Genomic DNA, 72,089 nt, shown 5'->3' with positions numbered 1-72,089 from the left:
ATATTTAGCTATAGGCTGGGGATATTTTAGGAGAGTGCGTGCTGCCTCATTAAGAGACAGGGTGCACGCGACTAGCGCTATCAGGAGATCTGCCAGACATGCGCAAACCATGGGAGCGGGAGCAGAGGCAGTAGACCCGGAGGGGCGGCTGGGACAGTAAGTCGACATCATTGCCAGAGGGAGGGAGTGGAGGCATGCAAGGACGCTAAGGCTACACCCTCATTCAGTATTCTCCCATCAAGCACTCCCAACACACTGCTGCATTCAGCTTCAAGCACCGGATCTGACAGGTATCATCATCTTGTCTCCAGCGTACTATACTTAAATTATCTCTAAACCCCCAAGACAACTATATGTGCCTCCAGATCTGCTCTTCTGTGCAGGGCTACTCACAAAATTCACCATTTTGAGATATGCTCTTCATACCTGTTTGCTAGACCTAGAGCAAATGCCCCAAGCTGGCAGACATCTGCGAGCCACAAGTCATGGAACCACGAGCCACATGTGGCTCCCGAGCTACAGGTGGCGACCCCTGCTATAGAGCATGCTTTGCAACAAAAATTCACTAGTCATTGATTAGCTTAGAGAGCCAAATTAATTGAAGGTGGATTAGCGTATGCATGATGATTAGGTTTCATTGCGAACATGCACATTAATATGACGTGCTCATGTAGGTTTACCATTAATTTATACACTTACGCCTCTAGAGTGAATTTTTATTTTAGTAATTTTATTTAGGTTTTAATATTTGTTTCTTCAATGCCTGATTTAAATATTTTTTCTTTGTAATTTGACCTTTTACCCTCCCCTCATTGTATTATGTGACCTTGTTTCTATTATGTATTTTAGCTACTGGACATACATTTTATTCTTATGCATTAATAAGTCATTCCTAACCTTCCTTTGGGTCTGTTTCCACCTACAAACTGGTGGCACGATACCACCACATATCGGTAAACTTTTACCAATTAGTGGTCCTTTAAATGCCTGTTTACACAGGCAGACCAAAGTAAAGCATGTGCACTGAACATTTATACTAGATCGCTCAGTGCATATAGGCTGCCATAGTTCTTCGCAGTGTGAATCCTGTTTACACAGGATGATGCACCGCCAAGAACGATGATCAAAAGATTGCTGCACAAAAGATTATTTCACCCCATGAATGAGTGTTTCGCTTGTTCATTGGCTACTCAGCAGCCTGTGTATACGGCAAGACAATCATGAAACAAGTGTTTTCAACAACTCTTGTTCACGATAATTTTGCAGTATAAATGCTTCTTACATCTGTCTCGCTGTGCAATTTGCATGTATGCTTGAAGGTTTTTTTTTGCAGTATCTCTTACTTATTAGGTGGTGAGTGGAGTTAATGACATCCCACAGAAAGTTACCTGCCGAGCTGAGTGCACAGATGGCAAGTATCGTTCTTGCATCTTTTTTTAATGTATATGACTTGTGCACAATATCTTCCGGCTATGCACATCATCAGTGCAACTCATCTTGTGAAGTGGAAGTGACCTGCGCTGGAGCAAACCTTCAAATTCACATGCTACTGATTAGGCAGCGGAACAGTCATCTGCTAGGGTGGATGGCTAACTATCAGACTCAAAAAATTACTTTTGGATTTTGGTACAACTGATCCATCAAGATTTATTTTTAGGTTGTAATACAAATCAAGCAAAAGAGGAAAGCTGTGCCTCTACTGTTTAAAAGAGGAACTGAACCCTTGTAATGTTTTTTTTTTGTATTTATAGTAATTGCCTTTATAATTACAAGCAAATCGGAGGGGGGTTCAGAGTCTGAAATCCCAACCGTTCGCTCAAGAACCTGCACGAAAGATGCCCAGCACAATACAGGAATCCACGGCTCTGGAGGCGGGAGGGCACGGCTCTGGAGGCGGGAGGGAATGGCTCTGGAGACGGAAGGGCACGGCTCTGGAGGCGGGAGGGCACGGCTCTGGAGGCGGGAGGGCTCGTCTCTGGAGGCGGGAGGGCGCGTCTCTGGAGGCGGGAGGGCGCGTCTCTGGAGGCGGGAGGGCGCGTCTCTGGAGGCGGGAGGGAGCGGCTCTGGAGGCGGGAGGGCACTGCTGGTTGAGTGTGAACACAGAGCATGGTGTGGGTTCAATAGAAAGCATAGGGTATAAAACAGCAACTATCAAAACCCCAACAATCAGTAAGTTATTCTATATCCTGTTGATAGGAGATAACTTGAATTTTGGGAATAATCCTGTAATTTGATGATTGAATCTTTGGTTAAGACTATCGTGTATGACCATTATATATCACTGTTTCAATATAACCTCTGTGAAAAATGTTAGCAGTGATTTACTTGAAAGTAAAGTAATGTAGGAAAAACAGACTACGCCTCACGACATGGTCACGTGAGTCATAACACACTTCAATAATGCATATTGCATGACAGCTCACCATGTTAAGATGCCTAGTCAGTACCACAAGATCCTGGACTGAAGACCGAAGACCATTAGATGGAAGACCCAGAGCAAGCAGAGGACCAGGTGGGAACTTTCAGTAACAGGACTGCCATTTTCCCAGATTTGTGAATCAAAAACTAAAAAATCTGGACTCTGGCAAATCCAATTTTTTTGTTAAATTTGGAATTAAATTAATTAGTTCTAAATCTATTCACTTATATTTTACATGGCCATGTAGGTCTTGAAAAGTACAATGTAATGGATATATCTGTGTGTCCCCAAATCCTTGCTCCAAAACTTAGAAACACTGTTCTGAATATATACGGTAATAAGGCTGGAAGTGCGTCAGGACAGAACAATGTACAGCAAAAGCATCAGTTTTCTTCATTACTCCCTGCCTGATGCCACCTTCCTCAATCAAGAAGCAGGGAGCCAGCCAGGAAAATGAAGAGGACGGAGCCGCTTGGCATGGTAACAGTGACAGGTGAATGATTGGGTTATTTCTTTTAAATAATATAAGTAAAGCACTGTCTGGGCATAATGGGGCCACTTAAGGAGCAAAACTCATAAGGGCCAGAATCCAGTGACATGATTACTATTTGGGTGGCCACATAGAGGGACATATTTTACGAAGGCAAGGCCAGAATTAGGGGACATTATTAATTTATAGGTCCAAGAATTTGGGGACATTATTACTATCTGAGGGCTACATAAGGGGGGACATTATTAATTTATGAGGCAAGAATTGGGAGACAAGATCACTATATAGGGACCATGTAGGGGGATATAACTATATGGTCTCAACATTAGGGACCTTGTTAATGTATGGGCCCACAATGGGGAATATCATTAGTTTCTGGTCACAAAGAGGGATGTTACAACTTTATAGGGAAACAATAGGTAGAAGGGTCTAGGCCAATATTTAGAAAAACTGCTGTTAAATAAGGTCAGCTATCCCTGTAGAAAGCTTTTTCAGTATCAGTCAACAAGGGTATCAGAAAGGTGTAAATAGGTTACCTAAACTTTGCTTTCCAGATGAGGTTGACGGCTCTACTGGTACTGTCCTTGTTTTTCTATTAGGCCACAGCCCCACATATCAGTATTTGGTCAGTATTTTTTCTCAGGAGTGGGTGAAAAATGCAGAATTGGTGACTTGTTTCTATTATACATTTTCTCTGATTGTTCCTCACCTGGTTTTGGCTCCCACTCCGGAGAAAAAATACTAACCAACCCGACCAAGTGGGGCCGTGGCCTTAGGAATGTTCACCACCAAATCTAGGGTGATGATTTTCTGTAAAAAGGGGAGACGTCTGTTAACCAATGCTTTGGAAAACATTTTTAAATACACATTTAAGAGACATAGGTCAGTAACTAGAACATTGAGCTGGATTCTTGCCTGGCTTAGGAATAACGGAGATGTGGGCATCAGTAGGTAGAGATGTCCCTGATGTGAGGGAGATGAGAAATTGCACCAAAATATATTGAAATGCAGCCACCATTGTTTTGAGTTTTATTTTTATGACATTATTTGGTAAAAATGACCTGTAAACCTGATTCTCCAAGTGAGTAAGATTACCAAAATTGCATCTTCTTTTTTTTCAGTGATGAAAAAAAATTCAAATGCTTGTAAAAAAATGTTTTAGTTTATGTCGCCTGAGATCAAATTTACATGAATGAGGGACAATGAGCAGAATAAAGACACAGATAAGACCAAGACAGAAGAAGAATTGACGCCTTTGAAATGTGGTGTTGGAGAAGAATGTTATCAATACCATGGATGGCAAGAAGAACTAACAAATCAATGTTAGAACAAATCAAGGCAGACATGTCACTCGAAGCAAGGATCACCAAACTATGACTTGCCTATTTTGGACACATCATACAAAGAAAGTGATCACTCGAGAAGGACATTATGGTCGGACGAATAGAAGGAACAAGTTGATGAGGAAGACCAGCAACTCGATGGCTTGATACTATCAAGATAATGGCGGAGAATACCGTAAAGGACCTATGTAGGCTTCCACAAGATTGATCTTCTTACATATCATTCATCCATGAAGTGGCCATGGCTCGAGATCGAGCTGAAGGCCGTTAAATAATAAAGCCCAACATTAGGAGAATGAAGCGATAGGTCTAAATAAATCATAAGCCAACAACAAAAGAGGTGAGCACTAGGACCTGAGTGTATTTGAGTATCAGTCTTTACCTCAGGGACTTCATTACGCTAGTGTTTGGAGAAGTAGTGGCACGTCTCCTTACAGGATCAATATTGATCCCCCACTAGGTGGCGATAGAGTTCCAGTCCTTTTCCCCTCTGAAAAGTATATTTGCATACTCAAATTTCCAGGAATTGAACTATAAATTTCCAGCTTGGCATTATCCACAAGGAGGAACATTCCCCTTTAGACTTGGAGAAGTAGTGGGATTGCAGGAGTTGGAGTTCATCTTTATATTTCTATTCTGTCCTGTAACATTATAAATGCACTTTGCCACATCATACCTGTGCATTACATTATTGGACTATCACCTTGATTCTTTGAACACTTTTAATGTTGTTATTCCGGTCTTATTGGACTATAACTATAGGCTTAGTTATCTACCTTTACCAAGTGGCAGCAGTAGATACATTACATTTTATGCATTATTTTTATGGTATTTGGACAGATAATTTGCAATTATTAAAGCATTATATTTTCAATACATTAATTGACTTGTTAGTTGTATTATGAACAGGAGCAATTTGTTTTGATAATTGCATTGAAAGAGTGTAACGCCTGTGGATTGTGCACTAAGGGCTGGGCTTACCCATAACTGAGCAGCTAGCTGGTACTCACTGGAGCCTCTGATGAGGAGGTCAGGCTTGAGCGGTACGCAGCTGCCACGTACCATTCTAGGGCAGTGTGTGGAGCAGTAGCAGCTGACCCCAAGGGTCAGAGATGCTGGTTCAGATAGTGTGTCCCAAGCAGGACAAGATGGCTACCGGTACGGGTTCAGACACTGCGTCTTCTGGATAGCAGACAGGTCAGGTATGGAGGCGGGATACAGGCTAAACAAAACAGGATCAGACGAAGTGGACAAGGGGACCTAACAGCAGGCAGGCAAGTTTAAACTAACTTTGCACAAACAATGCTCAGGCACCTCCCAACAGGTGGAGGTGCCTAAAGTCGTGTCCTCCAGCTATTAGCTGGGGACACTTTAGGAGAGTACACGCTGTCTCTTTAAGCATGCTACCAGGGGATTTGCCAGGCGTACACAGAACCTGGAAATGGGAGCAGAGGCAGGAGATGCGGCCAGGGCGGTAAGTCAGAGTTCTTGCCGGGGGAGGGAGCGTAGGCATGCAAGGACACTGGCGCTACAAAGGGTATAACAGTCTTATACTCATTTTCCTATTGATATACTAGGTTTCTATTTAATTATTTTTTAAATGATCTGCTACAAGGTGTATAATTGTCAGTCTAGCTCTGCTGTTCCTGAGTGAGCTATCCAAACATCCTGCTCGACTACAAGGTGCCTAATTGTCTACTCATCTCTGCTGTTCCTGAGTGCTATCCACACATCCAGCTGTGCTACAACAGTGTGCTTGAATGTCTACTCATCTCTGATTATGGTGTTGTCTGCAACCTCAACTCTGTCACATTGTTACTTGGCTGCCTGCCTACTTGCTACTCCTGTTCTGGTACATCTAACAATTCCTGCACTACTGATTTATGTGCCATCCTGCAAATCCATGTTTACTGGTCCTTGCTGTACTTTGCACCATCTAGTTAGTCCAGCTCCACTGTGCCAACACGTCCAGTCCATGCTGCTCTCCCTGCTGGCAAATCCACCACATCAGATAAGCCTTATACATTAATGTTTGGTTTGGGTCAGTATTCTGCTCTACAATCCATTTTTTTTACTCAAATCTAGTTTTCACATGGGAGCATATTTCTCTTTAAAGTGCTCTGATACAACTTCATAGGTTGAAAAAAAGACAGAATCATCAAGTTCAACCTTTGTTGATCAATTCTACATTATTTAGAGCTAGAATATTGACTTGCAATGCCATATGTTATGAGAAAATCATCCAGCTCTTTTCTAAATGCTAATCTGTTCTTGCAACCTCCTTCAGTCTGACTACTCTATCTGCAAAGAGTAAAGATCCTTTACCTAGGTAGAAGTCTCCACCCATAATGAGTGCCCCCTGGTCCTTAATAAGGTCCTTGGAAGGAATAAGTCATGTGCCAGTCCTCTAGATTGACCACACATGTATTTATACATGTAAATGAGATCTCCTCTGAGGTGTTTTTTTTCTAACCCAAATAAGCGCAACTTTCTAACATCTCATTATAAGGCCCCATTCCCACGTCTGTAGTACCAGTACCGGTGTCAGCAGTGTTTTAGATCAATATGCCATCCATTTTTTTTCGGTATGGCTTAAGAAAAATCAATTCCAAAATTTCTCCTATTCTTTGCAATGCAAACACGTTCAGTACACGGATGCCAAAAGTGTGCCTTACATGGACCCATAGACATGTATTGGCCATTGTCATCCGTGCTGCTGGTAAAAAATGGACAAGTCTCTGTGTGGTTTACACAGACACACGGTCCATGTAGAAAATCAGAAATGTGAGCAGCCCCATAGGTTAGAATGGGTACTTGTGGTATCTATGAAAAAAAACAGATACCACACAGCCCCCCTTTACATGTCCGTGTTTCGGGTACAAGAGAGACCTTCTACCTCATTGAAGAGGGTTTTGCACCCCAGAGCAAACTTTGATCAAACAGTGCAGATTACATAAAACCGTGTGTTATGTCCAGACTGTTAGGATACAGCTCTGTTAGCCGGATTGCGCAGTCGTCATGCAATGAAGTATGCGATTTGTGATAAAACATTGAGAGAAGCGGTGAGAAACTAGTCGAATACTTGCAGTCATTGATGACCACTTGAACTGGCTATCAGGGTCAAATCCTAACAGTGTATATTACACAGTTTTAGTATTCAGCAAGCTGCACTGCTTGCTGAAAGTTTTCCCTGGAGGGAAAAATCCCTTTACCAGTCTAATTCCCGGCCTTTAAATTAACTTTAGCTTTCTAATGTCATGTTTAGAAGGTGGAGCCCAAAATTGGATCCGATATTCAAGATGTGGCCTCACAAGGGATTAAAGATTGGTTAATATAACCTCCTCTGATTTCAATGATCCTGTAACACATTAATGGTCTCCAGTCCCATAGGCAGCAAAGCACAAGCACAACATTATGGAACCCAACCATGTATCGTTGTAGATAAGGGGCAATATTCTCCATTAGCTTTTTTCGTCTATAAGCATAACACAGATTGTCCTATTCTGGGCAGATGAAACCATTTTCCCACCATTGTGGTTTATTTATGTAACTTTGGCAAAGTTCACTCTTTTTTAATGCCTTTATTTAAGCTGCGCGGTCCTCCTTGGCCTTTTTCCAAAACGAGACCCTGATTTATTTCAGTGTGCTGCATATGGCACCGATTGAAACCATCACTTCAGATATCTCCAGCTCAGTCCAAAGTTCTCTAAATGTTCAAGGTTGCACTGCCACATTTCTAGCCAACTTTCGAAGGAAACTGAAATGCCAAGGTCTTTGGAGAAGTTGTGTAGCTATTAAACTGCTTGTACTTGGTGATAATGCATTTCTGGTCTTGCCAGACAACTCAAACAAGGAACAGGGAAGAAAAAAAGTATCACAGCTACCAATCATAAGCGGGGACAAGGAAGTCAAACTTTTAACGAACCACAGTTTAGTATGATGTTGTCCTTTTCTTTGAAACTGAGCAGCAGCGCTGGATGCCATCAATCGTTTACTGTGAAGGAGATACTGAAGAATCCTGAACAACAATGCTGGACGCAATCAATCCTTTATTGTGAAGAAGAAACTGAAGGATCCTGTGGCTGTGCTGCTTAAAACAGTCACGGTTGTAGTTGAAACACCTTTATTGAAGAATACAGAATCATCTGGACTATGCGTTTCGAGAGTGGACATCTCTTCATCTGGTCAGATACATAAGCTTACTGCACAAGGCAGTCGGGGGATTTAAAGGCTTTGAAGTAGTGTGGGATGGTGTTTCCCACCCCTGCAGTACTATACAATAGTCATTTTATAATACAACATAAAAACAATATCAGCAATAATCACATACAGTAGGTTATTAAAAGGGTACCTCACCGAAAAGGACAAAATTTAAAAAACATCACAGAAAAAAAAGCAGCATTACTTACTTTTATGTATTGATGTATTTCATACTGCTTAATAAACTTTAATACATTTAGATATATAGGATCGTTTTGCTCCTTCTGAGTCTCTATGGGTTCACATCTACTTATATGGAGGGATCTTTAATTCATTCTGTTGAGGAATATTTTTTGTTTCTGTCAGTCATTACATGTCTCACACTGGTAACAGCCCCGTCATTTAAAATAATCTTTGGAGGCAGATTCTCAGGGAGATCTATATTCCACCCATAGATCTTTAATAGCTCATTTACATATGAAGAAAAAAATGTATTTCTCTGGAATAAGACATTGGATCGCAGATATCAAGTTATTATATTAAGGGCTTATGAGGGTTGATCCTGCTGACAGATTCCTTTTAATGAAGTCAATTGCATTCATGCAGTGTCATCTAATTCTCTCGTATTGGCTATATGAAATAATTTTCACCCATTGTTTTTATAGTGCCCACTGTTATAGTTGACGCAGCTATTGGAGTCCACCATCTTGAAAGATGTTTTTGTAGCAATTTTGTTGTTTTCTGACATTTTCTATTCCTTTTTCATGTCAAGTTTTTATTTTATTATTTTTATGTATTGTTCTTTTCTATTTCAAACATATGAACATATTTGTATCCAAGCCGTTGGATATTATGCACTATTTCAAATGTTTTACATGGTGTAGTTTACATTCAGGAGTGTCAATAATGCTGACCACAACTATTAAAGCACCACTGCAGCAGTGCAATGAAAAAAACAAAAAACACTGAAGTGGCGCTTTAAATATAATTCCCCTGCCCCCTGTCTGATACTCACCTTCCGGCGTTTTCATATGTTTTTGCCACCGCTCCTGTCGATCTCCGGTAAAAAGTGACCTGCTTGCAGCTCCAGTGTTTCATGGAGGTCACTTTTCAATACAAGTTATGGGAGCATCATTCTGGCTCTCATAGACTTGCAATGAGAGCTTGTGACGTAGCTTCTGACTTTCGGCCAGTCAGAATCTACTGTCACAAGATGGGCCGCGAGACCGGAGCTGTGTAGAAAAACGGGGAAGACACTGAAGGGTGAGTATATGATTGGGGGCAGGGGGCTTACATTTAAAGCATCACTCCAGCGCTGAAAAAGTGGTGCTTTAAAATCCATGTTCGTGAAGAATTGGTAATGCAGAACACAAAATTACATGCAAATAGGCAAAATCAACACCGATAATATTGTAGGGTACAGGTGAACCCTTGGTTGTTGAATCCAGGGAGAGACCTGACTAGTCCAGTATGGTCTCTGGCTAGCATCTCCCTGCCTCTCTCCAGTTGATTGACAGGTCTCTTCCTATGTAGACACATGGTGAAGACCTGTCAATCAACTGGAGAACGCTACTAGAAGTCAGCTGGAGGAATGCTTAGGATTAGTATGTACATACTGTACATGGGAGAGACCTGTCAATCTACTGGAAGAGGGAAGGGAGAAGCCAGCTAGGGACCACACAAGAATAGTCAGGTCTCTCCTTAGAGTCCCCAGCCCACATTTCAAACTGTAAGACATACCTAGCAGTAATCACAAAGCCAGGCTCTGATGCATACTACCCATAGTTCGGGCAGCATGAATCTGATGACTGATTTCTTTTAACTACATTATGGATGGAAATAACAAATCTATTTTATGATGATTTCTTAATAAAGAGTGGTGACAATGTCATACATGGATTTTCAAAGATAAAGGGATATTCCCAACATTGAAAGATTTCTATTATGCACTAGATAAGGTATTAGAGGTCCAATTGCTGGAGATCTCAACAATCCCAGGAAGGGGGTACTGCAGAGCAAAAAGTGGTGCACTAGCTCAACAGGACTTCCGGAAATGACCAAGTGCTTTACTCTGCTTTTTTAGGCAGTCCACATACTGAATGAGTAGAGTGAAGGTCAAGCATGCACACCTTTGCATAAGTCATATTGAACCCGATTCTCAGGATTGCTGCGAGTCCCAGCAGTCTCCCCCCCCCCCCTTTCCAGGGCATAGTACGTATTGTCTATCCCAGCTTTCAATTCTCAGAATACCCTTTTAAGACTCTTTAGTCTGGCTAAGTAATGTTATATGAATGCCATACAAATTTCATACAGTCTTGGATCCATAGCATAATTTTCCCTACACAATTTATACGTAAAATTCTAATTGGGTCTCCCCGTAATTGCATAGGTTCTAAGACAATATATTGACATGCAAAGAATAAAAAGAGATAGACACATACACAAACGAAAGTTCCAGACAGAAAACAAGCTGACAGAGGAGTGCTTGAGTACTGATTTTAGTGATGCAGTACATAGACTTCCATAGAAAGAAAGACAGGAGGTGGCACTCACCGGTTACCTGTAGTCTTGTTTATTTCACTATATCCACAATGGAAGAGCAGGGGAAATACATAATAAGGAAATGGCCATTCTATGTTGTTCGATGCTTCCTCAGGCCCTTGCGTCAGGATATTGGCACGCTTGTTAAGTGCGCTCCATTACAAGTTATCATGGCAACCATTAAACAAAGTGTATAGACTTAAAAACACACAAAACAAACCCTGTATGATATATTCTGTATGGAGAAAAATATTGGGACATACCTCTTAATATCTGAATTCTAAGTTTTTCATTCCATCCTATTGCCTGGGTTGTTAAAAAAAAAACTAAGCGACTAGTAATAAATCCTGCCTCTGCTAAAATTTGTGACCGAATGGTCCTTCTAAAGAGAGACCATCTCAGTGAGCACTGCCTCTCATTTATGCGATCCTGATCTAAGGACATCTGACTAGATAAGTTATCATTATATATTTTTTTTTTTCTCTATCACATCACCTGTTGTTTTACTACTGATGAACCTCATAGAAAGGAGAAACGCGTTGAGCTGATTACAGGTGTATAGCTCTTACATCATAAGGAGCATGAATGAGTTGACTATAGGTGTATAGCTCCTATATTGTGAGGAGCATAAATAATTCTCTGATGTTTATTGTATATCATGAGATGAGTTGATCATGGGTGCATAGCTTATATTGTCTTGAGTGTTTATGATCTGATCCTCTTGTGTAACCCCTATATCATTTGGTATTCTAGTATATTTGGCCTCGTCTACTATGTATTATGGGAATAGCCTTTTATGTTACAGAGCTCAAATTGTGAGCCTCATTGTTACCGAGATACTGTATCACATGATAATTGCCATTGTTTTATTGCACTTATTGCAAGTGAAATTGAGCCCCCTTTTTTTTGCATTCAAGAATCACGGGTTCTCCCTCTCCCACTAGGGCGAGACAGAGATAGAAGGGAGAGCCGCCAAGGAGTGGGGGCGCCAAAGGCGAAGGATTAGGATGCCAACCTCCACTGGCAGGTAGTGACACATTAGGAGTAAGACTAGGGATTTGTCCATTTAGTATTATATCAGTCCCTGAAATCTACAGCCGTTTCGGCTCACTATTTTTTCATCTATATATATGGCACCTTGTGATACATCTGTTGTGGTCGGTCAGATATCTTATCGCCTTGCCATATTGTAGACGTACTGGCTATGTGCATGTATTTTATTAATAATACGGCACCAAGCACTTTATATCAGTCCCTATCTAGTAAGAGGGCCTAATAGGGCAAGAAGGGACAGCCGCCGAGGAGCGGGGGCGCCATATGCGCAGGAATTCAGGGTTCCAACCTCCGCAGACAGGCAGGGAGAAGTGATAGATTTTTATAGGGACAGTTATAGTCCCTCACATGTGGTTATCACTTGGATGTTCTTTTGTCTATTGTATTTTATGAATTATTTATTAAAAGTTATATTTTATTAAATTTGGGCAAATAGTACAGCAAGTACTGTGAATTTTTGTTCATAAGGTGCGTACTTTAATACACCACCTCTACGGTGAATTTTTTCGTCCTTCTAAAGAGTTCACCGAATTTGAGAATGATACTGAAATAAGACACTATTGTTGTAACGAGTCAGTTCCTGAAATTTCTTCCCTACTAAATATTCTATGATGAATTGTGAGTGGTATCTGTTGAAATGTAAAAGCGTTTAGGAACCGCAGCAACTCAGCTACAAAGTGGTAGACCACATAAAGTTATGCAGCTGAGTTCCCAATGGCTGAGGAGCAGAGGGCATAAAAGTTGCTACCGCTTTACTGAGTCAATCCTAACGGATATTTGGACTCTGCAGTTTCATAACCGGCATGGGGTAAAAGCTGTGCCCCGTCGGAAGTTTCATGACATGGGTTTCCATGGCCAAGCACCTACAGTGCATTGTGAAAGTATTTGGCCCCCTTGAACTTTTCTGCCTTTTGCCACATTTCTGGCTTCAAACATAAAGATATAAAATTCTAATTTTTTTGGGAAGAATCAACAACAAGTGGGACACAATCGTGAAGTGGAATGAAATTTATTGGATATTTTAAACTTTTTTAACAAATTAAAAACTGAAAAGTGGGGCGTGCAATATTATTCGGCCCCCTTGAGTTAATACTTTGCAGCGCCACATTTTGCTGCGATTACAGCTGCAAGTCGCTTGGGGTATGTCTATCAGTTTTGCACATCGAGAGGCTGAAATTCTTGCCCATTCTTCCTTGCAAAACAGCTCGAGCTCATGGAGGTTGGATGGAGGGCGTTTGTGAACAGCAGTTTTCAGCTCTTTCCACAGATTCTCGATTGGATTCGGGTCTGGACGTTGACTTGGCCATTCTAACACCTGGATACGTTTATTTTTGAACCATTCCATTGTAGATTTTGCTTTATGTTTGGGATCATTGTCTTGTTGGAAGATAAATCTCCGTCCCAGTCTCAGGTCTTTTGCAGACTCCAACAGGTTTTCTTCCAGAATGGTCCTGTATTTGGCTCCGTCCATCTTCCCATCAATTTTAACCATCTTCCCTGTCCCTGCTGAAGAAAAGCAGGCCCAAACCATGATGCTGCCACCACCATGTTTAACAGTGGGGATGGTGTTTTGAGGGTGATTAGCTGTGTAGCTTTTACGCCAAACATATCATTTTGCATTGTGGCCAAAAAGTTCGATTTTGGTTTCATCTGACCAGAGCTCCTTATTCCACATGTTTGGTGTGTCTCCCAGGTGGCTTGTGGCAAACTTCAAATGAGACTTTTTATGGATATCTTTGAGAAATGGCTTTCTTCTTGCCACTCTTCCGTAAAGGTAGATTTGTGCAGTGTACAACTGATTGTTGTCCTATGGACAGACTCTCCCCACCTCAGCAGTAGATCTCTGCAGTTCATCCAGAGTGATCATGGGCCTTTTGGCAGCATCTGTGATCAGTCTTCTCCTTGTTCGAGATGAAAGTTTAGAGGGACGGCCGTGTCTTGGTAGATTTGCAGTGGTCTGATACTCCTTCCATTTCAATATGATCGCTTGCACAGTGCTCATTGAGATGTTTAAAACTTGGGAAATCTTTTTGTATCCAAATCCGGCTTTAAACTTCGCCACAACTGTATCTCGGACCTGCCTGGTGTGTTCCTTGGTCTTCATGATGCTCTCTGCACTTGAAACAGAACCCTGAGACTATCACAGAGCAGGTGCATTTATACCGAGACCTGATTACACACAGGTGGATTCTATTTATCATTACCAGTCATTTAGGACAACATTGGATCATTCAGAGAGCCTCACTGAACTTCTGGAGTGAGTTTGCTGCACTGAAAGTAAAGGGGCCGAATAATAGTGCACGCCCCACTTTTCAGTTTTGAATTTGTTAAAAAAGTTTAAAATATCCAATAAATTTCGTTCCACTTCACGATTGTGTCCCACTTGTTGTTGATTCTTCCCCCAAAAATTAGAATTTTTGTATCTCTATGTTTGAAGCCAGAAATGTGGCAAAAGGTAGAAAAGTTCAAGGGAGCCAAATACTTTCACAATGCACTGTACATGCACAGGCTTGCATCACAAGGCACAATGTGAAATGTCAGATGGAGTGCTGAAAAGCCACAAACACTTGACTCTGTAACAGTCGAAACGTGTTATCTGTAGTGTTGAATCAGGATTCTCGATCTGACAGTCTGATAGAGGAGTGTAGGTTTGATGAATGAGGTTACCTTCTTCACTACATTGTGCCAATTGTAAAGATGTAGTAAAGGGACAATGTTATCGGGTTGATTTTTAGGAGTCGGCCTTGCATAAGAAGACATTTTGGACAATTGTATGCTTCCAACATTTTGGGAACAGTTTTGGAAAATCCCTTTTCTGTACCAACATAACTGCCCCAGTGCAAGCACCATAAAGGCATGATTGAATGAGTTTAATGTGAAAGAACTTGACTATGACAGTATAAAAGCTCTTGTGAGTGTAATGTGTAGGTGTCCCAATAATGTAGACCAGTGGTCTCAAACACGCGGCCCGAGGGCTGCATGCAGCCCCTGAAGCTGCTTAATGCAGCCTGCAGGCACCGGAGCCCCCGTAATGATTGCAGCCTGGTCCTGACGGCCGCCAAAGTCAGTGATTCTTTTCAGTTGAATGTTCTACAAGTTAGGTACTAGCATAGGCCATTACTACAAGATGGGGATTGGGATGGGCACATTACTACAACATGAGGACCGGAGTGGGCACATTACTACAAAATGGGGACCAAGATGGAGGACATTACTACAAGATAAGGACAAGGATGGTCACATTACTACAAGATGGGGACCGGGATGGGCACATTACTAAAAGTTGGGGATCGGGATGGGCACATTACTACAAGATGGGGACCGGGATTGGCACATTACTACAAGATGGGGACCGGGATGGACACAGTACTACAAGATGGAGGACATTACTACAAGGTGGGGACCAAGATGGAGGACATTACTACAAGATGCGGACAAGGATGGGGACATTACTACAAGATGCGGACAAGGATGGGGACATTACTACAAGATGGGGAACAAGATGGGCACATTAGTACAAGATGGGGACGAGGATGGGCACATTACTACAAAATGAGGACCAAGATGGGCACATTACTATAAGATGGGGACCGGGATGGGCACATTACTATAAGAAGGGGACCGGGATGGGCACATTACTACAAAATGGGGACCAAGATGGGCACATTACTATAAGATGGGGACCAAGATGGGCACATTACTATAAGATGGTGACCAAGATGGGCACATTACTACAAGATGGGGACCAGGATGGGCACATTACAACAAAATGGGGGCCAGGATGGGCACATAAGTACAAGATGGGGACCAGGATGGGCACAATACTACAAGATGAGGACCAGGATGGGCACAATACTAAAAGATGAGGACCAAGATGGGGGACATTACTACAAGATGAGGACCAAGATGGGGGACATTACTACAAGATGAGGACAAGGATGGGGACATTACCACGAGATGGGGAAACTACTACAAGATGGGGACATTACTATAAAAAGTTGGTCAAAATTACTATATGGTGCAAATTGCAAGAAAATAAATCACTATGTGGCCAATTAGGGAACACAAAAAGGAAATAAAAATTGGAAAACTGTAAACTTGTAAAAACTATAAAACTGTACCATAGCCCATAAAATGAATGCCATGTAAAAGAATAAAATAAAATTAAAAAAAAAAATGTTTAAGAAATGATCCAAAGTTGTATAGAAAAAACAATATGCTATCATTAAAAATTTAATATCATCCTGTAAAGAATGCGGCACTTCAAATTCACATTATTTCTATGTGCGGCCCATATACTTAGACGAGTTTGAGACCCCTGTACATCAATACAAAATTTTCAGTGCACATGTGATATTTTTTATTATCCACATTCTATTACATTTTTGTAGTTATGTAACTATTTAAGGGTTTTTTGTACAATTTTCTTCTTCCCTTTTCTTATGCATACGTAGACTTGATCTATACCTAAAACATTTCCCACATTCTGAACATGAAAATGGCTTCTCTCCTGTGTGAGTTCTCTTATGTGTAGCAAGACTTGACAACTGACTAAAATGATGCCCACACTCTAAACAGGAATATGGCTTCTCCCCTGTGTGAGTTCTTTTGTGGGTGACGAGATATATCTTCAGCCTAAAACATTTCCCACATTCTGAACATGAATATGGCTTTTCCCCTGTGTGACGTCTTTGATGTGTAACAAGGTCCGATTTCTGCTTAAAACATTTCCCACATTCTAAACATGCAAATGGCTTCTCCCCTGTGTGAATTTTCTTATGAGCAAATAAATTTGATTTGTTTGCAAAACATTTCCCACATTCTAGACATAGATATGGCTTTTCCCCTGTGTGAGTTCTCCCATGTCTAACAAGATTTGATTTTTGCCTAAAATATTTTCCACAATCTGAACAAGGATAAAGCTTCTCCATTTTCCGAGTTCTTTCATAAGGATCAAGAGTTAAGTTACGTTTAAAATATTTCCCATGCTCTGAACATGAAAATGGATTCTCTCCTGTTTGACTTCTTTGAAGTCTAACAACAACTGAATTCAGGTTAAAACATTTCCCACGTTCTGAACATGACAATATCTTCTTTACTGTGTTAGAGCTTTGATTTTTAACATCCGTTCTGTGACTTTTGTTTTTTTTAATAGTCTGTGATGAATTAGAACATACGAAATCATTAAAATGATTAGATGAGGAATCTTTGCTGTGAAGGGCTGAGGCTATAGCTGGTATAATGCAATGTTCTTCATATGCAACTTCCGTGACCCCAAGATCTTCCGATTTCAAATCTGAAGATGTCAAAAGTCCCTCTAATCTCCCAGTAAAGTCATCTGCTAAGAATAAAACTTTATTACTTTTCCAATAATATAACCTGATGCTATTATGCACTAAGACAATGGTGACAAAATAGGTCACATTTTAACATTAGAACAAGTAGATGTTAGGCCACCAGGCAACTGTCTGTGTTGAGGCCAGCATCTTCATAGGTTCATTGTACCTCTCACCACTGCAGTGCATTAAGACATTCATAGGAGAATTATAAAGGAAACTCTTAGTCAGTCATATTAGGTGGCATCTGTTTGACACAATCCTTGACAATTGCATGTACTTTACTGCAGAACGGAGAAGCAGTAAGGTAATGGATGAAGAAGTCATGACTTTCGAGAAAGTGGAAGACTTTTTGAAGTGATTTCCCAAGATGTGAAAAAAGTAGGTTGTTGGAAAATAGGATAAAATAAACATTATTTGCTGAACGATAAGTGGTAAGCTGAGCAAGTTGTCACTGACCACAGTAAAAGCCCTCCACCCCTGTTTAACCCAATTTCAAAAAGTCAGGACCTATTTCTTATGGTTAGCATCAAGAACCAGGGCTGTGGAGTCGGTAAGCCAAACCTTCGACTCCTAAATTTCCATGACACCGACTCCCTCATACATGGCTCATTTTTAAGTGATAAATTTACTGTAGCACAGATTCATCTCAGCTAAAAGTCTAGACCCTTAGATCAGGAATAGGACAGACATTTATAGGACATTTCATAACTTTCCCAAATTCTTATGAAAAAAATATTCCCCACAAACTGCATTGAACTACTGTACCCAATTTATTACATATTTTAGGAGTTGGAGTCGGTCCATTTTATACCGACTCCATGACTCCAACTCCACAGCCCTGTCAACAACTGCACCCCTTTGAGTGTTAGTAATCCTCACTTTCACACGATTAATTCCAGAGTTCTTGTTAAGGACCAATTCCAGTATCTTGTTGACCAGGAATTAAGAGTTAAATAACAGAGATAATCCAGCAGAATAAGACTAACAAGTATTAGGAGAATTTAAGGACAAACACAATTTATCATGTAACATTATATATTGTGGTCCTTAATAAGGTTGTGCGTAAGCAGAGCAGGATTCAGATAATTTTGTATAGGAATACATACAAACTTCTATAGAAGGATCCCATTGACAAAATGTAGATTGCTTCTGCCAAGATATTGGAGTATGGTGGCGTGCTCAAAGTCTTTCCAAAAAAATCTGGTGAAAATTATGGAGATTGAGCATCCAACTATACACGTAATATATGGTTTGCCAAAAGTTCTCAAGAACACATTACCCCCTCCCTTGCACACAATTGTACCGGCTTCGGGCTCAGTCTTGGAAAGATTGTGTGCACGGCAGGACGGTTATCAGAAGCTCTAAAGCTCAGCAAATGCCGGGGTTTTTTTGCAGGACAGGGAGATTGTATAAAAGAAAAAAACGCAACACTCGCACTACCATCTCCAACCAAAAGGAACAAAATACATTAATATTGTTCAACCTTTCCAGTTAAAAGAAAACAATATTTCATTGCTATGTAAAGGCTTGTCTTTTTGCCATACGGCACCTAAAGTTAAACTTTAAAGTCCAGGTAGAATTGAAATGTATTTGTAAATAAATTAATTTAAGGGTACGTGCCCACGATCAGGAGCCGCTATGGCTTGTCTATGCAGCGTCAAACCTGCAGCGTCCAGATGTTACAGCATAGTGGATGGGATTTCTAGAAATCCCATGTACACTATGCGTGTCTGTACATCTGCGGATCACCCGCGGAAACTGACAGGCGGCACGTCTTTCAGACCCGCAGCATGTAAATTTCTCTTGCGGGTCCTCTAGTGGACTTTCCCCATAGATTAATATCAATGAGGAAAGTCCACATGTAAAAAAAAGAAAATCACGACACTCATTTGCATAAAATGAGGGCAGAAGCCGCACGGCTATTCCGCAGCGTCAGGGCCGCAGGCGGCTCCTGACCGTGTGCATATACCCTAACACACCATTTTGCCATTGCAGACAAAACAAAGCCCTTGCAATCAATTAACCATCATATTGTCAAGACAAACCCAGCACCAAATGGTGTAGAAATCAAGCTGAAGTCCAATTTCAACAATCTCCAACACAAGGGCTTAGCAGTGGAAACATTCTCTTTAACTATGTAGGACATGCATGAGCTACAGAAACCCATCAAATATCACTTCAATCTAACTAGCATGGAACGATCCACATGCTCATCTCTATCCGAGAACCAAGTTATAAATATAAGAGCCACAGACAAAAGGAGGAGGAATTAGGATTCAAAAGAAAAGTGACTACATGTCTGAGGCCAACCGTATTCTCTCTGGCCACACATTTTACAAACGTCTTTGATATAAAAAGTCTATACACTCCTGTTATAATGTCAAGTTTGTCGTCCTGTAAAACAACCTTTAATGTCGCCCACAACCTGTACAATTCACTTGAGAAACAAACTGAAATCATTTTGAGAAATTAAATAAAGATAACAAAATTAAAATAATGTGGCTGCATAAATGTAAATACCCTCTTATAATTGGCTTATTCTGAACACAACCATATCCCCAATTACATTTAAACTCATGTTACATAGTCAGGGCACAATAGCTATAATTTACAGTGATTCTGATTAATCCAATGGAAAAGTTTCACTGTTCTTGTGGGATTTTATTGACATTTTCTTAGTTACATTTTTACAAGATAAGCCATGGTCCATAACAGCTGACAACACAGCAAGGGGATCTCACTGTTGAAAGTCATCAGTCAGAAAAATGGTACAAAAAGTTTCTACTGCATTAGATATAAAATTGAACCTGTGAATACAGTCATGAAGATGTGGCTTAAATTTGGCACAACAGTGAAACTAACTATAACTGGATGTCCAGATGAAAAGACAAGAAGAAAATTGGACGGGAGTCTGCCAAGAAGCCGACAGCAACATTAATGGAGCTGCAGAAATTTCTGGCAAGTACTGGTTGTGTACTGCATGTGTCTCTCGTAGTCTTCATATATCTGGCTTGTGGGGTAAAATGACAAAATGGAAGCCTTTTCTTATAAATAAAAACATGCAGGCCCAGCTGGGTTTTGACAAAACCTACATCTTATCTGTCAAAAGCATTTGGGAAAATGTGTTATGGTCTGATGAGATCAGGGTCAAACTTTTTGGCCATAAATCCAAAAGGTATGTTTGGCGATGCAAAACCAACCCTTTGCATCACCAAAAGAACACCATACCCAGAGTAGTGCATGGCGGAGGCAGCATTATGCTTTGGGGCTGTTTTTGGCAGCTGAAAGTCATGTTTTCCTTGAGGTGGAGGGAATTATGAACAGTTCCAAATATCAGTGAATTTTCCATCATAACCTTCAGGCCTTTGCTAAAAAGCTGAAGATGAATTTCTCTTTTCAGCACGACAACGACCCTAAGCATACCTCCAAATCAGCAAAAGAATGAATTCACTAGAAGCAGAGCAAAGTTTTGGAATGGCCCAGACAGAGATCAGACCTGAAGACAGTGAAAAGTCTGTAGGTTGACCTGAAGAGGGTGCTGTACACAGGAAATGCCCTCGCAATCTGGCAGATTTGGAGAACTCTTGCAAGGAAGAGTGGGCAAAGATTACCAATTCTACATGTGCCATGTTTATAGACTTCTGCCCAAAAAGACTGAATGCTGTAATAAATACAAAGTTGAAAGTTGTGGAGATTTATGCAACCACATCATTTTAGTTATTTTTCTTTTTCCACCTGAAATTATCTCAGTCTGGCATTAAAAGGTGGAAAAAGTTCAGAAATGTTTCTTCTTGACATAAACCTGGCATTTTAACAGGTGTGTCTAGACTTTCTATATCAACTGTATAAGAAACTGAACTGATCAACAAATCATTCCATGATTAACTAGCGCAAATAACAAGACCACTCATTTCTCATTAAAAAGGAACCAGTCCTTACTTGCATCTACTGCCTGCCGAAGCTTCAGAAGTTTGGCCAAGCCATTATTTCAGTAACCGGATCTCTAACAAGTAACTTATCCCATTGTGTAGGACTCCACTTACAAAAATGGGTATTCTCAGTATGAACATATTTGACAGACTACACAGCTCATTAACAAATTACTGGTGCTTGACCCCAATTACCTAACAGAGGGCAGTATTCTCACAAATGTGACTTCCTTGTACGCAAACATTCCACAACTGCAAGGTTTGGACTCTGTTGCCACCAATCACAATCAAGATCTGACCATTGTGCCAAATGTACATGTGTTGTTTCCTGAAACAGCAAGAAGTTAGAGTTAAAAAAATCCCCAGTGGCAATGTGAAAATTGCAAGAGTTATTTTTTTTTATTATTATTATTATTATTATTATTAATACGGAATATGTAAAAAAAACACCATTGCCAAAAAATTATAATACAATTAATATACAAAAACCTGATTTCAACAATAAGTCATTTTCTTATGATCGCTTCCCTTTAACATTTATGGGGACAGGCTAGTAACGGCAATTTGGATTTACAATTACATTTTTTTATAAATTTATTTTTCATCTATTTTACAAATTGTGCCCCCCATAAGGTCAGTAAAGACCTCTGGGGGGGCATATAAATATTGAAATATTTTTATTTTCATCTTATTTACCTTCTAACTGGGGCTGGAATATTAGTCCCAGTTACAAGGAAAATACAGTCTCTTGGCTCTATAGCAGAGCTGTCTCTAGCAGCTCCTGCTCCTTCCCTATACACATTGATCGCATACCCTCTACCTATAGAAGAAGCGCCATCAGTGCTTCCTATTAATGTGTACACAGAACTTCTTTAACGCTGTGTATACAGCGATAGAGAGGCCACAGACAGTAATAAACCATCTCTGCTTTTTCTATGGTCACTCAGGCTGTCTCTGCCACCTGCAGCTACACCATCACATGTAGTTGCACTCCTTTGCATTGATGTTTTAGAATGTCACTGCAGAATATTAGCAAGACCACCAGGATGTGTAAAGTCTATGGGTGGTCCAGAAGTAGTTAAGAAATATCTCACAAAACAGAGTCCAAAGCTACTTGGACCTTTGAAATCCTCTCGGGACACAAAATGTTTTATTTCTACACACACTATTACACTTTTATCCATATATAATGTTTAGTTGAATACCTGGTCAGGTGTAAATAATCATCACTTCATTTTTATCAGCCGGTGACTGAGAAGAATCTGCCTTTACTGGTTACTACTCACCTGGGTAGTCATATCTAGGAATCTCCTCTTTACACCACTCATCACCAATCACATATGTCTCTGTAGTATTAATATGGGTCAGATCTTCACCCTGAAACAAATATTGTAAAAGTCACAGACAGATGGAGAAGTCACATCTATGATCAGCTCTAATCCTGCCATCTCCAACGTTCTCATTACACAAGTATAAAACATATAATACTAGTGGATAAAACAAGACTGAGCACAAGACCTTCACAGCCGTCTACACATCAAAGGGGAGATCTCATGACACCTTCTCTCCATCTACCTGATGATCCTGAGGAACATTGAAATTTTCTTGCTTACAGTCCTGTGGAAGAAGAGGACGGGGACATCTCTCTGGTGTTGTCCTCTTACTGGATAGAACTGGAGGAAACACATACAGGGACTGAATTCATTCTTTACATACAGATAATTATAGGCAGTGTATATTTAGTCCTGTCCATTACCTGCTGATGTGAGGGGCTGGGGAACCTCCATCATGATGTCCTTGTACAGATCTTTGTGTCCTTCTAAATACTCCCACTCCTCCATTGAGAAATAGACGGTGACATCCTGACATCTTATAGGAACCTGACACATACAATGATACCATCATCCCCTGATCCTTTCATAGCATTACTGTATAATGTCCCAGCATTCCCAGCAGTGTCACCTCTCCAGTCAGCAGCTCAATCATCTTGTAGGTGAGTTCTAGGATCTTCTGGTCATTGATGTCCTCATGTACCAGGGGATGAGGTGGAGGCCCCATGATTGGGCTCAGGGGTCTTCCCCATCCCTCAGACACAGGGGCCTGACAGTGCTCACTGGAGGTCTTCTTCACTACTGTGTAATCCTGGTTATAGAGAGACACATTAATAAATCTCACTACAGACATTTCCAGAGTCCTCACCTCTCCAGTTCTGTCCATCTGTTATTCCCATAGATAAGAATGATGTAATGTGACGTCATCAGAATCTCTCACCTCTCCAGTAAGCCGGAAGAGGATCTCTAGGGTGAGGTGTAATATCCTCTCTGCCATCTTGTCCCTGTCCATATCCATCCTTGATTGGTCAATCAGGAAAATTCTCTTATATAGAAGATCTCCACTGAGAGGATCCGATATTATAGAGACCTGAATGGGGGGAAGATGACGATGTAACATGCTAAAGATTCCATGTAATAATACAATTACTGGAGATACTTGGATACTTAGCAGTGGGATTGATGGCTACAGATAAATGACTACTTTTGTACTAGAGAACTTTATAATTGACTTGCAGGGTTTCCCGGCTTTGCATGGGTCTCTTTGGTTGAACAGTTTGTTGTTTGTGTGCAGTTGAACTTTTCTAATGATATGAAGCCTACAGATCCATTGTAAAGAGCTGATTTCCAGTGTAACACATTCAGAATCGCCTGATACCCCCATAAGGTGCTCAAAGACACATTCAAGAAGTTTATTAACCCTTCAGGTGCTTCACAGAAATCTTTGGAAAGTGGAAGAAAAAAATAAACATTTAACTTTTTTCACAAAAATGTTACTTTAGACCCCAATTTTTTATTTTTATTTTTGCAAGGGTAAGAGGAGAAAATGGACCCCAAAAACTTTTGTGCAATTTCTCCTGAGTACGCCGATACCCCATATGTGGGGAAAATACAATGTTTGGGCACACAGCAGAGTTCAGAAGGGAAGAAGCACTGTGTGACTTTTTGAACGCAAAATTGGCTGGAATTGCAAGCGGACGCCATGTCGCATTTGGAGAGCCCCTGATGTACCTAAATACTGGAAACCCCCCACAAGTGACCCCATTTTGGAAACTAGACCCCTCAAGGATTTTATTACGGTGTATAGTGAACATTTTGAACCCAGAGGTACGACACAGAATTTGATAGCATTAGGTCATCATATTCAATAAGCTGTCATTAGTCTTGAGCGCAACTGCTTGTTACTTGAGTTTGCATCGGGTGCTCGAGTGACATGCTGTTGTTAGACACCCAAAAATAAATGAGGGGATCGCTCGTGCATGGCAGGCAATCCATGCAACATTTTTTTGGCCATAAAGCATATGGGGCGAAGAATCGAGCATGTCACTCGAGAACCACCGATAGTCGGTGCATACCCGATCACCCGATGCAAACTCAAATAGCGAGCACTTGCACTCAACACTGGTCGCCATATCGTCAGAATTTTTTTTTTTCTTTACTTTTGAAAAAAATCCCAACCCCAACCTTTACCCTAGCTCAACCCTAACCCTAGAGTTTATTTTTTACGCCGTTCCTCATGCAGTATAAGTGATTAGACGACTGTATTCTTCGGGTCGGCGCGATTACAGCGATGCCAGATTCATATCGGGTTTTTATGATTGACAGCTGTCACACACTAACAGACGCTTTTTTTTTTGCGGGCATGTGACATTTTTTGATCGGTTTCTATTCCAATTTTTGGGAGGCAGAATAAACAAAAACCAACAATTCAGGAATTGTTTTTTTTATGCCGTTAAGCATGCGGTAAAATTGATAAGGTAGCTTTATTCTTCGGGTCAGTACGTTTACAGCGGTACCATATTCGTATTTTTTTTTTATGTTTTGGTGCTTTTACACAATAAAAACTTTTATAGAAAAATGTTTTTTTTGTATCGCTTAATTCTGAGAGCTATAACTTTTTTTATTTTTCGGCTGATGGAGCTGTATGGCGGCTTGCGGGACAAGATGACGTTTTCAGCGGTACTATTTTTATTCACATTGGTCTTTTTGATTGCGTTTTATTCCATTTTTTGTTTGGCGGTATGATGATAAAGCATTGTTTATTTCTTTGTTTTTTATTTATATTTTTTTACTGTGTTCACTAAATGGGTTAACTAGTGGGACAGTTTTATAGGTCAGGTTGTTTCGGACGCGGCGATGCTAAATATGTGTACTTTTATTGGTTTCCTTTTTTTTTCATAATATTATTTATTTATGGGTACAGTATATTTTTATTTTTTGGGGATTATTTTTTTTAAATATTTTCACATTTTTATTTTTTATTTTTTTTCACTTTCTGACACTTTTTTTTACTTGTTCACTATGTCCCACTATGGGACTTTCACTTTTTGCAGCCTGATCGCTTGTATAGCATAGAGATGAAGCAGCATCTCTATGCTATATACAGCCTGTCAGTGCTGCATGCAGAAGTTACTTTGGTCACGCACTGCGAATGACCAAAGTAACTTCTTGCCCCCTGGTGACCCAGATGTTGTCATGACGACATCGGGTCATCATGACAACATCTGGGAGCCGCCGCAGACAGCGTGGGACACCGGAGAGGAGGTATCGGCGCTTACCTCCCCTTGCTCCCGCAATGCTGCAATCGACTTCGATCGCAGCATTTTGGGGGTTAATGTGCTGAGAGCGATGCAGGACCGCTCCCTGCACATAGCACTGGGTGTCAGCTGTGACAATCAGCTGACACTCAGCGGCGATCACCCCGCACCGCTTGTGTGCGGGTGCTATTGTAGCCCGCGTAATTGTACGTAGCTGGTCCATAAGGCCTAGGGCGCAGCAACGTACTATTACTGACGTCGTCGGAAAGGGATGAAGACGCCTTCTGTTATTTTTCCTTAACTACTCCTCAAAAAAGCTGAGAAAAGTTACCAGAAACACAAAATCACCAGATCCCACTCATCCTGACTATAAAAATTGTACATTCACACTGAAGGCATCAAAACTATGAATTAACACATGTGGAATTATATATTTAACAAAAGAGTGTGAAAAAACTGAAAATATGTCTTATATTCTAGGTTCTTCAAAGTAGCCACCTTTTGCTTTGATGACTGCTTTGCACACACTTGGCATTCTCTTGATGAGCTTCAAGAGGCAGTCACCGGAAATGGTTTTCACTTCACAGGTGTGCCCTGTCAGGTTTATTAAGTGGGATTTCTTGCCTTATAAATGGGGTTGGGACCATCAGTTGTGTTGTGCAGAAGTCTGGTGGATACACAGCTGATAGTCCTACTGAATAGACTGTTAGAATTTGTATTATGGCAAGAAAAAGCAGCTAAGTAAAGAAAAACGAGTGGCCATAATTACTTTATGAAATGAAGGTCAGTCAGTCCGAAAAATTGGGAAAACTTTGAAAGTGTCCCCAAGTGCAGTTGCAAAAACCATCAAGCGCTACAAAGAAACTGGCTCACATGAGGACCGCCCCAGGAAAGGAAGACCAAGAGTCACCTCTGCTTCTGAGGATAAGTTTATCTGAGTCACCAGCCTCAGAAGTCACAGGTTAACAGCAGCTCAGATTAGAGACCAGGTCAATGCCACACAGAGTTGTAGCAGCAGACACATTTCAACAACTGTTAAGAGGAGACTTTGTGCAGCAGGCCTTTATGGTAAAATAGCTGCTAGGAAACCACTGCTAAGGACAGGCAACCAGAAGAAGAGACTTGTTTGGGCTAAATAACACAAGGAATGGACATTAGACCAGTGGAAATCTGTACTTTGGTCTGATGAGTCCAAATTTGAGATCTTTGGTTCCAACCACCGTGTCTTTGTGCGACGCAGAAAAGGTGAACGGATGGACTCTACATGCCTGGTTCCCACCGTGAAGCATGGAGGTGGTGTGATGGTGTGGGGGTGCTTTGCTTGCTGGTGACACTGTTGGGAATTTATTCAAAATTGAAGGCATACTGAACCAGCATGGCTACCACAGCATCTTGCAGCGGCATGCTATTCCATCCGGTTTGCGTTTAGTTGGACCATCATTTATTTTTCAACAGGACAATGACCCCAAACACACCTCCAGGCTGTGTAAGGGCTATTTGACCAAGAAGAAGAGTGATGGGGTGCTACGCCAGATAACCCGGCCTCCACAGTCACCAAACCTGAACCCAATCGAGATGGTTTGGGGTGAGCTGGACCGCAGAGTGAAGGCAAAAGGGCCAACTAGTGCTAAGCATCTCTAGAAACTCCTTCAAGATTGTTGGAAGACCATTTCTGGTGACTACCTCTTGAAGCTCATCAAGAGAATGCCAAGAGTGTGCAAAGCAGTCATCAAAGCAAAAGGTGGCTACTTTGAAGAACCTAGAATATAAGGCATATTTTCAGTTGTTTCACACTTTTTTGTTAAGTATATAATTCCACATGTGTTAATTCATAGTTTTGATGCCTTCAGTGTGAATGTACAATTTTCATAGTCATGAAAATACAGAAAAATCTTTAAATGAGAAGGTGTGTCCAAACTTTTGGTCTGTACTGTATATACACACAGACGGGAGCGTTCTGCCTCCTGGAATGTCACTGAGGGGGTTAATAGTAATGGGGAATCTCCACATACCTCCACCTGCAGAGCCGCCACCACATAGATGGCTGTTCTGTGCGTACAGGACCTGTGATGAGGTCACAGGAGGGGAGGAGTCAGGGGTCACATGATCAGGGGCCTGTGTGGGGTCAGGAGGGGTTTACAATGTGGATGTAGCAGAGCCGCGCGCGTACGAGGTGTACGGAGAGGAGCCGCGCGCGTACGAGGTGTACGGAGAGGAGCCGCGCGCGTACGAGGTGTACGGAGAGGAGCCGCGCGCGTACGAGGTGTACGGAGAGGAGCCGCGCGCGTACGAGGTGTACAGAGCGGAGCCGCGTGTGTACGAGGTGTACGGAGCGGAGCCGCGTGTGTACGAGGTGTACGGAGCGGAGCCACGTGTGTACGAGGTGTACGGAGAGGAGCCGCGCGCGTACGAGGTGTACGGAGAGGAGCCGCGCGCGTACGAGGTGTACGGAGAGGAGCCGCGCGCGTACGAGGTGCACGGAGAGGAGCCGCCTGTGTATTAGTTGCACGGAGAGGAGCCGCTTGTGTACGAAGAGGAGCCGCGCGCGTACGAGGTGTACGGAGAGGAGCCGTGCGCGTACGAGGTGTGCGGAGCCGTCTCATTCAAACTACAGGTGTATCTCACTAAATTAGAATATCCTCAAAAGTTCTCTCACTAAATTAGAATATCCTCAAAAGTTCATTTATTTCAGTTCTTCAATACAAAAAGTGAAACTCATATATTATATAGAGTCATTACGAACAGAGTGATCTATTTCAAGTGTTTATTTCTGTTAATGTTGATGATTATGGCTTACAGCCAATGAAAACACAAAAGTCATTATCTCAATAAATTAGAATACTTTATAACAAAGGTTGAAAAATGATTTTAAAATCCGAAATGTTGGCCTACTGAAATGTATGTTCAGTAAATGCACTCAATACTTGGTCGCGGCTCCTTTTGCATCATTTACTGCATCAATGCGGCGTGGCATGGAGGCGATCAACCTGTGGCACTGCTGAGGTGTTATGGAAGCCCAGGTTGCTTTGATAGCCGCCTTCAGCTCGTCTGCATTGTTGGGTCTGGTGTCTCTCATCTTCCTCTTGCCAATACCCCAGAGATTCTCTATGGGCTTAAGGTCAGGCGAGTTTGTTGGCCAATCAGCACAGTGTTAGGCTGTATGCCCACGATGCGTGTTTTAAGCGTTTCCGCAGCGGCAAAAACGCTGCAGAAACGCTTAACAAACGCTTGGTAGAAGCTCTGCAATGTTCCCCAATGATAATCCGCATGTGCTGTGCACATGCTGCGGAAATTTCCGCTGCGGTTTATCATTGCGGAAAAAAACGCAGCACTACCAATTATTTTGCAGAAGTGCTGCGTTTTCGCCGCCATTGATTTGCATTGAAACGCATGGAATCCGCATCACTGTATATGTAGATGCGCATTCCACGCGTTTCAATGTGCGGATGGTACCCAGGTGTGGGGACAGGAGACTCTCCTCCGGACCCAGGTACCATAGAATCTGTGAAAAAAAGAATAAAATGAAAAATAAATGTTATATTTACCTTGTGATGGCCCTCTCCCTTGCCGGCAGATCGCGGTGGACTGAAGGACCTGCGCTGACGTCATAGTCATGTGACGGCAGGTCCTTCAGTGTAGTGTACCGCGATCTGCCGGCAGCCGGGACGGAGCGAAGCAAGACTGCGGGGGCCATCGGAAGGTAAGTATAGATATTTTTTTAAATTTTTAACCATTCTTTAAGATCACACTATATAAATCCATGCCGTTTGCATGGATTTATATAGTGTGACCAAGTTGTCAACCTGCATGCGGAAATGCATGTGAAGAACGCTTCACATCCGCTTGTCCCTGGCAGGAAAAACGCATGTACAATCCGCATGTACAATCCACATGCGTTTTTTCTGCTAGGGAGATGCAGAAATGCTCAGGAAAAATCCGGAGCATTTCTGCATCGTGGGCTCATAGCCATACTGTTGTTTTTAACTCAGGTATTGGTACTTTTGGCAGTGTGGACAGGTGCCAATTCCTGCTGGAGAAAGAAATTTCCATCTCCAAAAAGCTTTTTGGCACAGGGAAGCATGAAGTGCCCTAAAATTTCCTGGCAGACGGCTACGCTGACTTTGGTCTTGATAAAACACAGTGGACCTACACCAGCAGATGACATGGCTCCCCAGCCATCACTGATTGTGGAAACTTCACACTAGACCTCAAGCAGCTTGGATTGTGGCTTCTCCACTCTTCCTCCAGACTATGGGACCTTGATTTCCAAATGAAAAATGGAACTCTGGGACCTTGTGGAGTGTGTCAATGACTGCTTTCTGGACATCTGTCAAGTCAGCAGTCTTCCCCATGATTATGGAGCCTACTGAAACAGACTAAGGGACCTTTTTAAACGCTTAGGAAACCTTTGCAAATGTTTTTTGTTAATTATTGTAATTTACTGAGATAATGACTCTTGTGTTTTCATTGGCTGTAAGCCATAATCATCATCATTAACAGAAATAAACACTTGAAATAGATCACTCTGTTTGTAATGACTCTATATAAGATATGAGTTTCATTTTTTGTATTGAAGAACTGAAATAAATTAACTTTTGTGAAATTTAGTGAGATGCACCTGTATGTATGTGTTCTGTTTACAAATGTAAAAAAACAGCCTTCTGAATGAGTTGTATGATTTTTAAATAATTGAATTGCATTTTATTGCATGAAATAAGTATTTAATGACCTACCAACCAGCAAGAATTCTGGCTCTCACAGACCTGTTAGTTTTTCTTTAAGAAGCCCTCCTACTCTGCACGCATTACCTGTATTAATTGCACCTGTTTGAACTGTGATGTTGCCCGCTCTTTGACTCACAGGTCCAAACCTCCCCTGGCATTAACATCAGCTCAAAAATCTTTGCACTGAAAGTTTCATGAAATGTGTTTCCATGGCCGAGCAGCAGCACGTAAGTCTTACATCACCAAGCACAATGCCAAATGTCAGATGGAGTGATGTAAAGCCTTTTGACTAAGAACAAGTGTAGAATCTTTTGAAAAGATAGCTTTTAGGGGGGGCTCCCCCAGTAGATTGATACATTATTCACACTGGGTATGGTGCATTGGTTAGTACGCCAAGTGGCTTATATAGTCATCTGGTAGAAACACTGGCCCTCGAGGATTGATGCTATTAGGTCATGTAAGTTTGAAAGCCCAAGATGCGAAGCGACCTTGGGGTGCCTTAATTCACTGGTTCTGGGAAACCCACTTGAGTTTTGGCACTTTTGCACAAGCCCTTCACATTTTCACACTTATTTAAGCTCACACCATTTTCTGGGTCTTTTGGCTAGGAAGGTGAATTTTTAAAATCCAGCTAGTATTACATCAGAACACCTTCATTATTTATTATAATTATTTTTTCACTATGTATCACCCTATCACTGTGTTTGTCCTTTGGACTTCTGAGCAGGGCTGTGGAGTCGGGGTCCATTTTGGTGTCGGAATCTGTATAAAATGGACCGACTCAGACTTCTACACTATATAATAAATTGAATACAGAAGTTCAGTGCAGGATGTGCTGTAAATTTTTTCATAAGAATTTGGGAAAGTTGTGAAATCTCCTATAAATATCTGTTCTGTTCCTGATCTAAGGATCTCGGCTTTAAATTGAGATGAATCTGTGCTGCACTTTATGTACATGCTCAGTAGTGACGCAGTGCTGTGGAGTTGGAAGTCAGGGAAATTGAAGAGTCGGAAGTTTGGCTTACCGACTCCACAGCCCTTCTGAGGCTGCGGTTCCCTATGGGTTCCCTCTTGATTGGTCTAGGGACGAAATGTGAGGCCATAATGTTCCGCTCCCCCGACTTCTGGTTCTCCTCTCTCAGTAGGGGAGCCGACCATCGATGGCTCCTAGTTTTTACTTGGGTGGGAGCCCAGGCAGATGCTGGGAGCAAGACTGGGTCTCCGTTGGCTTTGGCTAAGGGAGACTACTAGTTCCTTATCCTTGTTGTTGCCTTCTGACTCGAGGTGACGGGTAACTGTTATTGGGGGCCTTTCTCCTTTGGTGAGGACTACAATAGACTACATCCTAGTGCACTTTTTTGTGGCAACATTTGGTCACTCAGACGGAGAGCACAATATCGGGCTTTCAAAAAAAAATAAAATAAAAAGCACACCATCAAGGGACTACAGAAGTAGAGCAACATATTCTGTAGAGTGACGGATCACACTTCTCCAATTTACAATTTGATTCTTTAGCCTGAGTTTTGGCGAATGCCAGGAGAATGTTACCTTTGTAACTACATTGTGGCAACTTTGAAGTTTGTTGGAGATGGGATGCTATCGGGTTGTCTTTCAGGGATTGTTCTAGAATCTTTAATTAAACTGATGGCATATCTTGATGATCCTAGTGATGAGCGAGTATGTTCTGTTAACCCTTTCAGCGAGTATGCTCGGGCGAACACCGAGTATCTTCCAGGTGCTCTGGTGTTATGTTTCAGTCTCTCTGTGTGCATGATTTGCGACTGTTTGTCAGTTTTAATACATGTGAGGAATGCCTAAGAAGCAGACATTCCTCACATGTATTAAAGCTGTCAAACAGTCGCAAATAACACCCGAGCACCCGGAAGATACTCAGTGTTCGCCCGAGCATACTCGCTGAAAGGGTTAACAGAATATACTCGGTCATCACTACTTTTCACTCATGAGAGGCAAACATCCCAACACACGTCTAGAAATGGAGTGTCTGGTTTGACTTCTAATCCTAAGTCTTAAGGGGTTCGATATTAACTTTTAGAATTGCTACATCCAATAGGTGGCACTGAAGTTCAAGTCCTCTTCCTTTCTGAAGAGGCTATCTACATGTTAACCAAGATATTTTGGACTGTTGTATACTTCCAACTTTGTTTGGGGAAGGCCCTGTTCTGATTTAGCATTACTGTGTCACAGTGTAGAAATTAAGGTCTATATGTATTTAATATGAAAGAACTTGACTGACATTCATAGTACCTGGAAATCAACCCCATTGAGATGAACTAGAACAGAGATTGTGATACCCTGCTGGCAGCGGCCTTGGCAACTCCAGCTTGGTGCAAGATAATTTTTTTGCTCTAGTTCATGGAAGATCAGTTGTGTTGTATGTAGTCATATGTGTCAATGCAGAGGTTGTTGGAAAAGTCACTGTTTGCGAAAACTTTGGTACCAGTGACCACAAAATCATTTCATTCTGCTTACATTGTAAAAAACAATCGGCAGGGAGAGGAAAAACACTTAATTTTAAAAAGGCCATTATTTCCAAGACATTGACTGGGAGCATCTACTGTCAGATAATGATACAAATGATACATGGAAGTGGTTTAAGTCTATATTGCTCTGTCAGAATGCAAACTGTGCTTCTCTAGGAAACAAGTATAGATGACAAAAATTAAACCAGACTTTGCTTATGAATACAGTTAGGATGGCTATTAATGTAAAGAAAGGGCAAATAAATTTGAAGGGTCTGCTGTATCATTTAAAGGGAACAAGAAAGCTGATACATGCTGCCCAAGCCAAGGGTAGCATGTATCAAATACTGCCTGCATGACTTCAGCAATGTATATTTGACTCTGAAACACTACGGAGTTTTAGAGAAAAACATACTTTCACTAATGCTTCCTGGGACCGAGCCACATGAGAGACTGGTCGAACAGTTGGGTCTCCTGGGGCTTCTCCCTGCTCACCGCCAGTGACTAACAAGTTTCTCACTGCGTGCGTGTATAGGGAGTGACCTGTCAGTCACTGACTCCTGGCAAGGAGAAGCCACCGAGGACTCACCTTTCCAACTAGTCTCCCGTGTGCCTCCTAGTCGGCTTTTAAAGTATTTTCTCTAAAACGCCCTTTAAAGGGAACCTGTCAAGTCCTAGTTGCTATGCACACTGCCCCCATTGGCTTGTTAGTGATGCAATGTGCATCACTAACAAGCTGTTTTTATGAAAATCGGTGGTAGCATATTGATGTTATAACATTTTATATACTTTATCTTACCTGCTCGTAATCAGTCATAGGGGTGTGATTCTCAGATTCAGTCATGGGCGGTCGCTGCGTTCAGTTAGTGCTGGCGCTGTCCATGATATTTGAATACTGCTCCCTGCAAGCGCGATGTTTGAGGGGCGCATGCGCATTTGCACACGTCGGGCCGCCGGTCCGGCGCGTGCGCACTGAGGCTGTGTGACTACCAGCCTCAGTGCGCACGCGCTGTGACCTGTGGTTGGCGCATGCACAGTCATGTATATTGCGGTCACCGCTGCAGTATCACTGCGCATGCGGTGACCGCAAGATACATTGACTGTGCACGCGCCGGGACTCAGCAGTCACAACTCGTGCGCACTGAATCTGGTAATCACTCAGCCGCAGTGCGCACATGCTGAACCAGCGGACCAACATGTGCAAATGCCCATGCGCCCCTCAAACATCGCGCTTGCAGGGAGCAGTATTCAAATATCATGGGCGGTGCCAGCACTAACTGAATGCAGTGCCGCCCATGACTGAATGTGAGAATCACTCCCCTATGACTGAATACGAGCAGGTAAAATAAAGTATATAAAATGGTATAACATCATTATACTACCACCGATTTTCATAAAAACAGCTGGTTAGTGATTTCACATTGCAACACTAACAAGCCAATGGGGGCAGTTTACATAGCTACTAGGACGTGACAGCTTCCCTTTAAAAACTACATAGAGCTGCAAAAAATCTGTAAAAAAGTAATCAAACCAGTTAAAGTACAAAATGAACGGCAGGTAGGAAAGAAAAGCAAATCCCACGATAAACAAATGTCCACACCGATGGGTCCTATAAATAATTGTAACGGAGAGTTGGACACTGAGAATCAAGTGAAGTCAGAATTACTAAATGGATTCTTTGTAGCATGAGAAAGCGCACACAATGGGGAAACCCTATTTAAGGAGGCGTTAAGATGAAAAAAAATACAATATTGCTCATCTAGGGGACAGTATGGTGCCCCTGTTGTAAAATTCCACCTGCTGCCTCGTGGCTAGGGAAAACCCCAGGTAAAAATGGCCAAAAAAGAAAAAAAAAAAGCTGTAAGGAGGGATGATAAAGGTTCTTTTATTATGACAACGCGTTTCAACGCCGAAAAGGTGTCTTTATCAAGTAAAAAAAGCTAACAGGTCAGTTATTTTTTACTTTATTAAGATGCCTGTTCTATGTTGAAACGTGTTGATATTAAAACAAAGTTCATCGTCCCCCCTTGCAACCTATTATTCTTTTTCCAACAATGTAGCTGTCATGGTTTCATATCTGACTGTGGTCTAGGGACGCTGTGAGTGACAGCTCAGGGGCCCTATGGGATCTGTGGTGTTCTAGACTGTCGGTTTTGTGAGTGACAGTCCAGTCATCCAATTTGATCCTGGGGCTTGCTGGACTGTCAGCATTTTGATTGACAGCCCTGCTGTTCTATCTGGTTTGGTCTGTGAACATTTCCCATCCTCAAATGATTTGCAAGGTATTTAACTGGCTTGCTGTGAGCAGCAGATTGTCAGTTGTAGATTTGCTATAGTTAAGTGTGTATGCTTGCTCTGTGTATGACTTCTGATCTTGTTGAAGACCCTGGATTTTGTAGAGACTACTCTTGTGGATTATCTATCTTCAGGACTTGGCCTCTGACTATCCGTTTGTTGTACTCCCTGGTTTTGACGTACCATCCTGGAATTTGACCCAGATTGTTACCTGACCACGCCTTTGTCCAACCCTCCATACTAGAAACACTCCTGGTATCTTAACTCGAACCTTCTGATTACCCAGTCTTATGACTTGCCCGTGAGTATTGACCTAGCGCCACAGCAGCCTTTCAAGTGTTTTCTATCTTTTTTCGGACATAAATGAATTCTTTAGCTCTATATTTACTGTAGAAGACAGAGAGTGTGGGGGCGGTGGGAGGGAAGTCGATCCCAGTGCTTTTAATGTAACATCTAATATACTCAGTTGGTTAAGCAGATCTGGTCAAAGTGAAGCTAAATAAAATCAACGTGAACAAGGGCCCCAGCCGAGATGAGCTACATCTAAGAATACTTAAGGTAATTGGCTCAGTTATTGCTGGGCTCCTGTACATAATTTTTTAGAGATTTCTAGTGACTGGTACTGTACCATATGATTAATGCAAAGCTAATGTCGTAGCCATGTTCAAAAAAGGCACCAGATCTTTACGTGGTAATTACACTGTTCTGTACATATTTCAAAAGTTGCCAGGTTCAGTTATTAGCCATTTCTCAATGATTTTGACCTCCTGAATTCAAATCTGAAAATGAAAATTTTTAGTTGGCTCTTGTTTCAATGATATCAAAAGAGTTTTCCTTTTACTGCTACACAGGGGTGGATTAAGAGTAGCAAGGGCCCCGGGCAGTTTAGAAGGCGCGGGCCCCCCCACCCCCACACACACACCTGATGTATCACGTGACATGTCACATGATCCCCTGTGATAGATCATGTGATAGTTCACGTGAAATTAATTTGGCACAATATTAATTATAATATTTTTTTTTAGGCTGTGTGCCCAATACGCGTTTTCTAAGCGTTTCCGCAGCGGCAATTCCGCTGCAGAAAAACGCTTAAAAAACGCTTGGTAGAAGGTCTGCCATGTTCCCCAATGATAATCCGCATGTGCTATGCACATGCTGCGGAAATTTCCGCTGCGGATTATCATTGCACTAACAATTATTTTGCAGAAGCGCGGCGCTTTCACCACCATTGACTTGCATTGGAAAACATGGAATCTGCATCACTGCATCTGTACATGCAGAATCCATGCATTTCAATGTGTGGATGGTACCCGGGTTTGGAGAAGAGGAGACTCTCCTCCGGACCCGGGTACCATAGAACCTGTAAAAAAAGAGTAAAATAAAAAATAAATATTATACTTACCTTCTGATGGCCCCCGGTGTCTTTATCCGATGCGTCCTGGCTTACCGGCAGCTCGCGATGGTCTGAAAAGGACCTGCCGTGACGTCATTTAGTCATGTGACGGGTCACGCGACCGCTGACGTCAGCAGGCCATCAGAAGGTAAGTATATATTTATTTTTTACCATTCTTTTACGGTCACACTATATAAATCCATGCCGGTTGCATGGATTTATATAGTGTGACCAAGTTGTCAAGCACTTTCCAAGTGATGCTAAAATCATTTGGAAAGCGCTTGTCAACCCGCATGTGGAAATGCATGTGAAGAACGCCTCACTTCCGCATGTCCCTGGCAGGAAAAACACATGTAAAATCCGCATGTACAATCCGCATGTGTTTTTTCTGCCAGGGAGATGCAGAAACACTCAAAAAAAATCCAGAGCATTTCTGCATCGTGGGCACATAGCCTTACATTAATTGTATGACTCAATATTGAGCACATACAACACATACTGTGTTTTCTCTTTTTAAATCTTAATGACAACCAAAAACATCCAAATGACCCTGATCAAAAGCTCACATACCCCAGTTCTTAATACAGTGTATTGCCCCCTCTAAATCAATGACAGCTTGAAGTCTTTTGTGGTAATTGCGGATGAGGTTCTTTATTTTCTCAGATGATAGAGCTGTCCATTATTCTTGGCAAAAAGCCTCCAGTTCCTGTAAATTCCTGGGCTGTCTAGCTTAAACTGCTCTTGAGATCTCCCCAGAGTGGCTTAATGATATTGAGGTCAGGAGACTGAGATGGCCACTCCAGAACCTTCACTTTGTTCTGCTGTAGCCAATGACAGGTCGACTTGGCCTTGTTTTGGATCGTTGTCATCTTGGAACGTCCAAGTACGTCCCATGCGCAGCTTCCGGGCTGATGAGTGCAAATTTGCCTCCAGTATTTGCTGATAACGTGCTGCATTCATCTTTCCTTCAACTTTTACCAAGTTTCCTGTGCCTTTGTAGCTCACACATCCCCAAAACATCAGCGATCCACCTCCGTGCTTTATTGTGGGAATGGTGTTCCTTTCATAATAGGCCTTGTTGACCTCTCTCCAAATGTTACGTTTATGGTTGTGACCAAAAAGTTACATTTTGGTCTCATCACTCCAAATTACCTTGTACCAGAAGTTTTGAGGCTTGTTTCTGTGCTGTTTGACGTATTGTAGGTGAGATACTTTGTGGCATTTGCGCAGTAATGGCTTTCTTCTGGTGACTCGACCATGCAGCCCATTTTTCTTCAAGTGCCTCCTTATTGTGCATCTTGCAACAGCCACACCACTAGTTTTCAGAGAGTCCTGAATTTCAGCTGATGTTTTGTGGGTTTTTCTTTGTATCCCAAACAATTTTCCTGGCAGTTGTGGCCGAAATTTTTGTTTGGTCTATCTGACCGTGGTTTGGTTTTTATAGAGATCCTGATTTTCCATTTGTTAATCACAGTTTAAACGCTGCTGACTGGCATTATCAATTCCTTGGATATTTTTTTGTATCCCTTTCCTGTGTTATACAGTTCAACTACCTTTTCCCATAGATCCGTCGACAATTCTTTTGCTTTCCCCATGGCTCACAATCCAGAAACGTCAGTAGCTGGATGAAAGATGCAAGAGTCTGTCTGGATCCCAGAAACTCACTCAGCTTTTATGCACACACACTGATTACAAGCAAACAGGTCACAGGTGAGGATGTTACCTTTAGTAGCCATTCAAACCCATTTGTGTCAAATTCTGTGCATGTTATTTAAGTGGTGAAAAAAAATTCCAAAATTTGGTAAAAAAAAAAATAAAAAAATAGCGCCATTTTCTAAGACCCATAGCGTCTCCATTTTTCGTGATCTGGGGCTGGTTGATGGCTTATTTTTTGCGCACCGGGCTGACATTTTTATTGATAACATTTGGGGTAGATCCGATGTTTTGATCGCCCGTTATTGCATTTTATTGCAATTTTGCGGCGACCAAAAAATGTAATTCTGGTGTTTAGAATTTTTTTCTCGTTACGCCGTTTACCAATCGGATTAATTCTTTTTTTATATTGATAGATAGGGTGATTCTGAACGCGGCGATACCAAATATGTGTATGTGGGGTTTATTTTTTATTATTTTATTTTGAATGGGGCAAAAGGGGGGTGATTTAAACTTTTATATTTTTTTTATATTTTTAAAAACTTTTTTTTTTTACTTTTTGCATGCTTCTATAATCTCCATAGGAGACTAGAAGCAGCAACTATCCGATCGCCTCTGCTACATACAGGGGACGAGCAGGTCCCCTGCATGCAGCAGAAATGGTCCTGTGCTATGAGCGCCGACCACTAGCTGGCGCTCATAGCGACAAGATCATGACAACCACAGGCGTCTGCTGCAGACCCTGGGTTGTCATGCCCACCCATCGGCGACCCGCGATCACGTGACGGGGTCGCCGGTGGGCGGGGCTTATGACGCGCTACCCGGAAGCGCTCGTTAAATGCTGCTGTCAGAGATTGACAGCGGCATTTAACATGTTAACAGCTGCGGGTGGATCGCGATTCCACCCGCGGCTGTTGCGGGCACATGTCAGCTGTAAGAATCAGCTGACATGTGCTCCGTTCAGTGAGGGCTCAGCGCAGCAGCCCTCACTGAACGGGCAGTACGCAAATGTGCGTACTAATACGTCCCCGGTATTTAAGGGGTTAATTGGTGAATTTATTTTAGCTATTCAGACAATTTCATGCAAGCATGCCTGTAGACGAAGTTAATTAAGACTAGTCCTACATAAGTGCAACTTAACTACTTGCCTATTGCCTTAAAGCTGTGGTTTTGCTGTAAATAAAACCTCCATATTGCAGACAAGTCGCTTGAGAGTTGCATTTTGCATGTAACTTGCATTGAAGTCTGTGGCAAGTGTGTTGCTTGCAACTTGTATCCTTGTAGCCCTAGCCTAATTCTCATTGTGAATATGGCCTTGAATCTCAGCACTTTCTCAGAAGTTAAGTTTGGGCATTGTGCCATGAAAAACTCTATGTTAATAAAATATAAAATACAATATAGTTAGCGGAAAGCATACAATATGGAGTATAAGGACATACAAGACTGACCAGTCGAACAACAAGACATAATTTCTGATTAACAAATTTTAATTTTCAAGTAAAACAATTCCCAAATCATTGGTATGAAAATGCTTCTCCATAGTATGAGCATGTTGATGCTTTATAAGAGTTGTTTTGAGAGCAAAACTTTTCCCACATTCAGACCCTGATTTTTATCATATGTGACTGTTTTGATGTCTAAGACAATGTGTTTTCCGTGTAAAACATTTCCCACATTTTAAACATAAATATGGCTTTACCCCTGTATGAATTCTTTGATGTGTAACAAGGCTTGATTTCACTGTAAAACATTTCCCACATTCTGAACATGAATATGGCTTCTCGCCTGTGTGAATTCTCTGATGTATAACAAGATGTGATTTACTTCTACAAGACTGCCCACATTCTGAACATGAATATTGCTTCTCCTCTGTATGAATTCGCTCATGGGCATCAAGATCTGATTTCTGCTTAAAACAATTCCCACGTTGTGAATATGAAAATGGTTTCTCCCCTGTGTGACTTCTCTGATGTATAACAAGATATGATTTCTGCTTAAAACATTTCCCACATTCTAAACATGCAAATGTCTTCTCCCTTGTGTGACTTCTCTGATGTATAACACAATTTGATTTCACTGCAAAACATTTCCCACATTCTGGACATGAATATGGTTTCTCCCCTGTGTGAGTTCTCTGATGTGTAACGAGAGTTGATTTTAGATTAAAATATTTCCCACACTCTGAACATGAAAATGGCTTCTCCCCAGAGTGACTTCTTTGATGTCTGACAAAATCTGACTTCAGGTTAAAACATTTTTCACATTCAGAACATGAAAATGTATTTTTTCCTGAACTGGCTTTTTGTTTTTTAATATCCTTTCTGTGACTTATATTTTTCTTAATAATTTGTGGTAAATCAGAAGAAAGGAACGGAGTAAAATAATCTTTGCTGTGAAGGGATGAGGATATAACTGGGATAATGCAATTTTCTTCATATGCATCTTGTTTGGCAAAAAGATCATCTGTGTTCAAATCTGAAGAGGTCAGATGTCCTTCTAATGGCTCAGTGAAATCATCTGCCAAGAATAAAACCTTATTACTTTTTCAATAATATTACCTTAAACATAATATTTCTGTATACAATTTAGTATAACATCAAAGAATATGAAATAAATTGCTCATTTAGCGCTAGTGGTGTCTGACATCTGCATATTTCAGGTCAAAAGTTGATGTCCTTAGCAAGGTTAGTTTAGTATTGTAAATTAAGGAGAATGGTGGTATAGCACCTTATAGGTGATACAGATTCATAAGGTATGATATAATGTATGGCTGGAATACGATGGATAAACACCACATGTTCCTAGTTCTGACCAGTGTGACATCACGAACCAGACTCAGCAGGAGAATCAAGGTACAACCTCATCATCCGGACTACCTGACAGACTACCCAGTCTGTCCCTATCTCAGATGAGTGCCGTCGGCCGGGGCAAAGCCTGAGCAACGGATTAGCGTGGAGCACTACATCCTAACAGCCCAACAAAGGAAAGGAATATCACCCCTATCATCATCACTCAAAGGCTAGTGACTTAGACCCACAGGGTCCATACATATAGCGGCCAATACAGCGTACTGCAATACAATAAAGGGACAGCGTCAAGTGTTACTCAAACATCACCGTATAGCCGCATGCGGTGTTTATCCATCGTATTCAAGCCATACAGTAGATCATACCTTATGAATCTGTATCACCTATAAGGCGCTATACCAACATTCTCCTTAATTTACAATACTAAATTGACCTTGCTAAGGACATCAACTTCTGACCTGAAATATCCAGATGTCAGACACCACCAGCGCTAAATGAGCAATTTATTTAATATTCTTTGATCGATTAATAGCAACATGTCGTGTTTTTATGGACATAAATACGATCTAATTAACCAAGCGCCAGAGCTATATGTTTTTCACAATTTGGTATAACATGTCTATTAAAAAAATGCAAGTCATGTAGCAAAATGCAATTATTCACTAAGACATTGGTGACAAAACAGTTCCCATTCTTACCGGACGCCACAGAGCAAGGACCAGTATTTTATAATATTAGACTTGACTGCGCTGAGGCCAGCATTCTCATAGGTTCATGTTTCAGTGCCCCTCCACTATTTTGTAGTAAGACACTCAGAGGAGACTTATAAAGGGGCCTGTTAGTAATATTAGGTGGTATTTTTCTAGATCATTCCTTGACAGCTGCATGTACTTTTGTGCAGAATGAAGGAGCAGTATGATCATGGATGAAGAAGTCATGACCTTGGAGAATGTGTAAGACTGGGATACTATTTTTTTAAAACCCGTGACTTTCCCAAAGTCAAAAATAGGGTTTTGTCAGAGGATGTGATAAAATACTAAAGCAAGCATTACTTGCCGAATGATGAGCAAGTTATGACTGATCACTGGCCCACCCACACACTTCGATCTCCCCAAATTCCAAAAAAATCAGAGGAATAGATGAATCCACTAACTACTGCTGAATGAATTTATTGTAACAGATGACATACCAGCCTCCTGATCAAAGCTGTGGGACATAATATAGTGGTAATAATTGTGTTATTAAGGCATTTCCTAATAGTTATGATGAAATTTAAAACCATATTAAAATATATCCTTAAGCCTTCACTTTCCGAAACCCTTATAATCCAGTTATAATATGAAAAAAAATGTAACCCCTTTACAGCCTGTGCCGTATTTGTAGGCACAAGGCTGTAACCCCCGGTTCAGTGAGGGCTCCGGTGCTGAGCCCGCACTGAACCGGGCACATATCAGCTGATTCTTACAGCTGACATGTGCCCGCAACAGCCGCGGGTGGAATCGCGATCCACCCGCGGCTGTTAACATGACAACCCTGGGTCTGCAGCAGACTCCAGTGGTTGCCATGAGCTGATCGCTATGAGCGCCACCTAGTGGTCGGCGCTCATAGCACGGGGCCATTTCTGCTACACAGAGGTGATCAGACAAGTGTTGCTTCTAGTCTCCTATAGAAGCATGCAAAAAGTGAAAAAAAAAAAGGTATTTAAAAAATTAAAAAAATATAAAAAGTTTAAATCACCCCCCTTTCGCCCCATTCAAAATAAAATAATAATAAAAAAAAACAAAACACATACACATATTTGGTATCGCCGGGTTCAGAATCACCAGATCTATCAATATAAAAAAAGAATTAATCCGATCGGTAAACGGCGTAATGAGAAAAAAATTCTAAACGCCAGAATTACGTTTTTTGGTCGCTGCAACATTGCAATAAAATGCAATAACGGGCGATTAAAACATCGGATCTGCCCCAAAATGGTATCAATAAAAACTTCAGCTCGGGACGCAAAAATACGCCCTCACCTGGCCCCAGATCCCGAAAAATGGAGACTCTTCGGGTCTTGGAAAATGGCGCCATTTTTTTTTTTTTTTAGCAAACTTTGGATTTTTTTTCACCACTTAAATAAAAAAGAACCTATACATGTTTGGTGTCTACAAACTCGTAATGACCTGGAGAATAATAATGGCAGGTCAGTTTTAGCATTCAGTGAACGTGGTAAAAAAAAAAAAAAAAAAAACATCTGTAGTATTGCACTTTTTTGCAATTTCACCGCACTTGGAATTTTTTTCCCGTTTTCCCATACATGATATGGTAAAACTAGTAATGGCGTTGAAAAGTACAACTCGTCCCGCAAAAAGTAAGCCCTCACACGGCCATATTGACCAAAAATAAAATCGCTATGGCTCTGGGAACAAGGGGAGCAAAAAACGAAAATGCAAAAACGGAAAATCCTAGGGTTGCGAAGGGGTTAAAATCTGGTTTCCAACTGTGCACAATTATATTACTTAAAAAAGTTGGAGGCCCATACGATCATGGCCGAAAGTGTTGGCACACTGGAGTACTGGATGGAAGATTTTGTCTTTACATCTGTAATATTTACCATGCAAAAGTAGCAGTCATCAATATGGTTTTGAGGCTCTCGCCACACCACTGGAACTCCAAAGCTGAGACTTTTTCTCTGACCCTTAGTCTACTGTCTTAGGTTTTCAACACGTCCTGTACACTTTATGTGGTGCACAAGGTTTTTTCTGATCACCGAGTTTAACCCCGAAATAAGCATGTTAAGCTTTACACACAAAGCCACATAAATTTTTCCTTTGTTTGGGTGTTGTAAAACAACCATAAATGTAAGAATATAATCAGGATCATTCCTGTACCGTCCATGAACTGTTCGGAGTGTTGGATGACAAATTCAACAAAAAAACTTTGTAACAGAGTTAAATTTGCTGTGACTTGTAAGCCACTTGAACGACTGCTGCGGTTGATTCTCACACTGCTTACACAGCTATAAAATTCCGACTTCATTAGTTATTAACTGCTTATTAAGAAGCCTTCCTATTAGTTAACCCGACTGCATATTCAGCATTTCTTTTTGCGTATTCAGCATATCTAAATATTATAATTATTACAGTATATAATGTTACGTTATTACTGTAAGAGTTCCTTAGTAAACAGTTTTATGTGGAAAAATCGGACGGGACTGGAGGAAACATGTGATTTTTGGATTCAGCACACCGAAATTCATAAAGATCACATGTTATCTTGTAGTCAACAAAAGTGAACAGTAGAGCAGTGGTAATTATATCCAGATTTAATTGGTATTTTGGCTGGACAAAAGAAAATATACAACAAAAAAACAGAGACAACAGCATAAAATTGTAGCATCTGGTGAATGAGAAGAATCTGTGACTTCTCTGCATTTGTGGTTACTACTCACCTGGGTAGTCATATGTAGGAATCTCCTCTTTATATTGATCATCGCCAATCACATATGTCTCTGTAGTATAAATATTGGTGATATCTTTACCCTGAAACAAATAATTTAAAAGTCACAGACAGATGGAGAAGTCACATCTATGATCAGATCTAATCTCCATCTGATCATAGATGTGACTTCTCCTCCTGTCTGTGCCATCTCCACCGTTCTCATTACACAAGTATAAAACATATAATACTAGTTGACAAAACAAGACTGAGCACAAGACCTTCACAGGCGTCTACACTTCATAGGGGAGATCTCATGACCGCTTCTGTCCATCTACCTGATGATCCTGAGGAACATTGGGATTTTCTTGTTTACAGTCCTGTGGAAGAAGAGGACGGGGACATCTCTCTGGTGTTGTCCTCTTACTGGATTGAGCTGGAGAAAAAACATACAGGGACTGGCTTCATTCTTTACATACAGATAATTATAGGCCGTGTGTATTTAGTCCTGTCTATTACCTGGTGATGTGAGGGACTGGGGAACCTCCATCATAACGTCCTTGTACAGATCTTTGTATCCTTCTAAATACTCCCACTCCTCCATGGAGAAATAGACAGTGACATCCTGACATCTTATAGGAACCTGACACATACAATGATACCATCATCTCCCCAATCCCTTCATAGCATTACTGTATAATGTCCCAGCAGTGTCACCTCCCCAGTCAGCAGCTCAATCATCTTGTAGATGAGTTCTAGGATCTTCTGGTCATTGATGTCCTCATGTATCAGGGGGTGAGGTGGAGGCCCTGTGATTGGTCTCAGGGGTCTTCCCCATCCCTCAGACACAGGGGCCTGACAGCACTCACTAGAGGTCTTCTTCACTACTGTGTAATCCTGGTTATGGAGAAACACATTAATAAATCCCACTACAGACATTTCCAGAGTCCTCACCTCTCCAGTTCTGTCCATCTGTTATTCCCATAGATAAGAATGATGTAATGTGACGTCATCAGAATCTCTCACCTCTCCAGTAAGCCGGAAGAGGATCTCTAGGGTGAGGTGTAATATCCTCTTTGCCATCTTGTCCCTGTCTCTATCCATCCTTGACGGGTCAATCAAGAATATTTTCTTATATAGAAGATCTCCACTGAGAGGATCCGATATTGTAGGGACCTGAAAAGGCAGAAGATGATGATGTAACATTATAAAGAGCCCATGTAATAATACAATTACTGGAGATAATAAAGGGAAACATGTGAGGAGTTTTAATGTGTAGCTGATTGGCAGCAGCCTTCATACTTCCGTCAAATTGAGCTGTGAAGGCTTCACCTCAGCACATGAAGCATACAGGTGTCAAAGGACAGTCAGGTGAGTGCCAGGAGACACAGACCCAACATCAAGAGGACAACGCTAGTACGTGAAGGGAGTGTAAGTTTGTTTTATTGAAAAATTAATCACAATGCAACTTGCAATATGACAGGGCAACCAATCACAGCGCAACTTTCATTTTCCCACAGCTGTCCATGAACATCGCGGGTCTATTGAGGCCTCGTCTCTTTCCCCATAAATTTCTATCACGGTTTAAAATCTACAATCCGATCCTATAATGTGACGTCTCTTGTGTTTTGTCCCATATTCTGCTCCACAGTATAAGTGTCATCATTACAGGACTGCGATGAGGCTGGGGAGCAAATAGCGCAAATATGGTTTTATCCGTGATAAAAGGATATAAAACAAGGGGTGGTCGCTCACCTTGTTTTGTTGCAACTGCAACAATGAAAACACGTGAACCAGCTGCTGCAACCGCGGGTCATGGACCAGGAAATAGTGGAAGGAGATAGGCAGCTTTTCCTGCGCTGCTGGCAATGTCCCACAAAAGGACACGGAGAATCAATGAGGATAAAAACGATTATTTATTCCGTGGTGTGGATCTACACATTTCGAGGTTATCCAACCATTCTGATGTGGTCCATTCTGATGTGGTTGTATGCTGAAGAAGAGGTTGGATAACCTCGAAACAAAAAGATCCACACCACGGAATAAATAATCGTTTTTATCCTCATTGATTTTCCACATCATTTTGTGGGACATTGCCAGCAACGCAGGAAAAGCCGCCTATCTCCTTCCAGTATCTCATTACAGGACCGACGCCACAGACATTTCATGGGAATCACTTTATTCTAAACTATTACAAACAAAATTAGGGAAATTACAGGTTTAACATTTCTCCTGATTTCTATTGATATAAAAACCAGACTTTTCCATTCCCTTCAAATCTACACCCCTGAGAGAAAGCGTCATCTATCCCCAAACCAGAGTGACCTCCCCTGTATGGCAGAAATGGGGGAAGGGGCATTATTTCCAGGAATGGAGGGGTTAATGCCCCCTGTATACATGAGCACATCCAGTGTTATATTACTGTACATATACACATGGCAGAACTGGGGGAAGGGGTACTATCTCCAGGAATGGAGGGGTTAATGCCCCCTGTATACATGAGCACATCCAGTGTTATATTACTGTACATATACACATGGCAGAAGTGGGGGACGGGACACTATCTCTGGGAATGGAGGGGTTAATGCCCCCTGTATACATGAGCACATCCAGCGTTATATTACTGTACATATACACATGGCAGAACTGGGGGAAGGGGGCACTATCTCCGGGAATGGAGGGGTTAATGTCCCCTGTATACATGAGCACATCCAGCATTATATTACTGTACATATACACATGGCAGAACTAGGGGAAGGGGCCACTATCTCTGGGAATGGAGGGGTTAATGTCCCCTGTATACATGAGCACATCCAGCGTTATATTACTGTACATATACACATGACAGAACTGGGGGGAGGGGCCACTATCTCCAGGAATGGAGAGGTTAATGTCCCCTGTATACATGAGCACATCCAGCGTTATATTACTGTACATATACACATGGCAGAACTGGGGGGAGGGGGCACTATCTCCGGGAATGGAGGGGTTAATGTCCCCTGTATACATGAGCACATCCAGCGTTATATTACTGTACATATACACATGGCAGAACTGAGGGAAGGGGGCACTATCTCCGGGAATGGAGGGGTTAATGTCCCTTGTATACATGAGCACATCCAGCGTTATATTACTGTACATATACACATGGCAGAACTGGGGGGAGGGGGCACTATCTCCGGGAATGGAGGGGTTAATGTCCCCTGTATACATGAGCACATCCAGCGTTATATTACTGTACATATACACATGGCAGAACTGGGGGAAGGGGGCACTATCTCCAGGAATAGAGGGGTTAATGTCCCCTGTATACATGAGCACATCCAGCGTTATATTACTGTACATATACACATGGCAGAACTGAGGGAAGGGGGGCACTATCTCCGGGAATGGAAGGGTTACTGCCCCCAGTAATGGGGGACTCCACATACCTCCACCTGCAGAGCCGCCACCACATATATGGCTGTTCTGTGCGCACAGGACCTGTGATGAGATCACAGGAGGGGAGGAGTCAGGGGTCACATGATCAGGGGCCTCAGTGGATGCAGGACTCTGCTGTGCTGGTTGTCATGGTGCTGGATGAGGTGAAGTTTGTGTGGGGGGTCAGGACTAGTGATGAGCGAGCATGCTCACCAATACTCGTCACTTGCCCGAGGATCACAGTGCTGGAGATGTTCGGTGATTTTCCACATTTTTGAATGTTCTGGCGGGAGCTCTTGTCCCTGCCCCGCATGTTTTGGGCTTATTAGGCAGCCAATTACCATGCAGGGATTGTCTGACAGTCACTGTAATGCCGTAGCCATGTTGGTTGTGGCATTACAGTGATTGGCAGGTCGCATAGCGTCATCGAGTCTATATAAGACCCGGGACCCTATGCTCGTCTCAGTCTACCGGTCAAACAGGCAGAGTAGGGAGAGCTGGAGCTGAGCGAGGGACAGAATTGGCGATTATTTTAAACAGGGATTCCACACCGCTATTATTAATCTGCTCTAACAATCCTTGTAAAGGCTCATTCTGATGAATATTAATCCTGCTGATAGCATTAGTTAGGATGAGTTTGTGGAGATCTGGTATAGTACAGAATAGGGTCCATTGCGCGTTTTCTCCACTGCTCGAACTCCTATCAATAGCCCTAGATACCAGGGCTGATAATATTCTTTTTGCTCTTAATCATGCTAATTTTTGTGAAATGCAATATAATACACCATTTTTACTTCTCCATTTGCTTGTTAGCAGCATACAGCCAGATTTGGTTGATTTGAATAGCATTGCTGTGTTGTGGAAGCAGAGAAACTTGTCCATCATCTCAGGTGGTCAAATATTACTGCAGTATTAATCCTGATTTTTTTGCAATCTGCAAAAGATTATACTCCATTTAAAGTGTGCTACTACTTGTGTGTCAAAATTATATTCACACTTGTTCGCTGACCAATAGCATCGGTATACCATCACAGGGCAAAATAATTGGGTCATCAGACATGATCAAATACTCCGGTATTAACCCTCCGTCACATACAATAGGCCTGACAGGCACATCTCTTTTACTTTCATTTCTCCTTCTTCACCAGATTGTGAGGAAATCCCCTCCCTCCAGGTAGTCTCCTGTCTCTAGTACCCTGTGAAACCTCATACCACAGTTGGATTGCAGAGCTTCAGGAGGACAGATATAACTGCGCTAATCTCTCAGGCTCATTGTATGTGAACACGTCACACTCAATAAGGTTGGTATTTTTTGTTTTTATTCATCACAATTGTTTATTTAGCTTGTTTTATGAATGTATAGCACAAAGTGTGAGGATATTTCATAGAAATAAGGCAGATTTAAAAAGAAAGTGTGCTGCTCAGGCATATACAGTAGTTCCCTAACACATATTCCTTCTCTTGCTTCAGATTATCTGCTGAAATGGAGAGGAAAATGTACAATTTATAAAAAAACCTTGATGTTGAGGAAGTAACAAACATGCTGTTAGATGATGCAGACCCCACACTGAATGAGGATTTAGGAGAGGAAAGTGAGATTGATTCTCATGATGAGGTGGAAGTATGTGAAGTGGATTCTGAAACAGAGCAAGATGGTGACAGTGATGAGGATGAAGATGTAGAATCTTATTATATGGGAAAAGATAAAAAAAAAACAATGGAACAAGAAGCTACTCCAGAAAAAACGTAGGGAACCTCAAAACATTATTACTCACCTTCCTGCAGTTATAGAAACTGCAAGTAAGGCAAAAACTGCAGTTGAATGCAGGAATAGTTTATTCACAGATGACATTCTGGACTCTATTGTCACATATACCAACCAATATATAGACATTATAAAGGACAATTTCATCTGCAACAGAACCATCAAGGCCACAGATGAAATAGAACTGCGTGCTTTTTTTGGATTATTATACCTTGCAGGAGCTTATAGGGCAAATAGACAAAGTTTGGAGGAACTTTGGAGTAAAGATGGGGATGGAGTTGAAAAATTTGGCCTTGTTATGTCCATAAACAGATTCAAGCTTCTAATTCGTTGCCTTCGGTTTGATGACAGAACTACCCGAACCGAACATAAAACACATGACCGACTTGCTCCAATTCGTGATATATTCCAAAAATTTGTTGAAAACTGTAAAAAAAGCTATTGCCCTGGGGAGAATCTCACTATTGATGAAATGCTCCCTGGTTTTCGTGGTAAATGTGCCTTTCATCAATATATTCCATCAAAGCCTAACAAATATGGAATAAAAATGTATGCCCTTGTTGATGCCAGTAAGACCTACACTTACAACCTGGAAGTTTATGCAGGAAAACAACCAGAAGGTCCTTACTGTGTCAGCAACAAACCCAGTGATGTTGTAAAAAGACTGGCTGAGCCCTTATTTGGATCGGGTCGCTATATAACAGCTGACAATTGGTTTTCAAATTGTGATCTGATTATCTGAAAATGCAGAAGCTTTCATATGTCGGAACTGTAAGAAAAAATAAAAAAGAATTGCCTACACAGTTTGTAAGTGTGAAAGGGAGACAACAGTACAGCAGTATGCTTGCATTCCATAATGGAAAGGTTTTGGTTTCCTATCTACCACAAGCAAAAAAAATTGTACTTCTTCTATCAACACTTCATGATGAAGATGCCATCGATCCTGGGACTGAGGCAAAAAAAAACGGAGATAATTATATTTTATAATGCAACCAAAGGGGGTGTTGATACAGCTGATCAGATGTGCTCAACTTTCAACGTCAGCAGAAACACCAAACGCTGGCCAATGGTCATATTTTTTGCTATGTTGAATTTGGGTGGTATAAATTCACAAGTCATTTACCTTGAAAACAAGCTTGAACCACTCTGTAGACGATTCTATCTGAAAAAATTGGCCCATGAACTAGTGCTTGGAGAGCTACGCAGGAGAAGTATGAAAACAATCGGTATCCCCTCTCGCCTTCAAGTTCAGCTCAAAAGATTCCGCCCAGAAGATGATAGTGAAAATTCACCACCTGCACCACCTCCCAAAAGAAGGAGATGCACCACCTGCACCACGGAAAGCGGAATCAGAAGGCTTTCTAATTATGAATGTCACAAATGTCATAATGCAATCTGCCTGACACATGCAAAAATGATGTGTAATTCTTGCTCTTTGCTCTGCAAGTGTAATTTTTCTGGGGAAACTTCAGGATCTAATTCTGATTGAATATGTGTTTAATAGTACTTAAGGTACCTTAAAATTAAGTTTGTTTCCATAAATTTTCTTTGTAGAGTTTTTTGACAGAGTCGTACTGGGGACTATTTGGCGGGAGTTTTGAAATGTTTGTATTTCAGAGTTATTAGTTTTATGTTAAGTAAATGGGGTTTTTTTGCACCTGATTATGTGTAGTCTCTTTTATTACATCCCTATGAAGGTCACTGATCACTTTTAGAGCACTGAAATTGCAAACATTAGATATTATAGGTATTTTTCTAGCCTGCGCCTGACAGTCACATTGTATGTGAACTCGTTAGAACCGATATTGTATGTGACGGAGGGTTAATCCTGATTTTTTTTTTTTTTGCAACATGCAAAATATCGTACTCCATTTAATATCCGCTACTTGCTTGTCAAAAATGTCAGCAAACAAGTGTAAATACATATAGCATTGCTATACCGTCACTAGGCAAAAGAATTGTTCATCAGACGTGATCAAATGCTGTGGTATTAATCCTGACATTTGTTTGCAAGCTGCAAAAGATTATTCTCCATTTTAAATGGGCAAGGCACGTGGCAAGGTACAGGGAAGTGATGCTGATGGTGCACGCAGAGGCTGAGGCCATGGGCAAGATTAAACTGTGCCTGCCGAGGGAGCACAAAAAACACCCACATCATGTAGAACTACCTTCCTGTCCCAATTTCTAGGGGGCTGCGAAACACCACTATTGATGCCAGAGCAGTGTGAAAAGGTTGTTTGTTGGATAGCAGATAATGCTTTCAGTTAGTTTGCTACCACCACCACTACCTTATCTTCCACACGGTCCAGTCTCAGTAGCCATGAGTGTGGACCACATATTCCTCACCCTGGTCCTCCTTCCTCCAACCATGCCAAGCGCCTGGAGACAAGTAATCTCACACTTGACCACTCTGAATTGCTGGTCACATTTACATTAATAGATTCTGGCCTCTCGCTCGGTCCACTTCAAGCGGGGCAACAGGAGATCGCATGTAGCGATGCCCAAATATTTGAGCAGCCATGGTCACACGAAGGTGACAGTGGCAAAGCGCAATTACTGTCGCAAGAGGTGGATGATGATGATGATGAGACATAATTGCCAGCAAGTCATGAGGAGGCCCAGGGTGCGTACGTGGAAGACGAGGTGGTGGACGATGAAGTCACTGACCCTACCTGGCAAGGTGACATGCATAGCGAGGACAGCAGCACAGAGGAGGGGGAGGCGTAGCACCACAACAGGAAGGAAGAAGCGGTGGGGTGGCCACAGATACAAGGCAGGCAACTGTTCCCCAAAACACTGAGACGAGGGAAGTTGCCAGTCCAACTGCTCGGTCTTCCCAAGTCTGGCTCTTTTTTAAAGAATGTCCAGTTAACCCAAAAAAGGCAATTTGCAACATCTGCCATGCCAGCATCAGCAGGGGCAGTAAAACTACCAGCCTGACCACCACCAGCATGCTCAGGCACATGACAGCAAAGCACCCGATTGATTGGGCCGAATGCCAGGGTCCAGAAACAGTGTCTGCGTGTGACACCACTGCCTCTTCCCCTGTTGTGCGTGCACGCCAAGCCTCTGTCCATGATGCAGGCGAAGATGCCTCCCACCCTGCACCTGTCATTGCACACTTGCAACCATCACCGTCAGCAACCACATCCTTGTCCCAGCGCAGCGTTCAGTTGTCCCTACCCCAGTCCTTGGAACGCAAGAACAAATACGCAGCCAACCACCCCTAGTCCACAACACTAAAATGCCACATTTCTCAACTGCTTGTACTGGAAATGTTGCCTTTTAAGCTCGTGGAGACTCAAGCTTTTCGCAACCGCATGGCATGAGCCATCCCTCGGTACTCGGTCCCCAGTCACCACTATATCTCCCGGTGTGCCGTCCCCGCCTTACACAAGCACGTGTCCCAGAACATTACCTGTGCCCTCAACAATGCAGTTACTGGGAAGGCCCACCTAACCACGGATACGTGGACAAGTGCTTGTGGCCAGGGACGGTACATCTCACTGACGGCACACTGGGTTAATATTGTGGAAGCCGGGTCCCAGTCAGACCCTGGTACGGAACACGTCCTCCCGACGCCGAGCATTGTGGGCCCTAGGTCAATCAGGGTTGCCTCCACATTCTACAGCTCCTGCATCTCCTCCTCTTCAGCCTCCATCTCTGAAATGACCACATCAGTCGGGAGCTGTAAGCACTGCAGCACTGCCTCGGCCAAGCGGCAACAGGCTGTGCTGAAGCTAATATGCTTAGGTGACAAACCGTACACTGCTGCAGAGTTGTTGAAAGCTGTAATAAAGCAGGCAGATCTGTGGCTCTCACCGCTGAACCTACAGCCAGGCATGGTTGTGTGTGACAATGGCCGGAACCTAGTGGCGGCTCTGAAGCTTGGCAACCTCACACACGTACCATGCCTGGCCCATGTGCTCAACCTAGTGGTTCAGCGGTTTCTCAAAACCTACCCGGATCTGCCTGAGCTGCATGTGAAAGTACGTAGTGTGTGCCCCCATTTCAGAAAGTCAGCTACAGCTTCCTCCGCCCTCGCTATGCTTCAGCAATGTTTGCAGCTTCCCACTCACCGACTGGTGTGCGATGTCACCACGCGTTGGAACTCAACGTTGCATATGTTGGGAAGGATTTGTGAGCAGCTGAGGGCAGTTGTTGAGTACCAGCTTTTACACACCCATCGGTATTCAGGTCAGCCTCTGCTATTCAGGGAGAGCTGTTGGCTATTTTTAATCATGTGACCTCGGTCATCAGGGAATGAGTTAAAGCGAGTGGTTATAATCAGTTCCCTACTGTGAGGGGGCTCTCAAATCTGGGCATTTTGTTTGTCTCCACAAGGAATGGTCTCCTTTCCTGTTGATACCTTTTTATGACTCCTTAGATTTGATCTATGATGAACCTGACAGGATCCAGGTGGCTGAGGCAAAGATCATGAACCTGGCACAAGGGGGCCGCACTACTGAGGACTACTGGACCGAGTTCTGGCAATGGTCTACTGAATGATAAACCCATTCAAATTTTTGCTATTGACAAAACACCGCTACTTCAGAACTTTGTTAAACAGGTAACAATGGAGTTCACACTTCTAGTGGGAGCACTTCACTCTGAATCCATTTCCTGTTTTGTTTTGGATAATTTACCTGCTGGGGTGGTTCTGGAGCTTCCATGGCTGTTTATTCACAATTAATTCTGAATAATATGATGCATGCAGACTGTACCTTACCTGCCACCACCGCACTCTAATCAGCATCTCTGTTTATCCATTCCTCTTACAGGTACGTGACCCAACTTTGCCATCCTGATTTCCATGCAGCCTTCTCTATACCTATCTGCTCCTATATACTAATGGTATGTGACCCAAGTTACACCAGCTACCTCCCACTTTCATTTATGACCTTGTTTACTCAACCTTTGAGTATCCAGCATCTGGTTCAGCCTTAATCAGCTGATCAAGATGAGTACAGACCACTCCCATCTGGTTCACAGCTGAATGCATTCTGTTACAAATATATTGTGAGCCAGGAGTCTGTGTCAGACTTTAGTCTGTGTCCATCACCTTAAGTGTGAGAAATATGAATTAATTCTGAATTGAATCTGAAGTGAACTGAAGATAACTGGATACTAAGTCACAGTAAACAATGTTTGTGTTTGTTTTCACTCTCACCCCCTTATTCCTTCACTTCTTACAACCACCCCTAATCCCTACACCTAGTAAGGAACTCTTCATCTCTCCCTCCATTCTCCCCACCCATCTCACCTCCTCCTCAGAGCTATTCCTCAAGATACAATCCTTTGCCTCCAAACACAGACAGCCACCTCATGCCCTCTCCTGCTCCCACCTACTAACGCTTTCTCTGCTCCTCCTCACTGCCGGCGACATCTCTCCAAATCCTGGCCCTCCTCACCACATCCCCACAGTCACTTCCCCCTTCTACCCACGATATATCCCAAACTCTCGTAACTCTTCTAACCTTATACCCATCCGCCCAGCCCCCGCTTCCCCAATCCCCCTAACAGGAGCTCTATGGAACGCTCGCTCCGTCTGCAACAAACTTTCCTACATTCACGACCTCTTCATCACCAACAAGCTTTCCTTCCTCGGCACCACTGAAACCTGGCTCACCCCCTCTGACACGGCCTCTCTTGCTGCACTTTCATACAGCGGATTCCACCTCTCCCATACCCCCCGCCCCACCGGCAAGCACGGTGGAGGAATAGGTTTCCTCCTCTCAGATAACTGCTCCTTCACCCATATCCCACTGCCACCCTCAATTACTCTCCCCTCTTTTGAAGTGCACTGCGTGCGCATCTACTCCCCCTCCAAACTCCAACTGGCTGTCATCTACCGCCCCCCAGGATTAGCCACCACTTTCTTTGACCACTTCACCACTTGGCTACTTCATTTCCTCTCCGTTGACATCCCCACTATCCTCATGGGCGACTTCAACATCCCCATTGACACTTCCCTCTCAGCCGCCTCTAAGCTTCTATCCCTCACTTCCTCCTTTGGTCTTACCCAGTGGTCTTCCACACCCACCCACAAAGACGGCCACACGCTGGACCTCATCTTCACTCGCCTCTGTTCCCTATCTAACCTCTCTAACTCACCTCTCCCTCTCTCTGACCACAACCTACTTACATTCTCTACCCTCTCCTCTCCAGGGCAACAATCCCCACTTCACAAACTTGCATACCCGTGCAGAAATCTCAAACACCTTGACCTACACTCACTCTCTGAATCCCTTCTCCCTCTTACAGACATTAGTTCCTTACATGATGCAGATGTTGCTGCCACTTTATACAACACCACAACAACTGCAGCTCTCGATTCGGTCGCCCCCCTCACACATACCAAAGCTCGCACAATCAACAGACAACCCTGGCACACCAGCCTAACTAAAGAACTGCGACGGGCCTCCAGGGTTGCTGAGCGTAGATGGAAAAGGTCCCACTCCAATGAGCACTTCATCGCATTCAAACAGTCCCTCACTACCTTCAAGTCCACACTCACTGCAGAAAAACAAACATACTTCTCATATCTCATATCCTCCCTGTCTCACAACCCCAAACAACTATTCAACACCTTCAATTCTCTCCTCCGTCCCCCAGTGCCTATTTCCTCTCCTCTTATTTGAGCCGAAGACTTTGCCTCATTCTTCAAACAGAAGATTGACACCATCAGACAAAGCTTTTGCCTAAAGCCCCCACAGCCCCTCCCCACACCTACTCAACCCTCCTCCTCCAAAACCACATTTTCCACCATTACCGAAGATCAACTTTCCTCTTTACTCTCCAAATCACACCTCACCACCTGTAAACTTGACCCAATCCCGTCCCACCTCATCCCAAACCTTACCACTATCTTCATCCCAGCCCTAGCCCACCTCTTCAACTTGTCACTAACAACTGGTGTCTTCCCCTCATGCTTCAAACATGCCTCAATCACACCCATCCTCAAAAAGCCCTCCTTTGACCCATCCTCTCTGTCTAGCTATCACCCCATATCACTTCTCCCCTATGCCTCAAAACTACTGGAACAACACGTCCATTCTGAGCTGTCCTCCCACCTCTCCTCCTGCTCCCTCTTCGACCGCCTACAATCTGGTTTCCGACCGCACCATTCTACTGAAACTGCACTGACCAAAGTTACCAACGACCTACTAACCGCCAAATCTAAGCGACACTATTCTGTCCTCCTCCTCCTAGACCTGTCATGTGCCTTCGACACAGTGGACCATTCCCTCTTACTAAAAACTCTCTCATCTCTCGGCATGACAGACTTGGCCCTATCCAGGATCTCCTCATATCTAACAGACAGGACATTCAGTGTCTCTCACTCACAGACCACCTCCTCATCTCACCCCCTATCTGTCGGTGTCCCCCAAGGTTCAGTTCTAGGACCCCTGCTCTTCTCCATCTAAACCTTAGGCCTGGGACAGCTCATAGAGTCTCATGGCTTTCATTATCACCTCTATGCTGACGACACACAGATCTACCTCTCTGGACCTGATATCACCTCCTTACTAACCAAAATCCCACAATGTCTGTCTGCTATTTCATCCTTCTTCTCTGCTAGATTTCTAAAACTTAACATGGACAAAACAGAATTCATCATCTTTCCGCCATCTCATTCAACCCCCCCAACTGACCTATCCATCATAGTCAATGGCTGCCCACTCTCCCCAGTCTATCAAGCTCGCTGCCTTGGGGTAACCCTGGACTCTGAACTCTCCTTCAAACCACATACCCAAGCCCTTTCCACTTCCTGCCGACTCCAACTCAAAAATATCTCCCGGATCCGCACTTTCCTCAACCATGAATCTGCAAAAACACTAGCGCACGCCCTCATCATCTCCGGCCTTGACTACTGCAACCTCCTGCTCTGTGGCCTCCCTTCCAACACTCTCGCACCCCTCCAATCCATCCTAAACTCTGCTGCCCGACTAATCCACCTGTCCCCCCGCTATTCCCCGGCCTCTCCTCTCTGTCAATCTCTTCACTGGCTCCCCATTGGCCAGAGACTCCAGTTCAAAACCCTAACCATAACATACAGAGCCATTCACAATCTGTCTCCTCCATATATCTCTGACCTAGTTTCCCGCACGCAACCGCCAATCCTCACAAGATCTCCTTCTCTACTCCCCTCTAATCTCCTCCTCCCACAATCGCATACAAGATTTCTCCCGTGCGTCTCCCCTACTCTGGAACTCTCTACCCCAACACATCAGGCTCTCGTCGACCGTGGAAACCTTCAAAAAGAGCCTGAAGACCCACCTCTTCCGACAAGCCTACAACCTGCAGTAGCCACCACTCCACAAATAATGCTGCACGACCAGCTCTACCCTCACCTACTGTATCCTCACCCATCCCTTGTAGACTGTGAGCCCTCGCGGGCAGGGTCCTCGCTCCTCCTGTACCAGTCGCCGTCACATTATGTTCAAGATTATTGTAATTGTTCTTGTGTGTATACCCCTTCTTCACATGTAAAGTGCCATGGAATAAATGGCGCTATAATAATAAATAATAATAATAATAATCCTGTTATTCATTGGTGTCAGAAGAAGATTGTTAAGTGGAGTCTTAAATGTCATAAGAATTGTCTCAGTTCTTTACAAATATGCTCTGCTAGTTCTGGAGGGTCTGCTGGGGTACCTGAAAGATTTTGGAGATGTATTTTAGGAAAAAGAAGAGGAGACATTACCTCGCCATCTTGCTTATGATTGTGCTATTGATCTTGTCCCTAATGCCAAATTATCTAAAGCTCGCCTTTACAATTTGTCTGGGCCTGAATGTACCGCCATGAAAAATTATGTAAACGAAAGTTTACAGAAGGGTAAACTTCCCCTGTAGCTGCTGGATTTTTCTTTGTAAAAAAGAAAGATGGTGGCCTCAATCCTTGCTTCTATTTCCGAGAACTGAACAAAATTACAGTTAAGAATACTTAACCAGTTCCAGTTATCCCTGACCTATATAATCAGCTGATGGAGGCTAAGTGATTTTCTAAACTTGATCTTAGAGGGGCTAACAATTTGATATGCATCAAGAAGGGTGATGAGTATAAAACAGCATTTTTAACGTCTGAGGGTTAATTCGAAAATCTTGTCATGCCCTCTGGGTTAACCAATGCACCAACAGTATTTCAAAACTTTATGAATTATATTTTTTCGGATTGCATTGGAGATTTGTTGTGATTTACCTTGATGATATTTTGATTTTTTTCTCCTGATTTGGACTCTCATCAGGAAAATGTCCGTGTAGTCATACAAAGGTTGAGAAAGAATTCTTTGCTAAAATTGAGAAATGTTTTATTTTATTTTCAGGAAATTTCATTCCTGGGGTTCATTTTATCGGCTGATGGGTTTAAGATGGATACTGGGAAGGTGCAAGCCATAATAGATTAAATTCAATCTAGTGACCTGAAAGCGTTGCAACGTTTTCTAAGTTTCACTATTATAGGAAATTCATTAGGCGTCTTTCTCAGATTGCTAAACCCTTTACTTACCTCACACGTAAGGGGGCGGTTCTCAAGGTTTAGTCATCGGATGCTCACAATATGAGCCAAACACAGGAGAAATTAATAGGAGAAATGAATGTTTTATCAAAGGGGCTAACATTCTGTCCTACAAAACAACTTGATACGGCTCAGTTTTGTAGTGATATCAAGGAATTCTTCCGTAGATTACGGTTTAAAGAATTATTTTACAACCATGCAAATATCACATAACAAGATAATCTGAACAACACATCGAAAAAGAGGACAAACTGGACCCCACAACCTGGGCACACAAAAACTCTGAATCACTACATAGAAAGTTTCCGTAAAAAAAGTTAAAGCTGACATTTTGGACAGACACCACAAAGTGCCACACAGTATAGGTATGGAGGAAAGAAAAGCCATACAATCTTTAAAAGCTAACAACAATATAATCATCAAACCAGCAGACAAAGGAGGAGCTGGAGTCATTTTGAACATGTCAGATTACATCCAGGAAATACGCAGACAACTGTTGGATATAAAATACTACACTCCACTTCAGGAAGATCCCACCAAAAAATACACAGAGGAACTAACAAATATCATCAATCGGTTTAATTCTACTTCATCCTCACTACTGGAACTAATACCAGACAATCCCCAAACAAGCACCTTCTACATGTTACCTAAAATACATAAAGAAGGTAATCCTGGGAGGCTAATCATTTCTGGCATTGGGACATTAACGGTGTTATGAACTGCTACAAGCACTAAGGAAAGAAAGGAAAACTGTCCCTACAATAAGACTAAGCTGATTCCCTACGATGCAGCGGGGGACCTGTTCCTTGTGAACAGACCCGCCTAAGTCCTCGGCTAGTCTGAATGCAGACGTATAGATATAAGGGAGGGGTCCCTACAAGAACTAAGGACTGGGATATAGATGGACACCTCCTAGCAGAAATTGTAGAAGAGCAAAGACAAACAAACAAAAAGTACTAGTGGTCCAAGGACCAAGCAAACTACAGGGTTAGGTACAAGGGACCTGGCTAGCTTAAGAGTAAATGAAACACTGAAGTCCAGCAAGGCCAGAAGGGCGGAGCTGGATTATAAAGGCAGAAAGTCATGTGACCAACAAAATAGAAAAAAACTAACAGGAGGGTTCTAACAGTACCCCCTCTTCTATGAGGATCCTCCAGGTCCAGGTCTATCAGGAAACCTCCTGTGAAACGCTCCGACAAGTCTAGGAGCAGAGACATCATCCGCCTTTACCCAGGAGTTATCCTCGGGACCGAAACCTTTCCAAGCAACGAGATACTGCAATCTCCCTCTATGCCATCTAGAATTAAGAATGCGAGAAATTTCATATTCACCGTCTTCCACCACCGGAGGAACAGAGACAGTGGTGTCCCTATCCGAAACATCAGCTTTTTTCAATAAGGAAACATGAAACACCGGATTAATCTTCCAGGAGGTGGGAACCTCCAACCTAACAGCAGATTGGTTAACTACCTGAAGTACCTTAAACGGCCCTACAAACTTCGGGCCCAATTTCTTAGAAGGAATCCTCAACCGCAGATTCTTAGAGGACAACCAAACCATGTCACCAACCGTAAACAAAACCTCTTGAAGTTTCCTGTCAAAGTACCTCTTAGATTTTTTGCTAGCCTCTTGAAGGTTACAACGTACATGAGTCCAAACTCTCTCCAAATCACCGGAAAAAATCTCCTCCTCCGGCACAGCCGATACCAATTTGGAGAATGACCCAAACGACGGATGTCTCCCAGTACAACAAAAAAAGGAGAACACCCAGCAGAAGAGGATGTATGGTTGTTAAGAGCAAATTCAGCAAGTGGCAGAAACTCAGACCACCCCTCCTGATTGTCAGCCACAAAACAACGCAAAAACTGTTCAACATCCTGGTTCTTTCTTTCTGTCTGTCCATTAGACTCAGGATGATATACAGATGAAAATGACAAATGAACTCCCAACCTGTCACAAAAGGCACTCCAAAAACGAGCCACGAACTGAGGTCCCCTATCGGAAACAATGTCGGTAGGAACGCCATGGAGTCTGACAATTTCCTTAACAAAAGCCTTAGCGAGTGTCTTAGTGCAGGGCAGTTTGATGAATGGAACCAAGTGACACATCTTGCTAAAACGGTCCACGACCACCCAGATGACAGTGAAACCCTCAGAGGCAGGAAGGTCAGTAATAAAATCCATAGCAAGATGCGTCCAAGGTGCACTAGGAAACTCCAGAGGGCAAAGCAACCCCGCAGCAGGAGCATGTGAAGACTTAGATCTAGCACACACAGTACATTGACGCACCCACTTAATGACTTCCTTCTGCCACCCAGGCCACCAAAAACTGCGACCTACAAGTCTCTTAGTCTCAGAAATTCCTGGATGACCTGCCAACCGAGACTCATGACACTCCACAAACAAATCTCTCCTAAAGTTCCTAGGCACAAACAACCTCCCATGGGGAGTGTTAGACGGGGCATCCTCTTGGGCTTTCAGAATCTCATCTTCCAAAACGGAGTCCAATGCTGCTATCACAACACCTTCCCGTAAAATGCTCTCCTCCTCCTCGGTACCAACCATGGGAGAAAAGCTGCGAGATAAAGCATCAGCTTTTACATTTTTGGTACCCGGGATGTAAATAACAGAAAAATTAAACCGCGAAAAAAAAGTGCCCACCTAGCCTGACGGGCATTCAAGCGCTTGGCAGCATCAATATAGATCAGATTCTTATGATCAGTGAAAACCTGAATGGGAAATTTAGCACCTTCCAAGAGATGACGCCAATGTTCAATTGCGAGTTTAATAGCCAGCAATTCCCGATTACCAATATCGTAATTAAGTTCGGTCTCAGAAAATTTTTTTGAAAAAAAAGCACAGGGATGTACTCCATCCTTGTTTTCCTGAGACAAAACAGCACCGACCCCCACCGAAGAAGCATCAACCTCGACCAAAAAAGGCTTGGTCTCATCAGGCTGCATAAGGATGGGGGCAGAACGGAACCTCTCCTTGAGATACACAAAAGCTTCAATGGCCTCAGTAGTCCGCTGAACCGTATTCGCACCTTTGCTGGTGAGATCGGTCAGCGGCTTAACAATTATAGAAAAATTCTTAATGAATTTTCTGAAATAATTGGCGAAACCCAAAAATCTCTGTATCGATTTCAAACCAATAGGCCTAGGCCATTCCTGCACCGCCTGAACCTTCACCGGGTCCATCTCAAAGCCCTCGCTGGAGATCATGTAGCCCAAAAAACTAATTCTCTGCACAGCGAACTCACATTTCTCCAGCTTAGCAAAAACTGAATTGTCACATAACAACTGCAATACCTCACGTATGCTCTGCCAATGAGACTCCAGATCCGGCGAATAAATCAAAATGTCATCCAAATACACCACCACATTCTTACCGATCAACGATCTTAGGATGTCATTAAAAAGGTTCTGAAAAAACGCTGGTGCATTGGTAAGGCCAAAAGGAATAAACCAGATTCTCAAAATGACCCACCGGAGTGTTAAAAGCAGTTTTCCATTCATCACCTTCCTTCATTCGTAACAAATTGTATGCCCCCCGGAGATCAATTTTAGAGAACCACTTGGCCCCCACTAACTGGTTGAACAAGTCAGGAATTAATGGCAGTGGGTAGGAATTGCGTACGGTAATTTTATTAATTTCGCGAAAGTCCAGACATGAACGTAAACCGCCGTCCGTTTTTTTTACAAAAAAAAATCCAACAGCCACAGGAGACTTAGAAGGTCTAATGTGACCGGCGGCCAAGCTTGTCTGTATGTATTCCTCCAAGGCCTTTCTCTCAGGGATAGTCAGATTAAAAATGCGACTCTTGGGAAGAGTAGCTCCAGGGACAAACTCAATGGTGCAATCATAGTCCCTATGAGGAGGCAAAACTTGCGACTCCTCCTCAGAAAAAACCTTCCAAAAATCCTGAATAGGTACAGGTAATTCCCCTTTTTCCACAGCAGCTATGCGACCGTTACAACATTTATCATAACACTTAGGACTCCAAGACTTAATTTCATGGGTAGACCAGTCCAGTACAGGATTGTGCAATTTTAACCAAGGTAACCCCAAAACCACTGGAGAAGGCAAATTATTTAATGCCGCCAAATCCAAATTCTCTTGGTGAATACCATTAATGGTGAGGGGGAATTCAAAAACCTTGCGAGTAATACCTTTCAAGGGAGAGCCATCAACAGCAACCACAGAAATAGGAAATGACAAAAGTTTGGATTCTAATTTAAGTTTTTCCAAAAATCCCTTATCAATCACATTGAGTGTAGAACCACAATCCACAAATACCCGAAATTCAATCAACTCCTCCTGAAACGAGGTGCTCCCAGAAAGAAATACTCCCTTTGAGTTTAAACAAGCTAAACGGGCGTAACTGACCTTTTTTTTTCTTTGTTCAAATGAAGCACACAGTTCTTAATAAAGTGGTCAGATTTACCGCAATAAAAACATAATCCCTTAGCAAACCTGCGGTCTTTTTCCTGAGAATGGGGTGACATCGCCCCAATCTCCATCGGTTCTCCACCTTCCGAGCAGACCCTCTGAAAACTAGGAGCTGCCATAGCAGTAGATTTCTCTTCATTAATCCTAGCACACAGTCTCCTGTCCACACGTATAGCTAATTGCATTGCCTCCTGCAAGGTTCTAGGTGTTGGGAAGGCAATCAGCAGATCCTTAACCCTTTCACCTAGATCAGCAAGAAACAGACATTTTAATGCCGAGTCAATCCATTCCACTTCGGCCGACCATCTTCTGAAGTATGTACAATAAGTTTCCACATCACCTGATCACAGCTTCAAACGTCTTAATTCAGTTTCAGCAGATGAGACTCGATCAGGATCGTCATACAACAACCCCATAGCAGAAAAAAAATCTTCCACTGATCTAAAACACGGATCATTAGGTTGGAGAGAAAAGGCCCATCCCTGTGGTTCTTTGCGCAAAAGTGACATTATAAACCCAATGCGCTGTGATTCATTCCCCAAGGATCTGGGTCTTAAACGAAAATATAATGAACAAGTGTTTTTAAAGGAAAAAAAATCTTGCTGTTTACCATAAAAAAAATCTGGCAGTCCTACCTTCGGTTCCACAAAATGCGCTCCAGGACAGCTACTCACGTGTTGCTGGAGCTCGGCCACCTCCAAAGACAGTCCCTGCAGGCGTTGAGCCAACTCCTGAACCGACACCATGCTGATATCTGGATTTCTTTCCTTAGAGTGTTTTATTTTTGCTTTGGGCTGGACTTACTGTTATGAACTGCTACAAGCACTAAGGAAAGAAAGGAAAACTGTCCCTACAATAGGACTAAGCTGATTCCCTACGATGCAGCGGGGGACCTGTTCCTTGTGAACAGACCCGCCTAAGTCCTCGGCTAGTCTGAACGCAGACCTATAGATATAAGGGAGGGGTCCCTACAAGAACTAAGGACTGGGATATAGATGGACACCTCCTTCCACGATAACTTCAACAGGTTCCACCCAACCATCAAGCTTACCCTCAACTTCTCAAAATCCCAAATACATTTTCTGGACACGACCATATACATCAAAGAAAACACCATATAAACATCACTTAACCATAAGCCCACAGGACATCCGGCATATCTTAGATGGAACAGCTTTCATCCAAGACACACACAAAATCCATCATCTATAGTCAAGCTCTGAGGTACATTTGAATCTGTTCAGACAGCAAGGACAGAAAACTGCAGCTACTATCACTGAGGAATACAAGGATACCATGCACTGGTAATAGATGAACAGATCCACAGAGCTACAATGATACCAAGAAGCAGCCTCCTGGATTACAGACGGAGGGAGGACAACAACAGGGTACCTCTTGTGGTCACATACAACCCCACATGAACATCCTATGGAAAATTGGTGCTGATTTCCAACCCATATTCCACAGAGACCACAAACTGAAAGAAATATTCCCAGAACTACCACTTCTCTCCTACAAACAGCCCCCTAACTTAAGGAATCTCCTTGTCAGGAGTGTCCTCTCATCACCATCAGTGACGGGCACATTCTCCTGTAACAATAAAAAATGCAAAACTTGTACCCACAGTAGGGTTTTTTACTCACTTCAGCCACGTTAAAGGTAGGCACAGGACACGGTCTCTTTAAAATGTCCAAGGCAGGTTTATTAGGCTGCATAAAATGCACTTTCAGAAGTAAACAAAAGAAAGCCTTTTCCGGCACAGTGTAACAAAAACAGAAAATAAACAGTCCATACAATATGGCAGGTTCACCCACTCACGATCAGTGTCCATTTGGCACAAACACTCTGGAGGTCTCCACACCTCCAGCCACAGACACTAAATGAGATACTCGGTCTCCATTTTATACACACAACCTGGGGTGGGGATATGTGAGCAGCCAATCCCACCTGTCTCTTATGACTGCTTGAAAAAAACGGCCCTGATACGCCCTATTAACCCTCTCAGCAATATGTGTGCTGGAGCATGTATTCCCAGTTTCACATCACTGAAGCTGCCAACCCCAGCGACACATATCTCCTCTCAAGGACATGTCCGGCGGACATCTTACATACCCCCCTCTGCCCAAAGCCGGGGGGCTTGGCACCTTCCGCTAATAAACAGTGGACCCTCGATAATGCTTCAGCATTTGCATGCAGTTTCCCGGGCCTATGCTCTACACGGAAGCTAAAATACAGAAGGGAAGGGAACCACCTGGTCACTCAAGCATTGTTCCCCCTTTTCTCGCTCATCCATCTTTGTGGGGCATGGTCTGATACCAGTCTGAAGTTCCTGCCTAAGAGGTAGTACCTTAGGGTGTTTAAGGCCCACTTGATGGCCAAACATTCCTTCTCCACTATGGAATAATTTTTCTCACAGGATGTCAGCTTCTGGCTTAAATACATTATGGGGTGCTCCTCCCCGTTCACCTCTTGTGATAGGACAGCACCCAATCCGACATCTAACGCGTCTGGCTGGACCACAAACTCTTTTGAGAAATCCGGTGCCACCAGCACTGGCTGTTTACACAGCGCCTGCTTTAGTTCTTGGAAAGCCGTCTCCACTTCTGGAGACCACTTAGTCATAGCCGATTTTGTCCCCTTAAGGAGGTCTGTCAAAGGGGCAGCTACCATGGCGAAGTTGGGGATGAACCGGCGGTAGTAGCCCATGATGCCCAGGAACGCTCTGACCTGCTTCTTTGAGAGTGGTTGTGGCCAACCCTGGATCGCGTCAATTTTATTTATTTGGGGCTTGATCACGCCTCTGCCTACGACATAGCCCAAATACTTGGCTTCCTCCATGCCCATGGCACATTTCTTCGGGTTGATTGAAAACCCTGCCTCCTGCAGAGCATCAAATATTGCCTGGACTTTGCTCAGATGGCTTCCCCAATCCTCGCTGTAGATCACGATATCATCCAGGTAGGCCGCTGTATAATTCTTGTGGGGAGCTAGAATCTGGTCCATGGCTCTCTGGAAGGTAGCTGGAGCTCCCTGCAAACCAAACGGCATCTTGGTGTACTGGAAACACCCATCTGGAGTTGAAAAGGCTGTCTTCTCCTTGGCCTCTTGGGCCATAGCAATTTGCCAATACCCTTTTGTGAGGCCAAGGGTGGTAATGTACCTGGCCGGCCCTAGCCTTTCAATTAGTTCATCCACCCTGGGCATTGGGTATCAATCGAACTTAGAGACCTCATTCAGTTTCCTATAGTGGTTGCAAAACCGCCATTCTCCATCTGGTTTCGGCACTAGGACTATGGGATTGGACCAGCCATTCTTGGATTCTTCAATGACTCCCAGACTTAGCATCAGCTTTACTTCTTTCGAGATTACCTCTCGGCGTGCTTCGGGAATTCTATACGGCTTCAAGTTTACCCGGACATGAGGCTCTGTAAGGACCTCATGCTCTATGATCTGGGTACAACCTGGTAGTTCGGAGAACAGGTCTCTGTTCCGCTGCAGCAACTCTCAGCACTGTTGCTTTTGGGCACGTGAGAGCGACTCTGCCACCTTGACCTCTTCCACATCAGCTTCAGACTTCACTACCAAACACGGAGCTTCCTCGGGTTCCCTATCTCGCCATGGCTTGATCAGGTTGACGTGGTACACCTGGTAGGGCTTTCTCCTCCCTGGTTGGTGAATTTTGTAATTGACATCACCAACCTTTTCCACTACTTCATAGGGACCCTGCCACTTGGCCAGCAATTTGCTCTCCACTGTAGGCACCAGCACCAGTACCCGATCTCCAGGGTTGAAGTGTCTCACCCTTGCCAACCTATTGTACACCCTCGACTGTGCCTCTTGCGCTTTGAGGAGGTGTTCTTTCACAATGGGCATTACTTCTGCAATCCTTTCTTGCATCTGTGCCACATGTTCGATTACACTCCTGTAGGGTGTAGACTCCGCCTCCCAGGTCTTCTTTGCCACATCCATGAGTCCACAGGGGTGTCGGCCATATAACAGCTCGAAAGGGGAGAATCCAGTAGAGACCTGTGGGACTTCTCTGATGGAAAATAGTATGTACGGCAGTAGACAGTCCCAGTCCTGGCCATCTTTCTCTACGACCTTTTTCAACATGGCCTTCAAGGTTTTATTAAACCTCTCCACCAAGCCATCTGTCTGTGAGTGGTAGACTGAGGTCCTGAGTTGTGTGATCTGCAGGATCTTGCACAACTCCCTCATTATCTTTAACATAAAGGGAGTACCTTGGTCCGTTAGGAACTCTTTAGGCAACCCCGTCCTGGAAAAGATATGGACCAACTCCCGGGCTATACATTTGGAGGAGTTTCGGAGTGGTATGGCCTCCAGATACCGTGTAGCATAGTCCAGTACCACCAGGATGTACTGATGTCCTCTGGTGGACTTGACCAGGGGCCCCACTAAATCCATTGCGATGCGATCGAACGGGACCTCAATAAAAGGCAGAGGCACTAAAGGGCTACAGAAGTGAGCCACCAGGGAGGTCAGTTGACAGGTGGGACAGGACCTACAATAATTCACTATCTCTCGGTGACATCCGGCCAGTAGAACCTCTGAAGGATCCTTTCTTGGGTTTTTTCTACCCCCAGATGACCACCTAAGACATGTGCATGGGCCATATCTAACATCTTGTGTCTGTACGGCCCTGGCACTAGTAACTGCTCGAGAACCTCCCCTCTGAGCTTGGTGACCCGATATAACAACTCTCCATTTACGGCAAAATGCGGATATCGGGTGTCAGCCCGTGGCTCCTGAGCAACACAATTAAGAACAGACACATTATCAAACGCCCCTTTTAGAGTTAAGTCCCTGAGCTGGGTGGTTCCAAAGTTTCCTCCGGACACCTCCAGTTCAGGGAGGTTGACCTCCGGGGATGCAGCCTCATCCTCATCCCCAACCAGCACACAGAAAGGAAACCCGTCAGCAGCGGGGTGTGATGAGGTTTCTTCAGGAGTGACCTGGTTGTTGTCCAGATGAGCTGGCTTCCTTCTTTTCTCCCACAAGTCCCAAAACAAGGTAAAGTCCCGCCCTATTATAACAGGGTGCAACAAGTCCTTGACTACGCCCACCTCATGGGACTCGGCACTGCAGTTTATGTCTATGACCACTTGTGCCACAGTATAGTCCTTAGCGTCCCCATGGATACAACAGACGCCGACCCTTTTCCCCGGAACCAGATGATGAGGAACTGTGGCCCACACTAGGGTTACCAGACTCCCCGAGTCTAACAGAGCAGTCACTTGCACTCCATTCACCGATACGGAGCATGCCTGGTTGAGGAACAGCATTGCAGGCAGGATATGCAAAGTATGAGCAGTGCCGTCCTGCGCTGCAGTCCATTGGCTCATTGGTCATGAGGCAACGGACGGCTATGTGACCTGGGGTATGACATCTCCAACACACTACGTTATGGGGCGGGACCTTGGGCAGGAACTCCTGAGCTCTAGGACGCCTCCCCCCCCAGGTGTGGCTCTAGCTCCCCTCTTTTGGGTGTCCGCCCCCTTTTGGGAACCCCAGTATGTAGACGCTACGATCCCTTGTTTCCCCAAGGAACTCTCGACCGCCTGTTACCTTTCCACCAGCCCCACCACGTCATCGGCATTATGGGGATCTCCCTGGGCAACCCAGGATTGCACTGACCTTGGAAGATAGTGTATGAACCTGTCTATAACAACCCTTTCCACCATCTGTGCTGGGGAGGAAGATTCAGGTTGCAGCCACTTTTGGACCAGGTGTAGGAGTTCGAACATTTGAGACCGGGGAGGTTTGTCACTGCAATAGGCCCAGTGGTGCACCCATTGCGCCCTGACAGTCAGAGTCACTCCCAAGTGCGCCAAGCTCTCCGTTTTTAATTTGGCGTACTCTTTTGCATCCTGCAAGGCCAGGTCATAATAGGCTTTCTGCAGGTCGCCTGTTAAATATGGTGCCAAAACCTCCGCCCACTGCTTCGGAGGCAATTTCTCCCTTTCTGCCACCCTTTCAAATACAGTCAGGAACGCCTCGATGTCATCACCCGGGGTCATCTCTTGCAATGCTCTCCTTACCATCTTCCTCATGTGAGAGTCATCACCTGGAGTAGGGGGTGGGGCGGTTGCCCTGCCAATGATCACCTCGGCCAGGAGCTCCATCTGCTGCTTGTGCTGTAGTTGTTGCATCTGCTGCTGCTGTTGCCACTGCTGCTGTTGATGCTGCTGGTGGTTAGCCTGCACCAGTTGCTTAATCAGCTCCTCCATGCTGCCAGACGTCCCTGTGTTTCTTGTAGCAATCACACTGCCCCTTGGGATTTGTGCGCATGCTTCTAGCACCAATTGTAGGGTTTTTTACTCACATCAGCCGCGTTAGAGATAGGCACAGGATACTGTCTAGTTAAAATGTCCAAGGCAGGTTTATTATGCACTTGGTCTCCATTTTACACACACACCCTGGGGTGGGGATATGTGAGCAGCCAATCCCACCCGTCTCTTATGACTGCTCAAAAAAACGGCCCTGATATGCCCTATTAACCCTCTCAGCACTATGTGTGCTGGAGCATGCTTTCCTGGTTTCACATCACTGAAGCTGTCAACCTCAGCGACACATATTTCCCCTCAAGGACATGTCCGGCGGCCATCTTACCCCACATATTACCATCAAATACAGTCTGCATACCAAACACAAATCAGGACTACAAAATCATGGATGTCTTTTCATGTACATCCTCCAATGTGGTGTACATGATACAATGTGCAAGGTGCCCGGAAGAAGTTTACATTGGAGAAACTATGCAAAAACTGCAAAAGAAAATGAATTTACACCCGGGACACTGTATGACAGATCTAAAAGTTTTAATACTAAAAGGTCATTTCAAGGACGACAGAGAGAGAAAAAATTGGGAATTCAAATTGATAAGAATGTTCAATTCCTTGACAACAGGACTCAATCTAACACCTGGATTTATGACTCACTACATGGATTAAATTCACACCTCCACAGACGGTCTGCAGATAATTACCACAGACTTGCCCTTTGCAACTAAAAACCCTAAATTTGATCTCTTGGACTTATCATTGGGAGGCATCACCCTTTACACCTCATGAACAAATGTCTTGCTGCAACAGCTCTTAAATGTTGTGCCTTTTGTCTTATCAATTAATTTGCAATATTGCCTGAAGAAGGAGCCTTTGTGCTCTGAAAGCTTGCATATATATATTTTCTTCTGGTTTTCCAATAAAGGTATCACTCCGAGAATACTTTTGTCATTTTTGGGCATAAAAGTATTTACATCGATTTTTCTGGCTACCACTGTACCACAAAATAACTTTGTATTGTACATCATGAAAAATTGAAAAGAGTGTTTTATGTCGGCTCCTGTAAAAAAAATCAAACCTAATCTTCAAGAACCATTCAATGTGGAGATGGATGCTTTGGAGGTCGGGGTAGGGAAAACTTTATCTCAGGGCCCCAAAACACTGACCAATTTGCGGGCATGTGATTTTTTCTCAAAAACATTTACAATGTTGGGAGTCATGTTCCTCACTGTTAAATTAGCCTTTTAGGAATGGAGACTTTTTTGGAAGGGGCAGTTCATCAAGTCACTGATAATAAGAATTTAGCATATCGTAGCAAATCAGCTAAACGGCTAACGCCTAGACAGACCTGATGGTCTTTATTTTTCTCTTGATTTAATTTCTCTATCACGTTCCAAGAATGTGAATGCTGACATATAATCACAGTTTTAGGTCAGTTTCACCCCCAGAACCTCCATCCACCCTAACAGCATTGTGGTTTCTGTGGTATCCTCGGAGATCCGTAAAGTCCAGTTGTTGGCACCTTCCGCCTCTCCAGGGTCCATATTATTATACCTGGGTACCTAAGATTGATTCTGTTGCAGAACTTTCAGGATTCTGTCCTGAGTGGTCATCCTGGGGTCACAGCTATGCAAAAAGCTATTAATACTTTTTTAGTGACCATCTATGATTAATGATATTAAAGATTTTGTATTTGCTTGTGAAGTTTGCGTACGCGTTAAAGTCAGTCATAACCAACCAACCAGCCTGGAAATTGGCTCCATTACCAATTCCTGAAAGACCGGGGACTCATCTGTCCATGGATTTCATCATAACAACTGATATTTTGGTTGTGGTTGACCGATCCAGTAAACAGGCTAATTTTCTTCCTTTATCAGGGTTACCGAATGCTGAAACACTCTCCAGATTGTTTATTTGTCATGTTGTGAGATTGCATAGAATTCCTCTTGTAGCA

The 72,089-nt window shown here is 43.0% G+C and overlaps 2 protein-coding genes and 1 long non-coding RNA gene across 3 annotated transcripts; 1 reads left to right on the top strand and 2 right to left on the bottom strand.

Moving 5' to 3' along the window:
• Positions 1 to 14,464: 14,464 nt before the first annotated feature.
• On the bottom strand, positions 14,465 to 23,765 carry LOC141270654 (uncharacterized). The gene is made up of 6 exons (XM_073680742.1): positions 23,586 to 23,765; positions 23,277 to 23,456; positions 23,071 to 23,194; positions 22,890 to 22,987; positions 22,601 to 22,691; positions 14,465 to 17,384 (listed from the first exon to the last, which is right to left on the bottom strand). Exons 1-6 carry the CDS (start codon positions 23,763 to 23,765, stop codon positions 16,450 to 16,452), a joined length of 1,608 nt encoding a protein of 535 aa, XP_073536843.1. The 3' UTR covers positions 14,465 to 16,449.
• A 16,189-nt stretch (positions 23,766 to 39,954) lies between these two features.
• LOC141270674 (oocyte zinc finger protein XlCOF7.1-like) lies at positions 39,955 to 48,169 on the bottom strand. The gene is made up of 7 exons (XM_073680771.1): positions 48,109 to 48,169; positions 45,704 to 45,853; positions 45,395 to 45,574; positions 45,197 to 45,275; positions 45,016 to 45,113; positions 44,691 to 44,781; positions 39,955 to 40,964 (listed from the first exon to the last, which is right to left on the bottom strand). The coding sequence occupies exons 2-7, from the start codon at positions 45,779 to 45,781 to the stop codon at positions 40,063 to 40,065; spliced, it is 1,428 nt and encodes a 475-aa protein (XP_073536872.1). The 5' UTR covers positions 45,782 to 45,853; positions 48,109 to 48,169; the 3' UTR covers positions 39,955 to 40,062.
• Positions 48,170 to 48,179: 10 nt separating this feature from the next.
• On the top strand, positions 48,180 to 51,449 carry LOC141270701 (uncharacterized). Its single transcript, XR_012321719.1, has 3 exons — positions 48,180 to 48,261; positions 49,246 to 49,398; positions 49,568 to 51,449. It is a non-coding gene; the product is annotated as an uncharacterized lncRNA (long non-coding RNA).
• The last annotated feature ends 20,640 nt before the right edge of the window (positions 51,450 to 72,089 follow it).

The sequence above is a fragment of the Phyllobates terribilis genome, unplaced genomic scaffold (assembly GCF_046119375.1).
Source record: "Phyllobates terribilis strain yellow unplaced genomic scaffold, ASM4611937v1 Scaffold_5__5_contigs__length_657084704, whole genome shotgun sequence".
Lineage (NCBI taxonomy): Eukaryota > Metazoa > Chordata > Amphibia > Anura > Dendrobatidae > Phyllobates > Phyllobates terribilis.
Note: the sequence above shows the minus strand (reverse complement) of the source record. Positions and strands in the feature narration are given on the sequence as shown.

Bases quoted from the DNA above. Each gene is read 5' to 3' on its own strand.
- LOC141270654 (XM_073680742.1), bottom strand. From the start codon at position 23,765: ATGTTACATCGTCATCTTCCCCCCATTCAGGTCTCTATAATATCGGAT. The intron at 23,457-23,585 runs GTGAGAGATTCT...CTCTATAACCAG, and splicing joins TCTTCCGGCTTACTGGAGAG to GATTACACAGTAGTGAAGAA. The intron at 22,692-22,889 runs GTAGATGGAGAG...TATTTGTTTCAG, and splicing joins ATGTTCCTCAGGATCATCAG to GGTGAAGATCTGACCCATAT.
- LOC141270674 (XM_073680771.1), bottom strand. From the start codon at position 45,781: ATGGATAGAGACAGGGACAAGATGGCAAAGAGGATATTACACCTCACC. The intron at 45,114-45,196 runs GTAATAGACAGG...TTTTTTCTCCAG, and splicing joins CCAGTCCCTCACATCACCAG to CTCAATCCAGTAAGAGGACA. The intron at 40,965-44,690 runs GTGAGTAGTAAC...TATTCTTGGCAG, and splicing joins TCCTACATATGACTACCCAG to ATGATTTCACTGAGCCATTA.